This window comes from Callorhinchus milii, unplaced genomic scaffold (genome assembly GCF_018977255.1).
Source record: "Callorhinchus milii isolate IMCB2004 unplaced genomic scaffold, IMCB_Cmil_1.0 Scaffold5, whole genome shotgun sequence".
Taxonomy (NCBI): Eukaryota; Metazoa; Chordata; class Chondrichthyes; order Chimaeriformes; family Callorhinchidae; genus Callorhinchus; species Callorhinchus milii.
The window spans coordinates 66,532,418-66,598,658 of NW_024704746.1; the positions used below are offsets into that span (position 1 = coordinate 66,532,418).

The following is a 66,241-nucleotide window of genomic DNA, read 5'->3' on the forward strand; positions in this document are numbered from 1 at the left end:
TCTGTTGACCATGATCTGAGCAAACACCAAGTTGCGGTATGTTTACTGCGAGCAGCATGTCCCTGTTCAGGCCTGCCGCAGGTATGTAACGAGATACTCGTACTGTAAGCCTGATTCTGCTGTTTCCATTGAAATGCCTTTGGAACTCAGAGGAGGGCTTCTTGCGCAATCCTCGCACGTCTTGATACGCGCGGAGGCAAGTAATAAAGGCCTATTATTATGGCAAGGCGTTGTATTATGCCTTCCTCGTGTTGACTTCGGGACGAAACCTTAGGCAAGTTTCCTTACTCCACGCGCCTCGCTTGACCCGGCAGTGAGCAGGAACCCGGTTCTTAGTCGATTGGCGGATCGCTTTTGCGGAGGTAATAATTCCTTCAAAATACATAAAAACGGTATAAAAACTACATTAAAAATTCCATTCTCCTTCAAACAGCGCCACGGGACCTTTAACATCCACCCGAACAGGCAGACGGGACCTCAGTTTAAGGTGTCATCCGAAGGACGGCACCTCCGACAATACAGTTTACCGCCCCACGCCCAGCGTTGCACTGGAGTGTCGGCTTAGACTAAATGAGCTCCACGCTGTCCTACGTGTGGTGTGCTGCCACACATCAGGCTGACGTGATACATTTGATACGTCTTAAAAAGGGAGACAGGCGAGGTGGATGGGAGCAGAATGTTATTGTGTGGGAGGATTGTTAAATCTGAGTAGCACTCTTCAGTCATTGCAGTAAGTCTGTTTGTGTGTGTCCCGTCTCTGTGATTTGTGGGAGCGTTGGTTTCATTCACAGCAACGCACGGGGGTGAAGATGCACCAAATTTGCAAAGAGATTAAACATCACCGCTTCCCTTCGCGCGCGTTGTGGTCTTTTATCGCTTTCAGAAGTCACAAATCTCTTGCACAGTTGTTGTAACGTGTGCACAGGAGTGTTGCAAACCTTTTGGAAAAGTGAGAATGCAGCACTGTACGTTTGACCCTGATACGAATCAGGGCAATTGTCAGCCTGAATCGGTGGGTTGTAGCCAGAAAAGGTTGGAAGCCCTAGCCCCACGTTAAGGTCTTCGAGCTCACTTAATCTGGGTCCTCCCTCGCCGATCTGCTCCTACCTCTCCGCCCTTCTCCTACCTCTTCGCTTACTCCCCAATCCTGCTTGCCACCCATAGCCTCCACTCGACTGGCTCCGGCCTCCTGCTCGTCCCTCGTGCCCTCCGTTCCACCATCGGCGGCCGCACTTTCAGCCACTACGCCCCAACCTCTGGAACACTCTCCCTCAATCCCTCCGCTTTGCTCCCCAAGGTGACACGTTTGGCAACTGAATGTCGGAATGTCGAGCCAGGCGGGTCCGCAGTATTAATAACAGCACGGCCCGGCCCGGCCCATCGGCAGGACCTGGAAGAGACAGTACCAGTCACTTGGGGCAGGGAATCATCCAACTCAGCTCCTGTCAACCCTGCAAGCCAAAGCGTTACGGATCATAGGGTTGTTCCTAGTTGGACAAGTATCCGGAGAGCTTGAGAGACCGTGAATTTCGAAGCCAGTTTTTTCTTAGCAAACAGTAAGACCCGTTTTTCTTTTCCGATTTTAAGAGTTAATCGAAGATTTTTCGCAGTTCTGTGCAGTGAGGCAAGTTCCGTGCTTTGACGGGAGGACAGTAGGGTTGGGTCACAAGGAAGGAAGAGATTAAAATGGGTCAAGCGGACATCTTCATCTGAGCCGAGCTGATGGTCTTAAATTTCGCGTAAAAAATAAATAAATAACGGTCTCCCAGGATAAGACTACGTGGAATCTGGGTGTCTCTGGCATGTAAATGAAATCCTAGATTTGCAAAGCTCAGACGGTCATTGTCCTATTGTCCCTCAAGGCCCCAAATTACATTAGCAGATGATTCGGTGGATATCCAGACGTGACATATGTCTCTCCTGCCAGTTGTTTTTTGTTCTCTCTGTGGTTTTTTTTTCCCCGAGTTCCCTGTGATATCCTCACGACGACCAGATCAGTTACCCAGGGATTCTTCGTCGAACTTAGGTTATGAGAAGAACATGATATCCAACAAAGGAAAAGTGTGAACGGCTTAAGTCAAGAACATGGCCCACTGGTCTGATGTCTCTGAAGTTCAAGGGCCAACGGTATATACTGTATATGTAGGGATTTGTGTTGTGTGCGTGTGTGTGTGTCTCTTTCTCTCTCTCTCTCTTGCACTTCCTTTTACCATGGTGCCTCTGCCTTATCGTTTGGATTCTGTGGCGAATTTTAACACAACAACGTTCCTTTCCATTGCACTTTGTTAAACTTCGCGAGTTAGTGTAAGGACAGGCATTCCTTTCCGGCTCTCCAGCACCTTACTATAAAGGTAAGTATTTTTAAAAATAATGCTATTTAATAACGACTGATCAGAATTTATTTATTAATTAATAGTTATTGTCCGTGACTCGTGGAGTCCTGTAGCATAGCGCACAGAGCACCTGCTTCTCAAGCGAGAGGACCTGGGTTCGATTCCTGGTTGGGGCGAAACCTTAGGCAAGTTTTTTTTACTCCACACGCCTCTGTTTACCTGGCAGTCAGGAGGGACCCAGTTGCTAGTCGATTGGCGGATTGATTCTCGGGGTAATAACCATTCCAGAATAATAATTTTATCATTCAATTCTACAACTGTTTGTGGGACCCTGCTGTGCGCAATTTAAGACGTCTCAATGACCACAATATTTAATTTGCCCACAAAATGCACAGTCAATCCAATGTCCTCTCCCGCACCAAACTCCGTGACCCCATCTCCCCAACTCTCACCCAACTCCACTGGCTCCCTATCCTTCAGAGGATCCAGTTCAAAATCCTTGTCCTCACATGCAAAGCCCTCCATGTCCTCGCTCCACCCTACCTCTGCGACCTTCTAACCCCCTACCAACCCGCCCGTTACCTCCGCTCAGCTGGCTCTGGCCTGCTCCACGTCCCCCGACCCACCCACCCCACCATTGGTGGGAGAGCCTTCAGCCACTCTGCCCCCAACCTCTGGAACTCCATCCCTCAGTCACTCCACCTCACCCCCTCCTTAGCCTCCTTCAGGTCCCGCCTCAAGATCCTCCTCTTCAACCATGCCATCGGCCACCCCCCTTCCCGTCCCCTCCCTTTCCCCCCCCTGAACCCAGTTCGGGTCTGTACTCTGTCCAGCACCTTGGGACGTTCTCCCGACGTGAAAGGCGCCATACAAATGTAATCTTGTTGTTGTTGTGCAGTCTATTCTGGGAAGCGCTTTGAGACACCTACCTAGATGAGGGATAAGGTGCTGAATCAAATGCAAGGATTATTATCATTATTATCACACCTCCCAACAAAGCAGCAAATGTGCCTTCAGCTCTTCCATTCAGACAGCAATAAAATATTGGTCGTGTTTAAATTCTGCGTGTCAGCAGTTACTCTGGAGAAGGTTAGTGGGGAGGGTAGGGGTTGGGGTGCGTGTTTGTTTGTGTGTGTGTGCAAGCGGTTGGGGGGTGGTGGGGGGGGGGTGGAGGGAGAGGAGGATCAAGGGTCAGAATGCAGACAGAAAACATTCTTGTGTGACTTACGCTGAGAAATGGATCTTCGCTGCCCCGGGGGATGCAGGTGATGGCGAAACGAGCTGTACTCTGCTTTTTGTCAGAGACATTTAAATCCCCCCCCACCACCCACACCGCCCCCCACGCACCCCGGGAGGTTTAAAGATGTAGCTGGTATCACAGCCCGGCTCAGTTGGTAGCGCTCTCACCTCTGGGTCAGGAGGTTTGTGGGTTCAAGCCCCACTCCCCCCACCCCCCCCCCACCAAATAGAGACTTGGTCTTAGAATCTAGGCTGAAACTTCAGCACGTTCATAATAAATAATCATCCTTACATTTGATACAGCGCCTTATCACCTTATCGGTGAGACGTCTCAAAGCGCTTCACAGAATAAACTGCCAACTGTGTATTTCGTGGGAGAAACACGGCAGCCAATTGCTCACAGCAGCGTCCCCTAAGCGGTCGTGGATTGAGTGACCACATTTTTTTTGAAGGGATTATTACCCCTGGAAAGAGATCCGCCAATCGACTAACAACCGGGTTCCTACTTTACTGCAAGGTAAACAGGCGTGTGGAGTCAGGAAACTTGCCCTGCCGGGAACCGAACCCAGGTCTCTCGCTTGCGAGGCGAGTGCTCTAACCACAGGACTCCATCACTTGGACGGGAGGGAACATAGGAACACAGGGATAGGAGTAGGTCCTCTATTAGATCATGGCTGATCTGTACCTCAACTCCAACTGCCTCTATCCCTCAGCCTCACCGCTCTCTCTCTCTCGCTCTCTCTCTTTCATTACATCTTACCTTAAAACCAACCTCTTGGACCGGGCCTACGGTCACTCTCCTTTGCCTGGCACCCATCGCCGCCATTGCGAAGCACTCCGAGACGTGATTGTGGCTAAGACCGAAAGGGATTCGACGATGTCATACCTGCTGTGACACATGGCATTTCTTTTGTGTTTCGAGACAGAAGCCACTTTATCAGTCAGAATATCTCTGACAGCTTTCAGAAGGAATTTGGACAAATATTTGAAAGAGAAAATATAAAAGGGGTGCGTGTGAGTGTGCGAGTGCATGTGTTTGTGTGGGAGAGGGAGAAGGCCAGGGGAGTGGGACTAAATAGAGAGCCTTCAGAGTGTTTGGCAAAGGCTTAATCGAACCAAAGTGGTCGGCCAGGGACACCGGGAGAGAGAACTCCCTTCTCTTTTCGAATGGCGCTGCGGGATCTTTAACGTCCACCTGAACAGGCACAGACGGGACCTCAGTTTAACCTCATCCGAAGGACGGCACCTCCGACAATACAGGACCACCACCCCCAGTGCCGGCTTGGAGCGTCGGCTTAGACATGGGGCCCCCCCCACATAGGGCTTGAACCCACAACCTTCTGACTCGGGAACCAGTCCTCTATATGTGAGGCCTCTGCATGCCACCCGGTTTGGCTTTTCGAGCTCTTACAGAACGATCTTGACAACAATACGAATGGTTTTAAACTCAGTGCTCTGCTCAAGAGTCAAGCCCTGTTTATTTTGCATTCACAGAAACGTTCATTATTCATTTTTACTCCCAAAAGTTATTTATAAAGCCTCTTGCTTCGGCCTCGTTCAGCATATTCATGGCTGATGTATGTGTGTGTGCATGTGCGTGTGTGTGTTTGTTTGCGGGAGTGTGTGTATGTATGTCTGTCTGTGTGTTTGTGTGTGCAGGGGCAACTGAATCTCTCTAATTGTGTACTGGGATCATATCAGTGAGAGCTCGCTGCTTGACAACTACTTGTGTGTCAGCCTGGCTCAATGGGTAGTGTTCTCGCCTATCCGCCAGAAGGTTGTGGGTTCAAGTCCCACATCGGGATTTTGAACTTACCATCCAGGTTGACGCTCCAGAACATTGCCTGGGGAGCATTGCATGGTCAAAGGTGCCGTCCTTCAGATGAGATGCTAATAATCTTAAGCGCTCCGAGACGATAGCCCCGTGAGAATGGCGTTATGTAAATGCAAGTTGATGTTGTTAATAACCGAGGTCCTGTCCGTTTACTGTTAAAGACCCCATAGCATTATATCACCTTTCACATTGGGAGGGAGATGTCTCAAAGCGCTTCACGAGATACGCTGTAACACACAGAGACTATAATTTGTATAAATATTTATAAGGATAACAATCCGTACGTTTGTTACAGCACTTTACTACGTCATTGAGACGTCTCAAAGACCTTCACAAAATATATTGTAAGGTGAGTGAATTCACTGTGTATTTTTGTGGGCAAAACACGGCAGCAAAATGGTGCACAGTGGTGGCCCACAAACAGTCGTGGATTGAGTGACCAAATTATTTTTGGGGAGGGGGAAGGCAGGGAGATTATTACCCCCAGAAAGCGATCTGCCAACCGGGTTCCTACCTACTGCTAGATAAAAGGAGGCTTATGGAGTGAGGAAACTTGTCCAAAGTTTTGCCCAATCGAACCCGGGTCCTCTTAATACAAGGAAAATTTGGAAATCCTTGAATCCGGTGGTAATTTTGAAGCCAGTTCTCCCAAACAGAGCTTTGAAAAGCAGACTAAGTGTAAGGATATTGTAAATATTCAATTTGAAGGGAAAATGGCCTCAAGGCTAAGACCATCAGACATTTCAAGCCTCCACATACCAGCCAAATACTGGAGGAATTTTAAAATATTTATTTTACTCAGAAAGGCTGGGGTCTAAAAGGTAAATTGCAGCAACAGGGATCATACATACTGGATCCAGATTGAAACAGGCTCGACCCATGGGATAATAATAATAATCAATAATAATAATAATAATAATAGAAAAGTAATAATCTTTGCATCTGACACAGCACCTTTCACGTTGGGACGACGTCTCAAAGATCTACAGGGAAAGAAGTGGAAAGGTTTTTTTTTAAAAATTGGGAAATTTATCAGTAGTTTTTTGTTCTTCTAGCTATGTGTCAAGCCTAGCTCAGTCGGTAGCGTTCTCACCTCACAGGCAGAAGGTTGTGGGTTCAAGCCCCCACGTCTAGGCTGACCCAGTGCGACAGAGATCCCCATCTGATCTCAACCCACCAGAACACCCAACCTGCTGTCCTCCACCACAGCATCCAGCTGCTTTTTAAATGCGTCCCAGTGTCCTGGCATCAACCGCCCTTCCTGGCAACTGTTCTAGTCATTAATTACCCTCTGGGTAAAAGAATAACTTTCTGGTGTCTTTCCCGAAATTGCCCTTTACTGGCATCCCGTAGAGTAGTGGTTAGCGCGCTCGTCTCATAAGTAAAAGGACCCAGGTTCGATTCCCGGCCAGGGCGAAAGTTTAGGCAAATGTCCTCACTCCACACCCCTCCGTTTACCTAGCAGTAAGTAGGAACTCGGTTGTTCGTCGATTGGCAGATCGCTTTCTAGGGTGATAATCCCTTCGATGAAACACACAAATTTAGTAGAGTGTGACAGAGAGAGGCGGGAGGGGGGTGGGGGGGCGAAGGTTGGATGAGGACAAGACCTGCATTAAACAAGAAAGAATTCAGCGAATAGAGTGAGAGATTCCCACCCACCCCAACCAACAAGACAAACGCTTTTTAATTAAGAAAGTTGCTGCAAATGTTTTTGTTGCCCCTTTTTTTTAATCTATTTTGAACAAGCTAACAGACCAGCACATGGAACGTATAAATCGAGGGAGCGGGAGCCAGGGAGAGAAAGAGCGAGAGAGCGAGAGCGATAGAGAGAGAGAGGGAGAGAGCTGTTATTAGCATTTTTATCTCACAGCCCCTTTTTAATGAATGTTTTACTGTCCTGATAACATGTCAGGGTTAAACACTTCGTTAATCCTGCTTCCCCCAGCATCAAGCTTCCCAGTGTGGGTAAACGGTAACCTTTGGCACCCAATACAATGAGCCAAGCTTCCCCTTTTCACTTTATACCTCCAATTAATTGATGCCTCTCAAGCTGCGGAGGTTTGGAGGGGACCTGGCTGACGATTAAAACTGCCTATCACCACTTGCCTAGGACTCTCCAGAGAGAGGTGAAAGGCTGGGAAAGCTTCAACCAAGCCTGTTCTCTAGAGAAAGGACGGCAACAATATCCTGGGAGCCTTCTGAAAACTCATCAGCGTGGATTTTTCCTGTTCGAGAGACAATCAACGTGGCTTTCTCTCCCACCCCTCCCCTCCCATCCTTTGCCCTCCCTACAAACTGCCCCCCCCTCCACCCCCACCCCCTTTACTATCCCCTTCCTCTCCATCACTGAGTGCTAGGGTACCAGAGACTGACACAATAGAGAGCAACTTATTCTTTCCCAGCAAAGCCCAAGTTGAGTTTTTATAACAATCCTTGCATTTGATATAGCCCCTTATCATGTCTCCGAGATGTCTCAAAGCGCTTCCCAGGATATAATGTAAAGTGTAGTGACTGTGTGTTTTGTGGGCGAAACGCAGCAGCCAATTATTATTAATCTTATCGTGTTATTGCAGTTCAGATCACCCTGCAGAGGTAGTTTCTAAGTGCTTTTCGGTTGTGAGCACTGCCATGTCACACTTTAATGGACGCTACTTGTCTTAGTCTGTTCGAACTTAATAACTACCCAAAATAACTAGTTTCTGCAGGAGGTTGATATTTTGTTCACCAGGTTTCATGTCAAGCCATTTCTGAATAGTCTTATTAACAGTCCCAGTTGCACCAATGATCATAGGAACTATGCTTCTCTTGTGCTGCCACATGCTTACTACTAATATCATAATTTGATACGGGTGTCTAACAGTTGAGTCCTGTAGCATATTGGTTAGAACAAGCGAGAGGACCTGGGTTCAATTTCCAGGCTGGCCGAAACCTTAGGCAAGTTTCCTTACTCCGCACACACGCCTCTGTTTACCCAGCAGTAAGTAGGAACCCGATTGTTAGTCAACTGGCGGATCGCTTTCCGTGGGTAATAACCCCTTCAAAAAAATCAACTCAATCCGCGACTGTTTGTGGGACGTCTCTGTGCGCAATTGGCTGCCCCGTTTCGTCCACAAAATATACAGTCAATTCACTTTACAGTCTATTCTGTAAAGCTGCTTTGAGACGTCTGAACGACTTGATAAGGCTCTGTATCCAATGCAAGAAATATCATTATTATAACACACCAATATTTCTCAAAGTTCTTAAGGGACAGTTGCTTTCAAGTGTAGTGACTGTATTTTTAGGGACCCCTCCCCTCCCCTTCTCTCTCTCTCTCTCTCTCTCTCTCACACGCGCTTGTTCTCTCTCAGCCTTGGCTGTAGTGGAGTCTCTCTCTTTGTTGTGCGTGAAGTCCGCTGTAATTTCATGAGCCTTTCTTTAGCTGCTGAGTCCTAGACGGTAATCCACTCTGTCTCCTCTTAATTAAAGCAAACAGCCCTTGCTTACAATAGTAGCTGAAAAAGGCCTCGCTCACCCCTCCCTGAGCACCAGCAGCTAATTGATTTTAAATGACAATGGTGTTTACATTGGAGAGCCAAAGCCCTTGTATTCAACCTCAGTCTCCCTCCAAGCCCTGCAAGCCTCATGAATATCAAATGGCCCAAACATGCTTATTGTGGCATTGCCCTGAGTGTTGTCATGCCAGAGATTCTTCGCGTCCTGGCCATCAATCCCACCCACCCCAAATCCTCCCCAAATAAAACTGTTTGGTTCACTTCGCGGCTGTTTGTGAGAACGTTGCTGTGTACAAATAGCCCATCGCATTCGCCTGCAAAAATACACTTTACGCGCTTTGAGATGTCCTTCCGACGTGAAAGGCGCTATAACAAATGCAAGGATTATTATTATTATTATATAGTGCCTTTCACGTCAGGAGGACATCCCGGGGTGCTGTACAGTCAAGAGTTTGTACCCGAGCTGGGAGTTGGATTTGGGAGGGGTGGGTGCGGTGAGGGATGAGGGATGAGGGCGGAAGATGACCACAGGCGTAGTCAAAAAGGGAGGGCAGACGGAGCCTGCAGGAATTGCTATTTATAAATCCTTTTGCAAAATGTTGCATATAAGTCCCTATTGTTAAATCGCCCAGAAGTGTCACACGGAATTGGCCTCCTTGGATTTAGCTCCTGTCAAATCGCATTGGTTTTCACCCCGTGCTTGGTTTGCTTTAGCAATTCTTTTTAAAAAAAAGAAGGTAATTGTAGACTTTTTGCGTGTTTTTTTTTTAAAAAAACTTCTGTACCTGGACCTGCTAAACCAGAAATTCCAGACGACATTCCCGCAATCTTCTCCCCAGCTGTCCTGATGCTGGCTCCGGCTCCACTTTTAATCTACCCTCCTCTGGAAAAGCTTCCAGGATTCCTTTGGCTTGGATCGGGGAAGTGAGGGGGTGGGGGGGGGGTGTGGAGTGGGGCTGGGGCTGCGGCTTGGTCGGGGTGGGGAGGGGCGGCTTAATGAACAGAAGTTTTAGTGGTGTAAATAGACAAATTCATCTCAATGGTGAGTCAGTAAGCAGAGGCCATAAATTGAGGATCACAGCAATGATTTATATTTAAAATAATAATAATAATCCTTGCATTTGATATAGCGCTGTTCACGTCTTCCAGACGTCTCAAAGGGCTTCACAGAATAGTCTGTAAAGTGAATTGACTGCATGTTTTGTGGGCAAAAGCCAATTACGCACAACAGCGTCCCACAGACAGTCGTGGATTGAAGTGACCGATTGATTATTTTTTTTCTCTTGAGGGATTATTATCAGGTGTGTGGAGTAAGGAAACTTGCCCAAGGTTTTGCCCTGCCGGGAATCCAACCCAGGTCTCTCGCTTGCAAAACAAGTACTCTAACCACTGAGCTACAGGACTCCTCCTTTATGTTGGGACTATGTATTTTGCGGGCAAACGTGGCAATGAATTTGTGCCCAGCATTTTGCCCCACAAACAGCCATGGAGTCAACGACCAATTTCATCTGAGGCCAGGACACTGGGAGAAACTCCCTTCTTTTTTACGAGTAGTGCTACAGGATCTTTAAAGTCCACCTAAACGGCCAAAGACGGGGCCTCGGATTAATGGTAATATAATACTAATTATTGTGTTTGATAGGAACCTCATCACATCTTCGAGAGGTCTCAAAGCCCTTCACAGAATATACTGTAAAGTGAATTGACTGCGTATTTTGTGGGTAAAACACGGCAGCCAATTGCGCACAGCAGTTTCTCACAAAGAGTCGTGGGTTGAGTGACCAAAGTACTGTAATTTTTTTAAAATGTCGTATTTAACATCTTCTTTAATGTCTCACCTGAAAGGATGTCATCTCCGACAAAGCTCACCTTCCTCCCTCGCCCCCACCCCTCCACGCCGCACCAGAGTCATATTCATGGGCCCTGGGACGCTATATAAATGCAAGTTATTGTTGTTGTTGTTGCAGCGTCAGCCAAGACTGTGAGCTCAAAGTCCCGATGTGAGGCTTGATCCCACAACCTTCTGACTCAGAGGTGAGAGCGCAACTAAACTGAGCCAGGCTGACACCTAATTCTCCCCGGATGGTTGCTTCATCCAGAAGTGATAAGCCCACGTCCCATTTGGGCCTTTCCATGTTGCTGATTTCTCTCAGGCTCTTCCCTCATGTTTTCATTCATTCTGTCGGGGTACTTACTGCTTGTCTGCTGGTGACTGATAAGTCGGCAACAGGAAGTTTAGAGCAGCCATAATTATTTCCTTACTCGGTGGGTTCCAATATGTTGAGAGCTGGAAATTTAAATTCCTGACTACGGGTCAAATCTTAAAATGTTTTCGAGCTAATTGTTCTTTTCTTGGCCACTTGCCCACTTGTCTCCGCCTCGCCCTCCCCGCTTTTAAAGCCCGTCTTTCTTCTTACACTGCGTATTTTCTCTCAACATGAAAAGCACTATGTAATGCAATAAAAATCCTTCTATTTGATAGAGCGCACTTCATATCGGGAGGACGTCTCAAAGCGCTGCACAGGATGCACCGGAGAGTGCAGCGACTGTGTATTTCTGAAGGCAAAATAAACGATACCGTTTCCTTATTACTTGTGAAAATTGTAAATTAGCTTAGTGGCAAAAAAGATTGCACAATTTGTGGCTTTTCTCTCAGGAACGAGATGATTGAGAGGGGACCCGACGGAGGTGTGTAATATTCCGAGAGGAATTAATAAAGTGAATAAAATTTGATGGGTTGTGTCCACTAGCTGTGAGTCCAAAGCCATGAGGCATAAATATAAGGCAGCCAGAGTTAGCTCTAAGAGGGAGTTTAGGAGGAACTTCTTCACACAGAGGATGGTGAGAATATGGAACTCACTACCGGAAGCTGTGGTTGAAGCAGAAAACATCAACTCGTTTAAGATGATGCACGCATGTGAGGGGAAGGGAATGGAGGGGAATAGGAGACGGGAATAGGACATAATAGTAATTTAATAATAACCCTTGCATTTGATATAGCGCCTTATCACGTCGTTGAGACGTCTCAAAGCGGTTCACAGAACATACCGTAAAGTGGATTGACTGTGTATTTTGTAGCATGAGCCAAATCACCTCTTTCTGGGCTGTACGACTTTACATAACTCCGTCCTTCCTTCATGATCTAACCTTACCAGTGTGGCTTTCAGCCTGATGGGAACGTGCCAAACCGGTATTGGGATCTCTGTTGCTACGTTGGTATTTGTTGTTACTATGGCAATGGAAATGTTAATCATAACTTAAAGCTCAGTCCTTCCCCCACCACCCACCACCCTCTTCTTTTCCCCTCCTCCTGTTATCCATGTTATTGGTGGTCACACATTTCGAAAACTGTTTCTCTGCTAAGAACTGTGGGAACTGTCCCACCGCTTAACAATAATAAGAAGATAATATGTTATCAGCGCTCTGGGACACTACCCTGCCTGAGGGGCGCTACATAAGTGCAAGTTGTTGTTGTAATAATAATATTAATTGTTGCATTTGACATAGCGCCTTATCACGTCGTTGAGACATCTCAAAGCGCTTCACAGTATATACTGAAAAATTAATTCACTGTGTATTTTGTGGGTGAAAAGCAGCAGCCAATTGCGCACAGCATGTCTCGCACAGTCTTGGATTGGGTGACCAATTTTTTTTGGGTGGGTGGGGAGTGAAATTTAACCCCGGAAAGTAATCTACCAACCGACTTACTTACTGCTAGGTAAACAGGCAGATGGGAACTCCCAACGTCTCATCCGAAGATGCCCTGACATGAGGATTTGAACCCACAACCTTCTGACTCAGAGGCAGGCAGGCGTGAGCACTGCCAACTGAGCCAGGCTGACACGCAAATGTCAAAGGTCCCTTGGCACTTTGGTAAAATGGAAAGGAGCTTCAATTTGTCTTGAACCCACAACCTTCTGACCTAGGAGAAGAGAGAGTGGGGGTGGGGTGGCGGGATGGGTAGCGGGTGGGGGCGGGGATGGGGGTGGGGGTGGGTGGGGCGGTGGGGTGTGGGCGAGATTGCTACCAACTGCGCCAGGCTGGCAGGCACGTGCATCAAAGGTATGTTAACGCATGTGATGGTTCCGAAAGTAGGTGTTGAAAGCAGCAGCTGATGGCTGGCTGCATCTTCTAGGTCAACACGTAGAGTTGAAAGCTTCGGGTTTCTTCACAACACCTGAGACATGAAGAAAACAGGAAATGACGTCGCTCGCCCACAGCCGAAAGAGAGAGAAAAAAATCCCAAGGACACAGCCCTGATGTGTGTGTGTGTCTTTTTTATTTCCTGCACGCAAACCACCTTCGCAAAGTTAGGCGAGAGAATGAAAGTCAATAGCGTTTGCACGTGCTTCCAGGGCCAGTCCGATCTGCTTGCCTGGGAATCGAACCCGGGCCCTCTCGCTTGTGAGGCTAACCGCTAACCGCTCCGCTACAGGACCCCACGACATCTCACGTGGGTGGGTGTGGGGGGGGGGGTGGGGGAGGTCACCAATTTCATCTTTTTAATCTGCCGAGGAAAATAACCTTTTCTTTGAAATGTTTGCAGAGACCTTCATGGCATTGAAGGGAACAGGTTGCGTGTGTGTGTATGAAGGAGCAGCAAAGCGAGGGGTGTTGGAGGAGGGAGGAATAGGTGGGTGGGCATGTTGGAGCATAAGCATTGGCAGAGAGACGAGTTGGGCCGAATTGGCCTGTTTCCCTGACGTATCTCTCTATGTCACTCTATATCACTGCAAGTAATAATAATCATTCGGTCACTCAATCCACGACTGTTTGCAGGACGCTGCTGTGCGCGATTGGCTGCCGCGTTTCACCCACGAAATATGCAGTCGGTTCACTTTACAGTCTGTCCTGTGAAGCGCTCTGAGACGCCTCGAAGACGTGATAAGACGCTATATCAAATGCAAGGATTGTTGATATTATATAACTCTGTGTAACTCTATGTAAATTCAGAGTCCAAGGTCTGTCAATCATTGTTGCATCGCTGTAGGTTTGGTTTGGTCAGTCAAAGCTCTCACCTCTGGGAGTTGTGGCTTCATTCGTTGACCGTGTCAGGTCTGTTAGCTTTCTGTACTGTATTGGCTGATATTCCAGCACGATCTTGGAGGGTAGCTGTCCTTCCAATGTGCTGTTGACCCACTCCATCTCCTGTAGGCCTGTTCAGGTGCACATTAAAAATGCCGTAACTCTGTTGGAAAAGAGAAGGGAGTTTCACCAAACGTCATACGAAAACAGGAACCGGAATGATCCTGTTCCATCAAAATAAATTACATTTAAAAATAAATAATAATTTGGTCACTAATTCCATGACTTTTGTGGGACGTCGCTGTCTCGACGACATGATAAAGCGCTGTATCAAATGCAAGAATTATTATTATGTTTGCCATATCCCTTCATGCTTTTACTACTCAAGTATCTCTGTTATATATCACTGTTGATTCCACATCTACACTTCTGTGTCCTGGCCAACAATTCTCCAAGTAAAATAGGTCGTTCACTTTGTGGCTGGGAAACGTTGGTGTGTGAAAATTGGTTGTTGCGGGTTTGCCGATAAATACACAGTCACTACATTGCCCATCAATTACCTGGGTGGGGGGTAGGGGAGGACACTGCATTGTTAGACTTACTCTCCTTTAAATGAGCTGATAGACCAAGGACTCCGTATGTCTGTTCAGGTGGATATCAAAGGAAAAGAAAAGGGTGTTTCTCTCAGGGCTGCAGATGAAATTGGTCATTGACTTCACAGCTGTTTGTGGGGCCTTTCTGTGCCCAAATTGACTACTAACCTCTCCAGAAACTGAGGCAAATACATCTCTATGGTCTTTGCTTTGTTGGGATTGGAGATGGCAGACGCTGAAGAAGGAATTTGCACTATGCCTTATCACATCAAAAACTCACCGAAGTGCTGTACAGTAATTACTGACTGTATTTAATTGCAAGCAAACACTTTTACACAGAGCATTTTGACCACAAACAGCTATAAGATGCGCGACCAATTTAACTGGAGGATTTGTTGACCTGGACGCTGAGAGAAACTCCCTTCTCTATAGGAACAGAAACATACTTCTTCTTTCGAATAGATTTAATAGAATAGATTTAAGATAATTGGCAAAAGAATCAGAGGGGAGTTGAGGAGAATATCTTTTTATGCAGCAAGTTGTTACGATCTGGAATTCACTGCCTGAAAGGGTGGTGGAATAAGCACTTTCAAAAGGGAATTGGATAATAATAATAATAATCCTTGTATTTGATATAGCTCCTTATCACGTCTTCGAGACGTCTCAAAACGCTTCGCAGACTATATTGTAAAGTAAATTGACTGTATATTTTGTGGGCGAAACGCAGCATCCAATTGCGCACAGCAGCATCCCACAAACAGTCGTGGATTAAATGACCAATTTATTATTATTATTATTTTTTTTGAAGGAATTATTAACCCCCAGAAAAGCAATCCGCCAATCAACTAACAACCAGGTTCCTACTTACTACTGCAAGGTCAGCAATCTATGGACTCAGAACATAACAGCTTTGAACGGGAAGTAGAGCAAAGGCAATGGGTCTGTCTCTCCTTTGCTTTGTGTCATTTAGAGAATTGCGGACACTTTAACTGGATCGCTCTAATCTACTTAGGCCCCTGCAAATTTAAGTTAGGTCAGAAATAATTGTATCAATACCGGCCCTATCAGGAGATAAGACATTTTGATTGTTTGCGGGATTTCGTGATCATTTGCAAACATAAGGCTTTTGGAAACTACATTAAAAACCCATTTATTGTTCGAGGGGGAAAGGCAAAGTCCTAATCTGCACAATCTAAATAAGTAACTGATATCACAGCCTGCACACTTTAATCACTGACCATAAGCGATTTACAACTTCCCCGGATTGTATTTCAACTCAGAGTCTGATGTGTTTTAGGCCCCCAAATTCCACCTCGTCCTAACCTGTCGTCCCTCCAGATTTAAAATTGTTTTCCACCCGCAAGATGCACAGTCACTACACTTTACAATTAAAAAAAAACAATCTTGCAATTCTTCAGCTTTCAACTCAATTCACCTAAGAGCCGCTTCCTTTCAGATGCTGCGTGGAAAAAAAATGGAAATTCGGACCGGAGTTAAGAATTTTCTCGCAATTCTGTGCAATCCTGGATTTTACAGTACATTCTGCGAAGCAATTTGAGACGTCTCAAAGACGTGACGAGGCCTTATATCAAATGCAAGGATTATTATTATAGTATTGTGAAGTTAAATGATCTCGCAAGCTAAGATTAGGTGGAATTTTAGACCTTGTATATTTGTAGACGAATTACGGACCTTTGGGACGAGATATTAAACTGCCTTCAGTTGGATGTTAAAAATGTATATAAACTATCTTCTTTTCTGTGGAGGAGGAGGTAACCGGGTTCTTCTTGGAGCTGGACTGCCTGGCAATGGAATGTCAGACTCGAGTCAGCCCTCTGTCTCTCGTCTAATTCCTGAGCCAGGCGGGTTGCAGTATTCCAGGGCGCTGCTAATGACAGCGCAGATGACTGGCTCATCGGCAGGACCTGGAAGAGCAGATCAGTCGCTGGGGTTAGGGAATCCTCCCACTCAGCTCCTGCTAATCCTGCAAGCCATAGCCCTAACAGGTAGGGTGGTAATAGATCGACAAGCAGCGGGAAAGCTCGCCAGACAGCGATATCAATGGCAAGCTGTGCGTTTCAGCTGGTTAGACTCCAGCAGTAACTCCAACGCACACTCTGAGGATTCCCAAGTCTTGGTTCTTGCCAACCTATGCGTATGGTTTCCCCCCGCCCGGGAATCGACACCCGGGTCCTCTCGCTTGCGAGGCGAGTGCTCTCTAACCAATACTTTGGGGCAGGAGACAGACTGATTAAATGCACCTCCGTGGTTGCTGCCCTATTCATTAATGGCAGATGACAGATTGAAGTAAGTTGTGGGGCTGGTCTGACTTGTCTTTTCCTGCAGACCCATTGCAGCCCATTGTCAAGAGGAACACTCAGCTGCCGTAGCCTCTAGGATTACCGAGTAAATAACAGAAGAGCACAGTCGCTTTAAGTGTAGCACTGATCTCTTACAATGAGGCAATCGCTTAACAATTATACCTGTAATTTGCATTTTTTTTAAAGCCTGCGCTGGGGTCGGTTCCCATTTTTTCATTGTCTTTGTGAAGAATAAGCTAATTCAGACAAGTCTGTGGGATGGTGCGGAGGGAGGGGAGGTGAAGGTGACATTGTTGCTTTGTTTTGCAGGGGCGGAAGGGTAAATCCTTAGCCTGGGAGGGAACATAATAATACATAATCCTTGCATTTGATACAGCGCCTTATCACGTCTTTGAGGCATCTCAAAGTGCTTCTTACCGCAAAGTGAATTGACTGTGCATTTTTGGGGCGAAACGCGGCAGCCAATTTCGCATAGCAGTGTCCCACAAACAGTCGTGGATGGAGCGACCAAATTATTATTATTATTTTTTTAAGGGATTATTATCCCCGGAAAAGCGATCCGCCAATCGAATAACAACCGGGTTCTTACTTACTGCAAGGTAAATAGAGGCGCGTGGAGTAAGGAAACTTGCTCAAAGTTTCGCCCTGCCCGGGAATCGAACCCAGGAATCGAACCCAGAGTGTGAGGCGAGTGCTCTAACCACTGAGCTACAGGTCTCGAAAAGAGTAGGAGAGGCTATCTTAAATCCAAGTTATGGCCCGAGTCAGTTTCACAGCTCAATACAAGCTGATATCTGACCCATCAAGTTAATGTTCCCTGACCAAGGCTGATACTAATTTAGGGAGCAATCGATTTGTACACAGCAATGTCCCATAAACAGCCTTGAAGTGAGGAACCAATTTTATTTAGGGGGTTTGTTGGCCAAGACACTGGGGAGAAACTCCATTCTTTCCCTTCTCTTTTCGAATAGCGCCACGGGATCTTTAATATCTCCCTGAACAGTCGCAAAGGAAACTCGGTTTAACGTCTCATTTGAAGTCGGCACCTTCCTAAAATTCAAAGCACTCCCCAGACCTGCACTGGAGTGTCATCCTGGATCAATGTGGGTTAAAAGTCCTGATCTGGGGCTTGAACCCACAACCTTAGGTAAGTTTGCTTACTACACACGCTTCTGTTTACCCAGCAATGCGTAGGAATTGGCTTGTCAGTCAATTGGTGGATCGCTTTTCGGGACTAATAATCTCTTCAAAAAATAAATCATAATTTGGTCACTCAATCCACGACTGTTTGTGGGACACTGCCCTGTGCAATTGGCTGCCGTGTTTCGCCCACAAACTGCACAATCAATTCACTTTACAGTATATTCCGTGAAGCACTTTGAGACGTCTGAACGATGGCACTATAGCACATGCAAGGATTATTATGATTATTATATTGGCTCTGACATAAGCAGTCTCTGGTTTCGTTCAGCAAGGGCAAACCATTCAACGCTTACGTCGATTGTAAACTCTGCTGCTGATAGAATATTTATCATCGTATGCAGTTCCCACTGCCATTTGATTGCCCTGCACATAAAGACCTGTTGTTGTCATTTGATTGATGGCCTTATAACAGAATATTGATGTCAGACCTGTTATCACTTGCTCAGTCTTTCTGCTCTCACATCGGCAGCAGCTAAGCCAAATCTTTTCCCTTGCTTGACTTCTCATGAGTTTGAGTACAAGGTGTGGGTTGGAAGAGAGTCAACAACGACAACTTGCATTTATATAGCACCCTTCACGCAGGGTAGCATCTCAGGGATGGCGAAGGGAGTGAGGGAGAGTGTTCCAGAGTTTGGGGACCTAGCGGCTGAATAGAATTCCCGTCCATGTCTGCTCGGCTGAACCTTAAAGATCCCGAGGCATGACTCAAAAAAAAGGAAGGGAGTTTCTCTCAGTGTTCTGGCATTCAGAATAGAATTCATTCACTTCCCGGTTGTTTGTGGGACAGCGTGGGATGCAAATTAGCTGCCATGCTTGCCTACAAACTGTACAGTCACAGGGATATTGCTGTGTGCTATTTTGCTGCCACGTTTGCCTACAATTACAAGGTCACTCCGTTTCACAGTAAGCGCTTTGAGACGTCCTATTCTCATTATTAACAATAAAGAAGAGCGATCTGCGCTGACAGTAATAAAGACCTCAGTGTGATTCACTGCAGTGTTCAAGCCACTGAAAGAAAAACAAACCAGGCAGGACTATAGGCCCTGTGTATACAAACGTCCTTCGCCCCAATGCGCTTTGTGTAACAAAAAATGACATGGTCTGGAGTCTGGACTTGAACTCACAGTTCAAGGCTGACACTCCCCGTGCAGCACCGGGAGGGAGCAGGGAAAGAGATGGGGAGGTGGAGAGAGGGAGCTCTTCACTAACCAAAAATACTGCCCTTTGGATATGATGTTAAATGATTTCGCCCACAAAATAAACAGTTTACACTTTACAGTGTTGCAAGTTAAATGCAAATTGTTGTGGTTGCAGTGTAGCCTGTGAAGAGCTTTGAGACATCCCAAAGACGTGATAAGGCTCTATATTAAATGCAAGGCTTATTATATATATATATATATTATGATGCAGTTCCCACTTATCATCCCAGTCCTCACCTGGCTCCCTGGATCTCAACATATAACCTTCACTGTCACTCCCACCTTTAAATCCCTTCAAGTCCTAACACCTCCCTATCCCTGTGATCACTTCCTACTCCACTCATTTGCTCGCTCCCACCGCTTGTTCCCTCAAGCTCGCTCCTCCCGGTACTGTAATAGAGTGTCAGACCAGACTGTTAGCTCATGTTCGTGTACAACGCCATGTTGTTCAGGTGAGAAGCACATTCCCCTGAAGTCTGACTCAGAGGCGAGAATGTCACCAATGGAGCCAGGCTGTGACCTGTGTGTGTGTGTGTTTGTGTGTGTGTGTATGTCAGGTGAGGACATCTCACATGAAGAGCAGTCACCTGTAAGGCACTTTGAGGGCGCTGTGTTAGATACAACACTGTTATTACCATCACACGAACTCCGGCGCCCGACAAAACTGAAAGCAAAGATAGTTTGGGAACAAACGTGAGTCATTACGGAATGCTTGTGTAATTGGCCTCCTTTTTGTGGTCGAAAGAAATTAGCTCATCCCAGTGGTTCATACCACTGGTTTAATCAGGTTTAAATTGTCTCAATCCAATGGGTTACTGTTTCCACCCCTTAGGCCGAGCGAGACTGATCTGGCACGGGATCAGCGTTAGAGAACAATCCACCCATTGCAGGCAATGGGCAAGCTTTTATTTTGTTACCTTGTCTGTGAAGAGCAGCCAAACAATGAGTAAGAGGATCTGGAGAACGAGGACACATTTTGTCTCCTCTTTATAAATTATGGTTTTGAGGTTATCGAGATGTGAAGTTAATCAAAGGCATGGATCTACAAAGAGATAGGTTACTGGAGGAAACAGCTAAATCATGGCACGGATGTCCCAACACCGAATGATACATCACCATGATGACCAGAGCAAGGTTTGGCATTTTTAAGGAATACTCGGCAGATATTTCAGTACTTGGCATCATCATATTAATAACAATAATAAGCCTTGTATTTGATTCAGCGCCTTATCACGTCGTTGAGACGTCTCAAAGCGCTTCCCAGAATGTGCTGTAAAGTGAATTGACACTATATTTTGTGGGCGAAATATGGCAACCAATTGAGCACAGCTGCGTCCCCACAAACAGTCGTGGATTGCATGATCAAATTACATATTTATTTGTCATTAAATCCCCAAATTTCAAGGATTCCCTATTTTAATCCCTCCACCTCATCCCCTCTTTATCTTTAAATCTCCATTTAAGATCTAACTTTTCGTTCACACCTACCCCTCCTCTTCTCCTTTACTTGGCATCCAACCCCACCACTGTGAAGGACTCCAAGACACTATCCTGCTTGAAGGACACTACATAAATGCAAGTTGTTGTCTCAGAGAACAATTCTCAGGTCGAGATAAAATAATAAAAATCCTTACATTTGATACAGTGCCTTCCACTTCAGGAGGATGTTTCAAAGTGCTTCAATGGATATACTGTAAAGTGTAGTGACTGGGAAGGCAGGGGGAATAATGGCCAAATGGCCAGTCAAAGAGGAAGGTTTTGAGGCGGACCTTGATGGAAGCGAGAAAGGAGCAAGGCGATGGTACTCTGGGATGGAGTTCCAGAGGTTGGGGTGAGATAGAAAGCCTGAATGCCAGTGGTGGGGCAGGTTGGGTGGGGGACATGAAGCAGGCCGGTGCCCACTTAGCGGAGGGAGCGAGCAGGTTGACAGGGTTTGAAGAGGTCACAGTAGTTGGTTGGGTCAAGACCATGTAGGGATTTAAAGGTTAGGACCAGGATCTTGAACTTGATGCTCTGTGGTACAGGGAGCCAGGGGAGTCGGGCGAATATGGGGGTGTTAGGCTCACGGAGCCTAGTGCTGGAATGGACATGGTATTATCGAGATAATGATAAGGGGAATGGATCAAAAACATTTACCTGTAGGAGGGCGGGTGTCACGCCCAGAAAAAAATAAACCAAAGGTTTTAACAACAGAAAGAAAGGTTGGTTTTGCTTAGATAAGGAAGCTATTGTTTTTATAGCTGTCTTCTCCAGACTCTCCCACCTCTCTCTCAGGCACCCAGCGATATAATGGTGTTGATTCATTGGAGCCCTGTAGCCCAGTGGTTAGAGCACTCACCTCACGAGGAAAGACCAGGGTTCAATTCCCGGGCAAAGTGAAAAGTTGAGCAAGTTTCCTTACTCGACACGCCTCTGTTTCCCTGGCAGTAAGCAGGAACCCAGTTGTTAGGCTTTTGACGGATCGCTTTTCTGGGGGTAAAAATTCCCTCAAAAAAAATAATGATAATAATAATATTGGTCACTTCAATCCACGACTGTTTGTGGGAACGCTGCTGTGTGCAATAGACTGCTGTGGTTCTCCCACAACGTATACAGTCAATTCACTTTTCAGTATATCCCATGAAGCGCTTTGAGACATCTCGAAAATGTGATGAGGCGCTATATCAAATGCATTGATTATTATTATTATTATTATTATTATTATTATTAGCAGGGTCCTGGTGCCCAATTAGCACTTAGGGCTGGAACTTCAAACAACCATGATTAGCGTCTAGACCTCTCTTAGCCACGTTTCTTGAAACCCCTTTTTGACAAGTCAAAAAAAAACACTCTCCTTTACACACAAGTGGAGCGAGCATCTACATCCATAGAGAACAGAGATAGGGTTCCCCCCACTACCCCCTCTACCCACCCCACCCCACCCGACCACCATCACCTTATCCTTATTGAAATACAAAACTGTTAAAAACGGGATGCGGAAACAAACAGAGAGGAGGTGTTAACAAACTTGTTTTGCTCAGCGACTGAATTGGCACAAAGTCAGTGCGATGTGCAGCTTGGAGTAAGGCATTAGCAACTTGTCTCAGACACAGACCTCACTGTCTGTTCATTCAGTTCCTTCCCTCAGGCCATCCACCCAAGACACTTCCGCGTAACAGTGTCTTTTTGCTGCGTTCCGCAGGTAGTGAACTCTTTTGTGTCCTTCCTGGGGTCGCTTTTCTCCAGCTCATGAACGAATAACAATGATAAATAATAATAATTATTATTTATGTGTTTGATACAGCGCCTTATCACGTCGGTGAGAAGTCTCAAAGCGCTTCACAGAATATATTGCAAAGTGCATTAACTGTGTAATTTTTGGATGAAACGCGGCAGCCAATTGCGCACAGCAGAGTCCCACAAACAGCCATGAAGAGAGTGCCCAATTTTATTTATTTTCTTCGAGGGATTATTACCCCCATCACAGCATTTCATTGATAATTGTCGCAAAGTGTAGCGACTGTATACTTTTTAGGCAAACTCATCTTTTAGGCTATTTTTTAGCCAATTTTGCTCCCAGGAATGTCCCACAAACAGCCATCGGAGTGTATGACTGATTTTTATCTGGGGGATAAACTTGTTTCCTAGGACATCGGAAGGAACTCCCTTCTCTTTTTGACACCTGTAGAGTCTTAGAACGTACAGCAACAATATGGGAGTCAGATGATTATTTTAAATTTCAGGCCAACGCATGCATTCTGGCAAGATGCTTTCATCAAACAGTATAAACGTCACCTTCCTTGTCTCCATGTGAATCATCCAGCAATTCTCCCAGCAATTTTCCCGGGATCTATAAACAACGACAAACAAGAACTAGCGTTTATATAGCACCCTTCACACTGGGTAGTGTCTCGGAGCGTTTAAAAGTGGTGGAGCTTGACGCCAAAGTCAGGGAAAGAGGGGGTGCTGGGTGGAGGCACGGTCAAAGAGGAAAGGTCTTGAGATGCGATGGGCAAGGAAGGGACATGGTGGGGGGTGATGGAAAGTTGATGACTTATACTGATGTAGAACCAGTTCTGCCTAGCAATACCTTTAGTTGTTGACAAACCGGCTTGATATTCCAAGATTAACAAATGCAGGTATCATGAAGTCTGCCACACATAAATCACACTTGCATGTTTGTTCCAACGTCCAAGTCAGTGATTCATATTCTAGGTTTCCTAATCTTCCTTTTTCGTCACAATGGGAGAATTCACGGCAGTGGTTTTGTAATATCTTGTTCTGTTTCTGTATCTGAGGTCCTTCAATGCCGAGGGCTGTGTGTGTGTGTGTGTGTGTGTATGTGAGCATGTGTATATGTGGGTATGTCCGTATGTCAGTGTGCATGTGTGCATTTATACACATGCATGTGCGTCTGTTTGCACTTTACATTTAATTCTGTAAGGAAGTCTCCAAGTCATTGACACTACTGACCGAAAGCCTAAACAGTAGTCGGGGTTGGGTGAATGGCTGAGAAGAGTGGAAAGAGGTAGCCAAAAGCATAGTCGAAAAGAAAGGTTTTAAGGAAGGATTCGAAGGTAGGGAGGAGGAGTTGTTGGCCAATGTTTTGTATACACTGCAGCAAGAGTTCTTACATTAGAATACAACAATGATAATAATAATCCTTGCATTTGATATGGTGCCTTATCAAATCTCCGAGACATCTCAAAGCACTTCACAGAATATACTGCGGAGTGGATTGACTGCGTATTTTGTGGGCAAAACATGGCAGCCATTTGCAGACAGCGGTCTCCCGCAAGCAGTTGGGGATTGAGTGACCAAATGTTTTTTTTGAAGGGGAAAAAAAAGCGATCCGCCATTCGACTAATGACCAGGTTTTCCTACTTCCTGCTTGGCAAACAGAGGCATGTGGAGGAAGGAAACTTGCCCAACGTTGCGTCCTGTCCAGGAATCGAGCCCAGGTCCTCTCGCTTGCGAGGCGAGTGCTCTAAATGTAATAATAATTTTTATTATTCAGCAGAAACTCACAGGATTTGGGAGAATTTGTCATTGCATTACCCCCCCATGCTCCCCCCTCCCACCCCACTATCATCAGGACAACGTTGGACTCTGCCCCCCCCCCACCCAGCCCCTGCCCTCACACTGAGACAAGTCAGGCTGCACAAACCAACCCCAAACACGAGTGAGACAAGTAAAGGATTGGTGCCAAGTTCACTTGTGTCTGGCATCATTTGTTCAAGCAACATGTTGAAAGAGAATGTGCGCAGCCAATTTGCTAACCTGGATGAGCGTGTTTTGATAGCGGAGACAGCTGTCTGGATGGCTTGCGTCGGTGTTCCCGGGACACAGTGAAAGTTACAGTGATTGGCACAATCGCTTCGGCTTTTAGGCGGAGAGGAGAGATCTCTGAAAAGCAAAGGGGTCAAGAGGATTTGCGGCACGGATCAGCGAAGGGCTGTGCAATTGTCCAGCGTGTCTGTGGGGGCTTTGGGCGGCTGAGGCAGGAGCTGTAATACTCTGCCTCGCTCTCGGTCGGAATCGCAGTACGTTTACAACGCAGAAGGCCATTTGGCTCATTCTGTCTGAGAGCTGGTGCTCACTCCCTGCTGGAGCTCTCTACTCTAATCCCTTTCCTTGCTCTATCCCCATCGTGCCTGTGCTTTGAAAGGTTAGTCACTGTTAACACTGTTTTGTTCAGCAAATATGACCAGCAGGCTACCATTAGTTCTCAAGCCTATTTCCCGTCAAAGTGAAAGTTGTGAGTCACCCTTAAAGCTGAGTTAAACTGCGTTTAACAGCCTGGCTCAGTTGGTAGCACCCTTGCCTCCCTGTTAGAAGATTGTGGGTTCAAGTTCCTGTATCATACGCTGAGCAGCTCATCCTGTAGGCCATCTCAACTCTCCATTAAACCATTCACCCAGCCCTTAAAATAATCCTTGCATTCAATATACAACATAAACAACTTGCACTAATAAAGGGCCTTTCAAATGGGTAGCGTCTCAGAGCTCTCATCATGTTATCTTAACTGTCCAGTGTCTTGGGATGTCCTTCCGCTGCAAAAGGCACTATATAAATGTTATTTTGTTGTTGTCATCAAAATGTCTCAAAGTGATATACAGTAAAGTGTAGCAACTGTGCATTTGTGAAGGCGAACGAGGCAGCCAATTTGCACGCAGCAAGTTCCCACAAGATCATCCCAACAAGGCAAGCATCCCGTGCCTACAAAACACACAGCCACTCCTCATTTCAATCCTGTGAAGCGCTCTGAGACATCCTTCCGCCGTGAAAGGTGCTGTATCAAATGCAAGGACTATGATGATTATTATTCGGAGGCTCTGTGAACTTTTTCAATTTCCTTCCCTCCAGGTCTTAAATGGAGCCTTTGGCTCAGTCCGCAGAACAGTTACTTCATTCGGGCTTTACTGTAATTGTGGGAAGTGCAGTGGCTCAGCTATCTGCTGGCTGTAATTGGATTGTAAATTCCTCTTGTGACATTAGGCTAATGCAGACGGGACCTAATGTGAGACAATCATTTTCTCGGCCTCGCCTGCCATAAAACAAGGGTGGCGTGTGCTGTAGTGGTGCCCAGTGCTCACAAACGTCAAGCAACTGGGAAACAGGAATGACAAGATTTTATTTGGGAGGTGATGTGGGGGGTGGTGGAGACTGAGAGAACAACTCACTGATGCTCACTGTAAATTCCCTGCCTCGGGGCCACACTACCAACAAGCACTGCCTGAGCAAGGGCCGGTCTCTGGAATGTCTCCCCTTCCACCTGCACCCTGGAATGATCGGTCATTTCGTCTGAGGCCCCGCCAGGCTTCAAATTCCTCACGTTGGTAGCCTTAAGGTCTCAGCCTGGGCTCAGTTGGTATTTGTTTTTCTTTCACCAGGGAAGTTTTTCTCTACTCCAGAAGATAATTAACGTCTGCGCTTGTGCGAATGTTGGACAAATCCCGTGTTCTACAGACTCACGAGGGTATCCCACTGACAGGATGGGAATGGGCTCGATGATGGGCCGAATGGCTTCCTATCGCTCTTTCGAGTCGTCTCAAAACGCTCCACAGACCATACTGTAAGGCGAGCTCTCTGCATATTTTGTGGGCGAAACGCGGCAGCCAATTGCGCACAGCAGTGCGTCCCATAAATAGTCGTGGATTGAGTGACCAATTTATCATCATTTTTTGAAGGAATTATTATGCCTATCATTAGCCGAATGATGTTATCACATGGCTGCCTAAAAAGGAGGTTGATTTTCAACATTACATCTCCCATTAAGTGGAAATCATTACATCAAAAGGCAGGAAATAGTTTTCTGTTGCGTGAGGTATGATGATCTCATTTCAGCAATGCATTGTTGATCTGTCACCAACATCGAGGCAATGGCTAGTGAGTGGCGGCTTTCATCTCATTAGCCTTTCATGCCATTGGCCCAATCTAATAACATCAGGGAACGGACAAACATTTAGTTTTGAACCAGTTCCAAGGGTTTTGTTTTATTTTTTTACGATGAGGACCAATTTTTTTCACCCAACTTAACCGCCGTTTAGATAGTGGAGCATCGCATTCGAACCGAAGATTCCATACGGATGTAAAAAGAATCGGTTTAATCCTCGTCTGCGTAAAAGAAAGGATCGGAGGAACATTTTGGCACATTTGGAAACTTTTTTCCCCAAAGCCATTTGTAATAATAATAATTCTTGCATTTGATACAGCGCCTTATCAGTCGAAGAGACGTCTCAAAGCGCTTCACAGAATATACTGTAAAGTGAACTGACTATATTTCGTGGGCGAAACGCGCAGCCAATTGTGCACAGCAGCGTCCCACAAACACTCGGGGATTGACCAAATTATTGTTTTATTTTTAATTTTTTTTGAAGGCACTATAACACCCAGAAAGCCATCCAACCAGGTAACAACCAGGTCACTACTTTACCGCTAGGTAAACAGAGGCGTGTGGAGTAAGGAAACTGTAATGCAATGTGGTTTCAACAACAAGGGACTACAATAAGGAAACTATGAATACAAAGCAAATGTACTGTGTATTTATATAGCACCTTTCACGTCGGGAGGATGTCTCAAGGCGCCGAGACTGAAGAGAATACATATGAAAAAGCACAATAAATACCCGTTGGCAAAGTTTCTATCAGTTGACCTCTTTGTGCAGTTGAGGGGGAGATACATATTCTGGAAAACACACACAAGACAAGTTAAGTATTGTGAATTCAGAAGGACATGTTTTAGGTCCTTGAACCTATAGCCCTTTGGGGCATTCAACCCCCCCCCCCCCCCCCATCCCCCCACCTATCTACCTCTGCGACCATCCGCTCAGTGAAAAGCTTTACCTCCAACCATGCAATCCCCCCCACCATCGTCGGTCAAGCTTTCAGCCACTCTTCCACCACCCTCTGCAGGGTGTTCACAACGCCCTGTTGCAAATGAGTCGAGTGTAACAAGGGTCGGATACCAGTAACTTCCTCCTCGCTCCATCCATGTTAAGCAAGATGTGACACTGAATGTGGCCGCAGATCTGATCGTTATCTGCCATGAAAATGATGGCGCTCACACACACACCCATTCTCTGGACATCTAAATACAATTACTACAACAATAACAACAACACATTTGTACAGCGCCTTTCACGTCGGGAGGACGTCCCAAGGCGCTGGAAACACACTTGTACCGAATACAATGAAGCACATCCAAGTACATCATCGTCCTTCCAACGTGTCGCAGTTGTTGGTCAGTGCACTGTAGAAAGAAAATATGGGGGGGTGGGGGGAACAGGACTTTGTGGACATCCTGTAGCACTCCATCCTAGAGTCCCTCTACTTTGCCCACCTCACTTCCTCTCCACCTTAGAAAAAATGCCTTAAGATCTATCATGGCCACATTTAAGGGATTTTACAGTCAATTGTAGTGACTGTATTTTTTTAGGCAAACACAGCGGACGATTTGGGCAAAAGCGTTTTAGCTGGTTAGCCTCCAGCAGTTACCCACGACGTGCGCTCTGGGGTCCCCAAGCCTCGGCTCTTGCCAACCTGGCTCTAATACTTTCCGGAATTAGGTAAGCGGGATGCTTCCCTCCAGGGAGAGTGAGCGCGCGCATTCCTTTCCGACAATCTAGCTCCAGAATTTCCATGCGTAGGCGGGATGCATGGAATTCTCTGCTTGGTTTGGGTACTCTTAAGCAACGGTGACTGATTTCCGAATGTGTCAGACGCCCGGCTGACCCCCCCCCCAAAAAAAAGCAGTTCAAATCCAAACTTCGCTGGATAAAGTTGGCGAGATCAGATTGTTTTTGAGTGCGCTGAAATGTGTTTACCAGCACAAAGTGCAGAACCGGTTGAGCAAAGGAGATGAGATCTTGGCAAGAATTTACTAGCAGTCTGAGGGAGTGGGGCGGGGAAGGGGTGATGGGTGGGTCAGCTGACATTTATGTGTGTTCGTTCTGTTCAGGGAGATTCCTGGGGACAGGAAAAGGACGTAATATAAACTCCATTGTTTTGAGAAAGGTCAGGAGAAGGAGCTGGAAACTGTGACGCAACTTGTCAATCACTGATGTTGTCGGGTCTCATTTGCTGGAGGGGAAAGCTGGTCCAGGGAGCCAGCGAGGTGGTGGGGTGGGGGGTGGTGGTGGTGGGGGTGGAGTGGGGGGGTTCTGAGCATATGCGAGACCCCGGAACAAACCCGAACACACCGACTCCCATCGTCGGGAATGTCGGTGGGAGATGCAAGGGAGAAGTTGGTAAAAAAATGGATTATAAAAGTATTGGGAGTCCCGTAGTGTAGTGGTTAGAGCGCTCGTCTCACAAGCAAGAGGACCCAGGTTCGATTCCCGCACAGGGCAAAACCTTGGGCAAGTTTCCTTACGCCACACACACGCCTCTGTTTACCCAGGAGTAAGTAGGATCCCAGTTGTTAGTCGATTGGCGGATCGATCTGCGGGGGTAATAATCCCTCCCCAAAAACAAAATTGGTCACTCTATCCACGGCTGTTTGTGGTGGACGCCGCTGTGCGCAATTGGCTGCCGCGTTTCGCCCACACAATACACAGTCAATTCAGCGAACAGCATATTCCGTGAAGCACTTTGAGACGTCTCGAAGACGTGATAAGACGCTGTATGAAATGCAAATAGTATTATCATCAGAAGGCACAGTCGGGACCTCGGTTCAACACCTCATTGGAATGTGCGGTGCCCTCTGACCATGCAGTGCTCGCCCCCCCCCGTTGCCCTCGACTGCCCGGCGCTGCACAGTTGGTCGCAAACATCGGCAGCGCGATGGACAGAGCGAGGTTGCACCAGGCTAGTCACACGCGCTGGGGGATCCGTGCGTTTATCAGCCCACGAGATCTAGTCTGTAAGCACACAGTTTAAGAGATGTCAGGAGATACAAATGAGTCGCTTTCTGCGTGTGTCACTTTGAGAGAAAACATACATTACGTGTAACGTTAGCTAAGATTTTATTTTTGATACGACCTCTCGCCGGAGCATGCCAAGGCTAACACGCCTGTGAAACACATGGACGCTGTAAAGCAGGTACCTGTACATTGCAAAGCATGTTACTCGATACCTACAATGACTCCAGGCAAGGCTTGAGTAATTTTTTGTTCTCTCCTGTTCCGCACCTGTCTTATCTGAGCTTCACAACAGCTCCCTGTCCCCTTTCCTCCCTCATTCAATGCATTTATACGTCTCAGACATGAATAATAATGCTTGCATTTGATATAGCGCCTCATCACGTCGTCGAGACGTCTCAAAGCGCTCCACAGAATATACTGTAAAGTGAATGGGCTGTGTATTTTGTGGGCGAAACGCGGCAGCCAAGTGCGTACAGCAGCGTCCCCACAAACAGCCGTGGGATTGAGTGACCATTCTTTTAAAGGGATTATTTGTTATTATTAATACAACAACGACAAATTACATTTATATAACGGCTTCCTCCTTTCACGTCAGGAGGACGTCCCAAGGCGCTGGATCGTCAAGGGTTTGCGCCCGAGCTGGGGATTGAAATCAAGAGGCCAGGGATGCAACATTTCATTTGAAGGACGGTTTCTTTGACAAGTCAATGCTCCCCCCAACGCTGTGACGGAACATCAGCCTAGACCAGGGAACTCCCAAGTCTTGATGTACGGACACGAGCCCATGACCTCCTGACCCAGAGTGCAGAACGCTAAATAACACAGGACTCTGCAAGAAGTGAGGGAGATTTGGAGCTGGGAGGCATCGTGAATCATGTTCGTCAGCTTCTACCTGGAGGCTCTTAGGGGAAGCAGGAGAATGACTGTCTGCTGGTATTTATCACCTGATCTGTCACCAGTCCTAGCCAAGGCACCCTACCTTACCTTACCTGCCGCTTAGCTCAGATTCTCTTGAGTAGCCTGTGCCAAGGAGAGAGGTCACTGAGAGAGCAGAAAGCCTACGGATCTTGCCACCCCCACCACCCTCGTGTCTAACCCAAGCAGTCAATAGAGCTCAGGAATGTGCGCTCTACCCAGGGCAGGAAGGGGAACGTTGCTAAGACTGGGTTGTCGGGCTCCAGCACTCAGCAATCACACTGTTTACTTTCCGACGTGCGTGCGTGCTTGCGTGTGTTTCAGTTTGGGTGCGTGAGTCCCTCAGAGCTAGCTGACTTAACGCCATTTCCCTGGGCTTGTGTGTCTGCCTCGCTCTGACAGGCAGGCAGGCAGGTGGGGGTGAGGGGGTGGAGTGGGAGACGGAGTTTTATATAAAAAAATATAAGTACATTGTTTAACTTTCTGGCTTATTTTTCTTTCAAGTCTCGAACGGCCAACTCCCCCGGGAAACGTAATTTTCTTTATAAATTGAGTTCATTAGACGTCTAAGAGCTGTTTACTTACACTGCAAATGTTTTCGAGCTGGAAAAGCCATTAGTGAAATGTAGCTCGTTACTATGGCGTCACAGAGGGTGGGGCGCTGGAGCCTATTTGAACATGGAGCGTGGGGTGGGATAGGGCTGCTTATAATAGTAATAACAATAATAATAATATAATAATAATATTCCTTGCATTCGGGAGTCCTGTAGCTCAGTGGTTAGAGCGCTCGCCTCGCAAGCGAGAGGACCCAGAATCGATTCCTGTGCTGTCAAAACGTTGGGCGAGTTTCTTTACCCATCAGTAAGTAGGAACCCACTTGTTAGTCGATTGGCGAATCGCTTTCCTGGGATAATAATCCCTTTTTAAAAAATAATATTATGGTCGCTCAATCCACGACTGTTCGTGGAGCGCTACTGTGCGCAATTGGCTTCCGCTTTCCGCCCACAAAATGCACACAATTCACTTTATAGTGTATTCTGTAAAACACTTAGAGACGTCTCAGAAACGTGATAAGGCGCTATATCAAAATTCAAGGATTATTATAATTTTTATTATTATTTGGCTGCCGTGTTTCGCCCATAAAGTACACATTCACTCCACTCTACATTATAACCTGGGAAGCGCTTTGAGACATCTCAACGACACGATAAGGCGCTATATCAAATGCAAAGATTATTATTATTATTATCATCATCAATTTGGTTTTTTTTAAATGAGTATCCTGATTTCAAAACGCCATTCCTGGAAACCTGTTCCAGGCATTAATTACCCTCCGGGGTAAAGAAATACTTCCTGGTGTCTCTCCTGAAATTGTTGTTGCAACTCTAAACCCGGTGTCCTCTTGCCCTATTGTCTCGGTGCATCCGACAGTATTCTTCTGGGTTTAATTTTTCAACTCTGCTCAACATCGCATACACCTCTTTAAGGTCACTTCTGCGTCACCTTCTCTCCAGACCAAAGAGCCCTCCCTATCTTGCCTAATGGCTGCTTGCAGCTCATGCCTCTAACACTTGGGATCTCCCTCGTTGCTCTACTCTACACCATCTCTACGATCCAGGCAGTCCCCATAAGCCTCACAAAACACCGTAAGCTTGTACCAACAGTCAGTCCTTTGTATTAATCTGGTACAGCACCTTTGGGAGGACGTTTCAAAGCTTTTCGCAGGGTGCATTGTAAAGTGCAATGAATATCTACTTTGTAGGCGAATGCGGCAACCGGTCTGCAATGTCCCGCAAACGGCCGTAACGTGAATTGACAAATGCTACTTTGGGAGAATTGTTGGCCAGGACACCCGGGAGAGGGAGAGAGAGAGAGAGAGAGAAAGAAAGAAACTCCCTTCTCTTTTCAAATAGCGCCACGGGAACTTTAACGTCCACCTGAACAGGCAGACGGGACTTCGGTTTGACGTCTCATCCAGAAAGGACGGTACCTCCGATAATGCAACAGATTCCTCCCCCCACCCCACACACAAATACCAATCGCACCCCCTCCCACCCACCCAACCACACACACACACTACTCTCCTCGCCCGCACTTGCACTATCCAGTGTTAATTCTCAGCGTTGCCCATCTCAAGTTACATAACTCTTGTCAAAGCTGAGATGGTTCGCTATGAAAGGAAAGATGAGAGCACAGCCTGAGAACACAGCACATTATCTCCCGATCAGGATATCTGACACAAAGATATGTACAGTATTTACACGTCCATTAGCCCAGGCCTAACAAAGCGGAGATATGCAGATTCTCCCCCACTGGGACCTGGTGTAACTCTCTTCATTATGGATGAAAAAAAAGTACAGGCCAACCCTGTTCGACAGTCTTTTTTTTAGTTGAAAATAAAAATAATCCTTGCGTTTGATACAGAGTCTCATCGTGTCGGAATACGTGCGGGTCAGGCTGGCTCAGTCGCTAGCGCTCTCTCTCTCTCTCTCTCTCCCCTCTGAGTCAGAAGGTTGTGGGTTCAAGCCCCACATCAGGATTTGAACTCGCAGCAGCCAATTGCGCACAGCAGCGTCGCCACAAACAGTCGTGGATTGAGTGACCACATTAATTATTTGAAGGGATTATTGCCCCTCTCCCCCCTCCCCTCCCCACCACCCCACCCCAGAAAAGCGATCCGCCAATCGATTAACAACCGGGTACCTGAATGGGGCCTCACCCGTCGTTGCAAAGTAAGTGCGAGTTTGGGTTACAAGATCAAGTGAGGTTTGAAAGTACGACCTTCTGACCCAGAGAAGGTTAAGAGTACTGCCGACTGAGCCAGGGAAACACCGAGGGAGAAAATGGAACAAACATAATAGGACTGAGTCTCGGTTTGGGCACCAGCCAGGGAATAATGAAATAAAACCCCATTACATCAGCTTCCCTTCATTGTTGTGAACCTGGGATTATTGGAAAACATGAATAATCTCCAACACTTTCAGGTTAGGAAAGTTTTCTGTTCGTTTATGATAATAACAAGAACGACAATCCTCGTGGTTTGACACAGCGCCTTTCGCATTAAAAGAATGAATGACTCTCTGGAACTCCATCCTCGAGTCCCTCCAACTCGTTTTCCCCCCTCTCACCTCGTTCATCTCTTTGACGGCACTTTCTCTTCCCCGCCCCCCGTTCCCCCATTCGGCTCCCATTCGCAAGCGAGAGGACCCGGGTTCAATTCTCGGGTGGCAAGTTTCCTTACTCCACGTCCCTCTGTTTACCTAGCAGTAAATAAGAACATGGTTGTTAGTCGATTGGCGGATCGCTTTCCGAAGGGTAATAATCCCTCCAAAATAAAATGTGGGTCAGTCAATCCATGCTGTGCGCAATTGACTGCCGTGTTTCGCCCACAAAATACACAGTCAATCCACTTTACAGTCTACTCTGTGAAGCGGTTTGAGACGTCTCGACGACGTGATATGGCGCTATATCAAATACAAGGATTATTATTATTATATTGTTATTCCCAACTCAGATGTCAAGCCAGGATCGTTAAGTGCCTTGGGACGTCCTCCCAACATGAAAGGTGCTGTATAGCTTTAATTTTGTGTCGCATTGGGTTTTCTCAAAGCGTTTCGATTATAAAGTTGCCAGCCTGGCTCAGTCGGTAGCACTCGCACCTCTGAGCCAGAAGGTTGTGGGTTCAAGCCCCCACGTCAGGGCTCGAACCTCATATAAGTCTAAACTGACACTCCAATTCAGTGCAAGGGTATCTTGCATTGTCGGAGGTGACATCCTTCAGATGAGATTTTAAGCCAAGGGCCTGTCTGCGTGTTCAGGTGGACGTTAAATATCCATTGGCACTGTTCAAAAAGTCAAGTAAAATGTTAATAAACTGTTCCAATGGCAGGCTGCACAAAGGTTTACACAGCTGTTTAGCTTTAGCTGTCAAAATAGATCATTTGTGATTATTCAAATAATTATATCCTACTGAGCAATTTCCTGTCGGTCTTGAAAACCAACTCCCATTCACTGCCCTCCTTTCACCCCACATTGGAATCCTCTACCGTTACAAACTATGCACACCTGATGGTAAACACCTGTAGGGTAATGGTTAAAGCACTCGCCTCGCAAGCGAGAGGACCCGGGTTCGATTCCCGGCAGGGCGAAATCTTAGGCAAGTTTTCTTACTCCTCACGCCTCTGCTTACCCAGCAGTAAGTAGGAACCCAGTTGTTAGTCAATTGGTGGATCGCTTTTCCGAGGTAATTACCCCTCCAAAAATCATTTATTAAATAAAAATATATTTTAATAGCGTGGTCACTCAATCTACGACTATTTGTGGGAAACTGCTGTGTGCAATTATGCTGCTGTATAATATAATATATTATACTATATTATAATATAATGCAGTATAATATAATATAACGCACAAAATATAGTCAATTCACTTTACAATATATTCTGTGAAGTGCTTCGAGACAGCTCAATGACGTGATAAAGTGCTGGACCATATTCAAGCATTGTTATTATTATTATTATTATTACACAGAATATTGGAATATAGAAGCTGGGTTGTCCCTGGATTCAAATATTATTTAAGGCAATGTCATTTTTAAAAAAGAATGTTTATTGCATTAAGTTTTAAGATAAAACCGATCATGGCTGTTTTGGGAGATTGCTGCGAGCAAAATTGGCTGGTGAGTTCGCCTGCAAGTACAGTCAATCCACTTTACAATAGTATCCGTGAAGCTGTCATTCTATGGATATACAATAATCCGAACTCCCGTCTGCGTGTCTAGTTGAGCGTTATGGATCCCTTAATCCTTGTTAGTAAAGAAAGTTTCTCCCAGCGTCCTGGACAACAATCCTCCAGTTAAATTGGTCATTTATTTCACGGCTGTTTGTGGGACATTAGTTATGTGCGGATTGCCTCACATCCAGTATTTGGCAAATTGTTGAATTCAATCTTGAGCTTTGAAGCCGGATTTCTGTGGTTCGTCAAGAAATATTAACACAACGTTATCTCTAAGCTGAAGACTACCATTTAAGGGATTTGCAAACTTCTGGATGCGCTGAAATGCAAAATGCTGTACATCTAAACCCAGGGTGGAAATTCTTCCCCCGAACCTCTTCCCCCCTCAAAATGCTGATAATTGGACTTACTCAACTTAAATCACTCAACCTTAGGTGTCAGTTTGACTCAGTTAAGGGTATTCTTGCCTCCGAGTCAGAAGGTTGTGGGTTCAAGCCCTGTATCAGGCCTTGGAATCACATAGTCCAGGCTGACACTTTAATGCAGTCCTGGGGATATGCTGCATTTTCGGAGGTGCCATCATTGGGATGAGCCATTAAAACCCGCCTGTTCAGGGTGAGCTTTAAAGATGGCGTGGCACTATTCAAAAAAGAGAAGTACCATGTGTAAGGAGCAATTATTGTAATTATTATTAAACAGGCGCAAGTATTTGAGAGCCACAGACATACTGATTCAAACCCATATGTTTCTTTGTGTTCATTTATTAATGCAAGTAGCATAGTATTATCCATTCTTTACAGGGGATAGGAACAGAGGTCAGATAATATCTATTCACCAATAACTTACTTTTACTAGAAAAAAAAAGAAAATACTGTATCCTTAAAAGCTCCACAACTGAAAGGTACTGCAGTAAAGTACAAATAACTTAGAACCTTTTACATTAGCCTACACTGCCAGTTCTCTACGGCATATTGCACATCATTCGTTTTCTTTTTTTGGCCTCATCAGTACCTCGAAAACTATACATAAGACAGCAATTATTTTACAACAGAGAGGAAGAGGGAGCGAGGGTGGTGTGGAGGAGGCGGTGGGGCGCGGGGGGGGGGGGTGGAGGAGGTGGGGGGGAAGACGGGAGCAAGGTAGGGGAGGAGAGGGAGAAAAAAAAGATTAAAAAAAAACGAGAGGTGCAATGGTGAATCGTTTCGAAACAGCCGTCAAGATAAAAACACAAGATATTTTACTGCAAGGCAAGATGGATATAGGACTTTATGTCTGCCCTGTGCTATTATTATAGGTGACCCTTGGTGCATAGCACCAACACAAGAGTTTGGATGGCTCACTGATAACATCAGGGGGTTGTATTTAAAAGATCAGCCCATTTGCGATCCCCTTTCTTTCTCTCTCTCTCTCTCTCTCTCACACATACACTCCCCCTCTCTCTGGCTTGTTAAGTATCACACATGTGTTGACTTTAATGAGCCCTTGCCACTTTTTATTTAGTCCCTTTTATTAACTTCATGTGGGTTGAGGTAGAAGAGAGCGATGGGATGGGGAGGTTGAAAAGCGGAAATAAAAAGTTTGATTATTTTTCCCATATAAATTGGTAGGTGGGGTTGGGAGGTGGGGGAGGGGGTGTGGTGGTGGAGGGAGAAGAGAGGGGATGCTTGAAAATAAAGCGGAGGAGGTTGAAATCAATTTTTTTTTGTAATTTTTATTTTTTTATATATATAAAAAAAACTTTATATAAAAAAAAGAACGTCAGCGGGTTAAAAGTTGAGCACGGAATAAAAATAAGTTAAAAAACACTTTGGAAATTGCTGCAAAAAGGAGACAGGTTCTGGAAAGCGATGGGAGTTTGCTAAGGGGCTGGAAGCTTTGTAATCAGACGGTCAGGAATCGCTGTATTTTGTAACCCTCGGATAATAATTTGGTCACTCAGTCCATGACTGTTTGCGGGACACTGCTGTGCACAATCGGCTGCCATGTTCCACTCACTTTACAGTATATCCTGTGAAGCGCTTTGAGACGTCTCAACAATGTGAGAGGGCGCTATATCAAATGCAAGGATTATTATGACGCTGTCATTTTTTATACATCATTTTTGATCTGTACAAATCGTATAATCGTCTAAGCCGCACATCTGCCAAAGTCCTATTTAAGAGTTTATATTCTATGCAAGTTTGACATAACTCATACTTTGCATAAGTCATATTAAATATATGGTCCCAACTGATGCAACTTACGTGAGGTTTACTGTTTATCCTGCACATATGTGAGAGCTTATGAATATCTTTTTTGTGTGGTTTAAAAGGGGGGAAATTTGCGAGCACATATACTGTGAGCGCAGAAAGCAATCCAAACCTTTTTCTTAACCAAACCAAAAGAACGAAAAAAAATTGGGGGGGGTGGGGAGGGAAAGAGAGAGAAAGAGAGAGAGAGAGAGAAGGAAAGAGAGAAACCTGTCAAGCATAAACCACATTAGGATCATCAACAACAATGAAAAAAAATTAAAATCTAAAGTTTATTTTTTATATTAAAAAAAGAGGAAAATTAATAATAATAATAATTATAATAATAATATTATGGAGCCCAAAAAAACTTCAGCAGTCTTTTTTTTTTACACTAGCAATTATTATTCCGTTTTAAGACATTATACAACCGTTCAGTTTGTATAGCATGTAATCAAATAATTCTTCCTACACCTTTCTAGTAGCCTGGATTACTTACATACAAAACAACAGTTTACAGGAACTTGTTTCACAATACATCTCAGCCAAGGACAATTGCTGTCCAGAGTTCTTCTAGGCAATATCCGTGTATAACACTGATAGCCTGGAACTGACAGAACTTCCTACGCAGCTCAGCTAAACGGTCTGTCTGCAAAGGTAATGCATCAAATGATTTCTGACGGGCGTGAGTGAGGCAGCCAGAGCTGGGAGTTTGCTTCATCTCTCTCTCGTTTCGTTCCCCTCTCCCAACCCCCTCTCTCTTTCTCTCGCTCTCGGCCCCACCGGCAGTTTTACGAGCTTGGAGGGGGCTCCTCTGGTTATCTCCAGTCAAACCCCATATCTCCTCCTCCCCCCACCCCCACCGTCCACATAGACCACCAACCGCCCCCATCCCCTCCATCCGTCACTGTGTGTTTGTTCCACAGCCCCATCGCCTCTCCAAAAAACAAAAACCTTGTGTGCGTTCATCTCCCCCCTCCCCAAAACACACGAACACACACACGCGGCACACGCACGCACACACACACGCGCACACACACAAAAGTCTGAGGTCTGTTCCAAGCAAGCTGATCACAGTCAACACAGAAGCCCCAATTGATTCATTGTCCTTTGCGTATTTTACGAGACATTGCAGAGTTGAGTGAAGGCTAGGCTGGCTGGCTGGCCGGCTGGCTGGCTGGTTGGTTGGTTGGCTGGTCTGTCGAGCTGGCGGTGTTGCTGTTGTCGTCGTTGTCTTCGTCAACACAGCACAAGATTCCGTCCCACTGACTCACAGACAAACAGGTGATGCGGATGGCTTATACACAAATGGTGGCCGAAGGCTGGTTGAGCTGCGAGGCACAGGAGCGCCCAGCCCAACGAGAGCTCCAGGTAAGTAAAGCGGCATCTTTGCGGGGCTTTGTGGGGCAGGGAGGAGCGGGGGTGGTGGGTGGGAGGGGAGGGGAGGGGGGAGGAGGAGAAGTCCTTCCCATTGTCCAAGGCTAAGCCTTATTTCAACAAAATCGTCAGGTTGCCTATGTCCCCCAAATCTCGTCGGCTTCTTGTCATCGGAAAACTTGGGTGTTGGTGTGGGAGGTAAAGCGTGGGAAGTAAGGAAAGGAGTGTTTGTGCGAGAGGTGGGAGGTGGTGATAATGGGAGAGAGAGAGAGAAAAGAGAGAAGGGGGAGTTATTTCTATATATATATATATAATTCGTATGAAAAATGTCAATGCAAAGCCAATTCCACTCCTTCGCTCGGTTGGCTGAAGAGCAGAGTCTTGCTTATCCCATGGCGGAGACCATGTTGGAGGGATGGTGGGGTCCGAAGGAGAGGCCGGACGAGGGGTGCATGGGTGTCGGTGTCGACAGCATGTGGCCTGCATGGCTGAAGTGTGGGATGTGCCCGATGGGAGACATGTGTCTTGAGAGCGTGGCAGGGCTGAAGGAGCTCGCTTTCTCCATCAGGCTCTTCGAGAACTCATCCAGCCCGTCGTGGCATTTTTTGGCCTTTTTGGATTTGCTGGACATCTTCCTGTTCCTCGTCTGGATGCCTTCCTTCTTCATGGTCAGTGGTCGGTTAATCTGTAGGGCGGGAGAGAGAGAGAGATGGAGAGAGAGGGGGGACGAGGGAGGGAGGGAGGGAGGGAGAAAGAGAGGGGAAGGGAGGGAGAAAGAGAGGGGGAGGGAGAGGGGGAGGCAGGTAGGAAGAGAGGGAAGAGAGAAGGGAGGAGAAGACGCATAGAGAGAGAAAAATAACATGAAAGAAAGACAAGAGAGTAGCGAGAAAAAAAAAGTTTAGTGAGGAAAGCAATATTTTTAAAAAAAAACACACGCACACATCACCCAAACTTATCCCTTTATCCGACACAGTAAAATGAGCTGGGGGGGGGGGACAAAAATCTATGAGGCCCCCCCCTCCAGCATCCTGTTCTCAAGTTGCACAGATTGAATGTGGCTCAACTTTATTTACAATGTCATTATTCAGGTCGAGCCGTTAAATACACTTTCCTATTGGGTGTCTTCCAACAGCTGTCAATCGGCTCTTGCGGGAAAAACTAACAAGACCCACAAGGCGTTCAGCAGGAAAAGAAGGTTAAGGTGCGACGTTTTAGGTGTCGTGTGTTTTTCAATACAATTTGTCTTTTTTTTTCCACATCTCAAAACGCTCTCGAATATTTGCCATCGGATCTCGTGGCGTCTCAACGTTGAGGTTTGAACCCACCACCACCTCCTGACCAATAAATAGCGAAGGGGTATATTCCCGCAGGAGCAAGGGGGAAGAGAGAGAGAGAGAGAGAGGCCATTCAGCCCATCCAGCCTGTTCCACCAGTTTGTTAGATCTACGCGAGTAGACCAACAAATGCAATAATAATACATGCATTTATTGGTCATCGAGACACCTCAAAGTGCTTCACAGAATAAACTGTAAAGTGGCTTTGACTGTGTATTTTGTGGGTGAAACATGGCAGCCAGGTTTGCGACGCAGTAGTGTCCCACCAACAGCCTTGAAGTGAGTGACCCAATTTTATTTAAGGGTGTTACTGGCCAGGACACCGGGAGAGAGAATCTCCCTTCTCTTTTCAAATAGCGTCGTGGGATCTTTAACGTCCACCTGAACAGGCAGACGGGATGTCAGTTTAACGTCTCATCCGAAAGACGGCCTCAATATATATCGGTTTCAGCATAACAACAAAGTTCAGCAGTAGTTGTCTCGCTTTTCTGTCTGTCTGTCCAGCTCTCAATGAAGCTATCACTGATTACAGTGGGAACAACAGTTAATGACCTGACTCATTTCCCTAACGACTGCTAGTATTCTTAAGTCCTTTTATTCTCTCCGCGCAAACAGACACACACACACACCTTCCTGTTCTGCTGCTGAAGCTGTGCCATCTGCTAAACCTCTGTACTTTTACACAGAACTGGAATAATAATCCTTGCATTTGACATAGCGCCTTATCATGTTGTCGAGACGTCTCAAAGCGCTTCACAGGATCTACTTGCGTAAGGTTTTGCCCAGGAATCGAACCCGGGTCCTTTCACTCGCGAAGAGAGCGCTCTAACCTCTGTGCTGCGGGACTCTAAAAGTCCTAACGTCAAAAGTCCTAGCCCCACACACACGCACACACGCGGACACAGGCATTTATTTAACCCAGATCGCCAAGTCTAAATGCTGATCTGAGCACTGCCTTAAGCACAGAACTTATCATCCTTCCCCCTCTCCCTTCTCTCCATCCTTCCTCTCTCTCTCTCTCTCCCCACCCACCCCCACGTCTCCCCCCCCCCATCCCCAGTTATACCCAACGAGGATGTAAAAGAAAACTGAATAACGTTATTGACTTAACAGACCGCAACCAACAAAAAGCAGCGCTCGATTGGTTGTGAAGTCTACAGAAAGGACTTCAAAACACACGAGCTGAACTCTTTTTTTAAAAACACATTAAGTAAAATAAGTGGTTAGTTACAGTGTGACTGTTGCTTGCTCTTTTCTGAGGCCTCTGGTTATAAACCCGCTTTCAAAGAAAAGTTTCAAGTGTAAAGGCATTTCATTAACCATGTTAAGGCCCTTTCCGTTAACTGTCAGTTAAAGCGACAGAACAGTAGCATTAGGAGCGCACACGTTATATTCATAGAAGGTTATAGCACAGATAGAGGCTGCATATTATTATTATTACTTCAGCCACAAAATACACAGTTAATCCACTTATATATTCTGTGAAGCGCTTTGAGACGTCCCATCAACGGGAGAAGGCGCTGTATCAAAGTACAAGGATTATTATTATTTGATGCAAGGATTATTGCAATTGCAAGGATTATTATTCATAATAATACCCAGCACAGGCTTTATTGTATCAGTAGCGACTGTGTATTTTGTTGGCAAGAAGCAGTCAATTATCACATCACTGAGACGTGATAATTGCTTCACAGGATATATTGTAGAGTGGATTGACTGTATTTTGTGAGTGAATGTGGCCGCCAGTTGCGACGAACAATAATCGTTTTCCAGTCATTCAATGATGAATTAGTTACTATTTACCTTATCCTATTGGGGGGGGTCGTCCGTTAACCTTCCCATTGTTGGGAGGGGGTAAAAACAATCCCTTTCATTCCAATGGATTTCATATGGTAAAAGCGCTTTGAGATGTCTAATGCAAGTATTATTGTTGTGAACGTTACCCATTTGTGAGAGCGCTGTGAGAAGCAGACTCGAGGCGTAGCAGGGTGATTAACACGAATGAATGATACTTGAGGGGGGGTGTGGGGGGAAACCCCATTAAAACCAAAACAAGACAGACTGATACCTGACCCCTTTCCTAACTGAAAACAAACACTAGTGCAGCGGTGGGGAAGATCAAAATAGCTGCTCAGTATAAACAGACCCGCGAAAAGCAGCAGCTCTGCTTAACACTCGTTTACTTTCTTACGTCCTCAAAGTTGCAAAGCGTTCTTAACGACAAGCTGGCGAACGAGTTAATAAGAGATTCCCGAGCTTCGAGAGGACGTGATACTGAGCTCCACACTGACGGAGCGGATAAGGTTAGACTCACGCCCTTGTCGGACTTGAAAGGAATGCAATTATTCAGAAAACTCACAATTTTTTTTTCGGGGGGGTGGGGAGGGGACAGTGGTGGGGGGCTGGGGGGAGAAGTAAAAACACGGTTTAACTTAAAAACCATGCGACAAATATTGTTTATGTTGCAGTTTGGAAAGTTCAATCACCATTGCTCTCTTTCCCTCCATTATAGCCAACTCCCTGCATACTGTACAGAGGCTTCTTTGATGTTGTTTGGGTTTCTTAATGACTGGTTCTCACACAATGGAATAAACTGCGTTACTTCTGCTCAACTCCCATGTCTTCGGGCTATTCATAGTGATGGTTCAAGCCGAGGGAGGATCTCTTTCATCAGAGCATTGGTTTCCGTGCGATGAATATGTTTTCTTTCGGTCAGCCGGGGGTTTCTGACACCATGCTTTAAAGAGTATCCAAACTAAACTGAGATATGTAGGCATCCCACCTGCGCACGGAAATCCCAGAGATAGATTGTTGGAATGGCATATTCTCTCTCGCTCTCTCTCTCCTCTCTCTCTCTGGAAAGTATTAGGCGCAGGTTGGCGAGAGCCCAGGCTTGGGGGGAGCCTAGAGTGTGCTTTGGGGGTAACTGTTGGGAGTCTAACCCAGCTAAAACCACATAGCTTGCCATCGATATCACTATCAGGCAAGCTTTCCCGTTGCTTGTCCAGTAAGGACCACCTTCCCCAGTTTTTGGCTTGTAGGTTTAATATGCATCCACGTCAGGACTTTGAGCTCAATAGTTCAGGATGAAATTAAACCAAGGTCGTGTCTGCCTGTTTAGGTTGAAAGACACCATGGCACTACTAAAAAAAGAGAAGAGGTGTCCTGGCCAACAATCTCTCCTCCCCCACCCATCAGATCCAATTGGTCACTCACTTCATGGCTGTTCGTGGGACACTGCTGTGCGCAACGTGGCTGCCTACGAAATACAGTCACTACACTTTACAATAAAACACAAAGAGCTTAAGAGATGGCTCGTCGACATAAGGCTCAATATCAAATGCAAGAATTATTCTTTTTGTTTTTACTGAGCCAAAGCTAGTCCCTTCACGTAAAAAACACCCGCAGCCCCGATCAGTTCCAAGTAATTTTTATGTTTTTTTTTTAATGCCTTAAGGTCATCGCATACTCTCAGCTTGACTATGTGATTCCAGGTACCGTCATGGAGATTGAATCCTCCACTTTCTGACTCAGAGGTGAGAGTGGCTACCACTGAGTCAGGCCGTCTGACAAAAATTCCTTTTAACGTACTGCTGATCAATCAGGGCATGCAGTGTTAATACGTTTAATCATAATCCTTGTCATTTGATACAACAGCAACAATAAGGTGGCATTTGTATAGCGCCTTTCACATCCATAGCCCGTTTGCTAACGGTTTATAGGGTATACTGTGCAGTGTAGTGACTGTGTATAAAGAAGCGCCTTTCTTTCGTTGTTCACAGTAGCTATTCCATTTCATTCAACTGCGCTTGAAATGCCACATTCATCCACACTTGCTAAATAAACCCTGCCAGATCCTATCATCCCCTGTGTGGTACTGTAATATTTCACACAATTTAAAGACTTTCCTGCAGAATTTGTTCTCAAAACATTTAAAGAGTTCCTATGGGAGCTTTGAGGTCAAATGGAAACACATTCTAACGCAGCCGAAATATTCTAATGTCACAGCGGGATGACTCCTTAAAGTGTTGAGAAATTCATCTTATATCTTAACGCAAGAGAGGACAGACTTCAATAAAGTAAGACCGAACTCATATGGTGCCAAAAAATATAAACAAGAGCAGCAAAGGGAACTATACTAATAATCCTTGCATTTGAAATCGCGCCTTATTATGTCGTTGAGATGCCTCAAAGCGCTTCAAAAAAAGTATTGTAAAGGGAATTGACTGAATATTTTGTGAACCAAATATGGCAGACAATTGCGCACAGCAGTGATTTATGTAGCATTGCATCTATTTATGTCTTACAAGTCAAGAGGACGCACTATCGAATAGGTGAGAGATCTCAAAGCGCTTTGCGGGATGTACTGCTTCGGCCAATGTTAGCACTGCTAGCAATGTAATTGTGAAAAAAAGAGAAACAATAATAATTTGGTCACTCAAACCACGACGGTTTGTGGGGACGCTGCTGTGCGCAATTAGCTGCCGCGTTTCGCCCACAAAATATACAGTCAATTCACTTTACAGTATTTTCTGCAAAGCGCTTTGAGAAGTCCAGCGCCTTGGGACGTCCTCCCGACGCGAAAGGCGCTACACAAATATAATTTTGTCGTCCTTGTTGTTGGCTCGAAGACGTGAAAAAAGCGATATATCGAATGCAAGGATTATTAGAGTTATCTTATCGTATATAACGATGCAAACTATTCATGAACAAATTGAACTGAACTTTTTTTTAATAAGAGAATTGAGACAGGGCAATACAACTTTGGTGTGTGTGTGTGTGTGTGTAAGTGTTTCAGAGGCACTACCCTATAAAACCTGCCTTAACGCCAGGGAATGGACACTGGGATGGTTCACTGTGAAACACCAACAAACACGCCCCAGGAGTCTGCGAGCTGGGGTTTAATGGGCAGCTGCTATGTAAATGCACACCAGATGAGATCTGTCCACACACAACTGATGCACCAATAAGGATTAATTGATTGAATTAGTCTGGCGCCATTCACGTGACAATTACTACAGTCCCTTAATCCTACCCCATAAACTGACAACAGTGGTGGTCTCTCTGTCTGTCTGTCTGTCTGTCTGTATCTTCCCTTCCTCAAACTCCAATGCTCAGTCACATTTCACGGGGATACGGTTCGATCCCACCCGTACTTTTTAAACCAAAGTACCAAATTATGATCAGCGTTGGGAACTTTTTTTTTAAAAAAACACACACACAAGTCAATTTCGTGTCGATTTGAACGCCTCAGCTTTGCTCAACACAGGATCCCATTTGCAACTGAATTAAACCGCTCACATTTCAGTGTTTTTTTTTGATATACTGCATATAAATTCTAACGGGAGGGAGTTGGGGGGATTTATTTTTTGCAACACAGGTGCCCCCCCACACAGAATTATTGCCTCCATTCCCACAGACACCAACACACTCTTAAGGGCTAAATACAGTGGTTACAAATATTTCATTTTAAATAATGTACATTTGGAGAAGTTTAAACACATTTAAAAAAAAATTGAAATAAAAATATGAATAAATAATTTTTAACGACGGTATTTAGATTTAAATATAAATCGTATCGATTTAAACAATCTTATCTTCTATTCTATTTGCATTGTATTTTTTTCCCCATTGGAAAAACTTTCATTTATCAATTTAACCTCTTTTCAAAATTTTTGAAATGTATTTTTTTTAAAAAAACTTTATTCTTATTTTAAAAAAATTGATATTAAGCAGCAAAAAGAAAACCCCCAAAAGGCTGGTTCACGTGTGAGATATATATATATTTATTAAGTGCGTTTCCCTGCCAAAACGAGGGCTATTATGACTTGCCTGCTCTACCTTATTGGTTAGGTGAGGGGGTGCAGTGCGGTGCAATGCGTCAGCTACTCTGCTGCAGATACCGTATAAATAAAAAGGAAAAAAAAACTCACGTTGTGTAGTTTGTAATACAATCCACACGCGTTGCACACAGGGTCCCCATTGGCATTCCTTCTCCACAATGTGGTGGTGGTCGTTTGGCAGTTAGCACATGATGTGCCCGCTCGCCTGGCAGCAGACTGCAGAAGCCAAACCAAAAAACAAGAGACAGAGAGAAAGAGAGAGAGAGGGTGAGTGTGAGAGAGATGAATGAATAAGAGAGGTCGGTTGTACTGTAACATAGAGCATTATTGTATGTTGTCTCAATCGACACCCAAAACTTGACCCACCAATACCCAACACAACACCCTTCAGTCAATCTAAAGCCATCGACTGACTATCTTCCTAACTTACTTACCTAATTAATTAATTCACCAACTCATTAACTAATTTCCCGTTTATATTACATTAAACGGTCCCCAACGCACACACTTACAGGGGTGCCCGAAAAGTCTCGATACCATTACAGGGTTTAATAAGTTTTAAGGATGATAGGGTAGTTTTTTTTTAGATAATAGGTTATCACAACGTTTTGGTCACCTTCCCGTTTATGTTTAATGCTTAAACGTCTTTGTATGGTGGTGGTGGGGGGTGGGGGGGAAAGAGTGTGTGTTTGTATGTGTGTGTGTCTGAAGGGGAATGGGTTGTGAAAACAAAGCTATCTGGACCAGACAGATATTACTCTCTAATAACAGATCAAGTTAATACCAAGTGTTTACCGCCCCCTTTGAAAAATATTATTCATTATCAATAAATAACAATAACTTTATTTCCAAGCAGCAAGTTAAAGACTTGCTAAGGTTCTGTCTCGCCTTTCTCTTCCATCTCTCTCTCTCTTCTCTTCTCTCTTCCCCCTTCCCCACCCCACTCTCTCCTTCCCCCTTTTCTCTCTCCCCCCCCCCCCCCTTCTCTGTCAACAAGCAATGCTGACTTGTGGATAAACGGTGTGTGTGTGTGTGTGTGCGCCTTTGTAAGCGGTAATTAGAGCTAATTTGCTCCAACTGTCCAGTTCTGACCTCTGTAACTCCCACCGATATTATCCCTGGTTACAGATAAAAGAGTTTAACAGGTTGTAAAGACGACTTTTATATACCGCTGAGCCATTGACGCGGTGCCAGAAATATCAAGCTTCTTTTAAAAAAAAGTTGCACAACAGCACAACACATAAAAAAGACATTTTGACTTTGATCTTTCATGCGAATTACAATTCGCACACACGAGAGACACCGAAGTAACCCAGGCTCCTTCAGATCTCCATGTGATTCGCTAAAAACCCTCAGTCGGGTGTGTTTCAAAGATTTGAGTGCGGATAATGCAATTTTTGATTTTTTTTTTTCTCTTTTAAAAAGAATCTTTACCTCTCTCGCTCTCCCTCCTCCTCTCTCTAACTCTCCCCACTCTTTCCCTCCATCTCCCCCTACCCCCCCACACTCTCTCTCTCCCCCCCCCCCAGCCCCAATTCTCTCTTAATTAAAAAAAATGTGTTTTTTTTATATATAAAACAAAACACCCCCCTGTTAAACCTACAATGTGTTTTTTTCTCCCATTTTCCTTGGCCGGTTAAGAGGGAAACAAAAATCTCTCTCTTTTAGGAAAACTGTTTGACGAAATTTGACGTTGAAATAAAAAGGAACGATTAATTTGTCTTGGCCTGATCACAAAATAGGATCGCACCTTAAATTGAAATGTACAGGAGTTTAACCCAAGGGCAAAGGTTTTTTTTTTAAAAGACTTGTTTGAAAATAAAATGGGGAGTTTGAAATCCGTTTACTTTATAACTGCGGAATCCACTCTTTCCCCAAGTATCAAAGGGCCACATTCAGTGAGGAAGTTTAGTTGGGAGTTTTAGTCATTATTTAGACGCCAGAATGGAAGCAAAACAATTCTTTATAATTGAAGGGAAATGTTGATTTAATTAAAATGGAACTTTTAAAAAGATTTTACTTAAAAGGAACGATGCATGGTGCGCTGTTTGCTGATGATTAAAATAAATATATTTGTCAAGCCAATTGTGCCTGAACTCTCACCAAAAATCTCTTTACTACAAGAATCTTAAATAGTCTCAAACACACACACACACATAAACGGTCCCAATTAATGGTTCAAAAAGCTTTGTATTTGGGGAGGGGGATAGAGGAGGGGGTAGAAGAGAGAGAGAGAGTGTGAGAGAGCGTGTGTATGTGAGAGAGAGAGAGAGAGAGAGAGGGGGGGGGGAGGGAAATTGGGTTGTAAAGAAAGTAGTCGGTTATCTAGACAAGACAGATATCCGGTCTCCCCTTTTTTTTAATGTAGGAAATTGGCTTTTGACATTAGAGAGAAAGGAAAAAAAAACAAAGTGAGTGTATGTGTGTGTGTGTGTGTGGAAAAAAAAGGAAGGTTAAGAGAGAGAGAGAGAGAGAGAGAGGGGTTGCCAGGCCAAAAATTCCAATTGCACACATGACTTTCCATCACTCTCCCTCTGCCTCCAAAGTCTGTCTACACACCAATGCTCTAACGAGGCTCTGAAAGACTGGAAACCCATTAAGGAGTCTCGTTCGCTGCAATCCACATGTTAACTGGAGGGTAAAGGCTTTCTCCTTCCTCCCTCCCTCCCTCTCTCCCCTCTCTCTCCCCCTCCAACAACCCAACACCACCAACTCAAGTCAAGTCACTCAGTCACTGGTGCAATTCACACGTTTATATTTAACTGCCTTTGGTTTCCACCCATCCAGCAAAAAAAAGAGCACAAGCTCCCCCCCCCCACCCACCTTTTCTCTCCCCTTTTTAGTTTAATCTCCTTTCCCCTTTTCTCTCTCACTCCACTCCACTCTCCACCCTCCCTCCCTCTCTTTCTCCTTCCGTCTCTCTTCCCTTCTCTCCCTCCTGTCTTTCTCTTGCTCCCCCCACCCCCCTTTTCTCTCTCCCCTTTCTGTCTCTCTCCCCCACTCTCTCTCTCTTTTCCCCTCCCTCTCCTCTCCCTTTCCAGAGAATTGCACACCCTGTGAATAATTCCTAGTGATCAAAATACAGATGTAAAAATACAAAGCGTTTGACCTGATCTCAGAGGTGTGTGTTGTCAAAAACGAATCCCTTTAAATGAATTAACTGAAGATATTTTTCGAAACGAGAATTATTTGTACTGCATTCAAAACGCACAAAAACACACACACACACAAAAAAATAGACGTCAATTTCTATGTGTATTTTCCGCGTGAGGCAAATTAACAAAATGAGATTTGGGGTTAAAAAAAAAGTCACTTTCTCTGTAGATAAGGAACTTATTGACTGACTGACTGACTGACTGACTGGTCATAAGAAATGGAGTGAGATTTGTTTGGGGTTCATTTGAGATCCAGGTTGAAATTTAAATATTATTTTGTTCATTGTGTATATTAAAAAAAGTCTGACTTTCCCTCTTACCCACGACTAAAGGACTACAAAAGATATAATAATAGTAATTCTTATTATCTCTAACCCCCCTCTCCCTCTGCTCCCTCTCCCTCTCGCCACCTTTCTCCCCATTCCACTCTGTCTATCCTCTCAATTCCGAGAGAATTGCACCCCGGGGTGAATGATTCGTAATGATAATAATTCATATTATTATAAAAGTAGAAGCATTTGGATGCATCACATTGAGCCAGAGGTGTGTGTGTGTGTGTGTGTTATGTCAGGTCAAATTCAGGGCTGATGGTGAGAAACACAGACACACACACACATATACACACAGAAAGATGTTACTCAAGACCAGGAAATGAAAGGGCTCTCTTGTTTGATCCATGTATTTCTATTTCCTCTCCCCCCCTTTTTGCTCACTTACCAATCTCCTCTTGGGTTTAATGAGTGGTCGGTTCTGCCCATTCATTTTGTGGTACAGACCACAGGCATTGCACAGATAATGTCCTGTCCCATCTCTTCTCCACAGTGGAGTAGAAGTGGCTCCACAGTTCACACATTCACGACCTTCTGAAACAAAATCACACAACAGTTACCTTTTGTCGCTTTTCTATATATTAAAACGTTGCTTTTTTTTCTACGAAAAAATATATTAAAAACACACACACACACTCACACACTCAGGCTGACAGAACTTAGGCATCGTCGCGCAAAGGGGACTTGGCAATTTGTAAATTGGGAATAGAATTATTCAAATATAATTGGATTATAATCTCTCTCTCTCTCTAGGATTTCCCCCCCCCAATGTATGTGGTGTGTGGAGGTGAAATGCAGGCAATTCTCAAGTTTGGTTTGGATGCTCTTAATTAATTAAACAGGGTTTGTGTATGTGTTAAGACACCTGACTTTATATACACATATATAGAATATAATATGGGAATATAAGTGTTATGCTCCCAAAATTGATCATACAAAAGGTAATATATATATATGTGTGTGTCCTTATAATTAAACGAGTCTAAATGCAGTTGTTATTGGAATTCAACCTCAAAAGAGGCACTTTATATATAAATATATATATACCTATATGTATATAATGCCTCTCAGGTTAAAACTGGGGTCTGAAAGCCCCAAGTTTTGTATTAAATGCAGAGTAAAAAGTGCTGATTTTAGCTGCAGGCGGGTGTTTGCTCAATGAGTGCACGTAAGCACGCAGAAAAAAAATGTGTAGGATTGTATTTTGAACGCTATTCCTGAAATATTACGCCGAGAGGAGTTGTAATGAGTGTGTGTGTGTGTGTTAGGTTAGGTGTGTGGGGGGTGGGGGGGGAAGGAAGAAAGGAGGGAGAGAGAGAGACAGAGAGAGAGAGAGATAAATAGAGATAGAGAGGGCAGTGAGCATTGCATAAAAAACACCTTGCAGCACAAGCAATAAAATTTTAGGATGTCCTTGTGCGTTTTATTCTGAATTTCCTTGGCTATGTTAAGGTATGCACTCCTCACACACAAACACATACACACACACACACTCTCTCTCATCCCAAGCCAGTGTGTCTGGGCTCCTGTTTCGGGTTTACTTTTCGTTTTTATCTTTGCGATGCACCAGCCTTTTTTCGCATGCAGTAAAAAAAAAGTCTCTCTGGCAGTCTGTTTGTCAGGAGAATCGCGTTCATTGTCATATTGTCCCTTTTATTTGATTTCTGTATAATGTAAGTGGCGCCACTGAAAAGATTAAAGTACAATAAAGCGTGTTGCAATTCACCCCCCACCCCCCCTCTTCTTTTATAGAAAGGAAAGCAAATATTTGCAAGCAAACGATTGCATTAGGTTAAGTGCATGTTATGCTACCCTTGTTGCGTCAGGTTTATTGGGAGGTGGAACAGACCAGTTTAAAATGAGCAAAAAAAAAATTACGCCACTGAATGCACACGGAAGCCTTTTTTTTTAAAAAAGGCATATATATATATATATATTTCGCACCTTCTGAATGTTTAAGGTGGATTTCTTTTCTCGAGCCCCCCCCCAAAAAAAAACACAACAAAAATAACAGTCGACGTTAATCCAGTAAATAAAAGACTACTAAAAACAGGTGAATTGAGGCAAATGCACACACAAATACATATATATACACACATTCACATACACACATACACATATACAAAGTTACAGGTCTCAATCAATCGTAAGGCCAGGGAAACTCTAGAGAAGACAAAAAAAAGTGTGTGTGTGTGGGGGTGGGGGTGTAAATCAAATGCTAATTTCTACACAAAACGTAGTCATCACCGTTGCAAGTCTAGCAAAACAAAATATATCTGCATCGCTGAATGGTATCATCTGCTTCCTAGCCATTCCAGCCAGAGAAGCGTTGACAAATCTCACGCTAACAACACAGCTGGACTGATCTACATTAAAAGGGTTTATTTTTGCACACCTATTAAAATGTCGAATGAACAAATGCCCAGCTCACTACAGCTTGCTCGGTCAACCTCCAAATGGTGCAATTTACAGTCCCGAGGTATTTTTTCCCGATCCCCTGAAAAAACAGAAGGGGGAACGGTCAATGCATTCATTGCTCAAATTGTATTTCCCATCCCAGTTTGAGCAACAAGGCTCAGTCTTAATTAATTCATTCATTAATTCATCGGGACTTTCTTGTGTAACTAATAATAATCCTTGCATTCGATACAGCACCTTATCACGTCTTCAAGACGTCTCAAAAGCCCTTCGCAGAATATACTGCAAAGTGGATCGACTGTGTATCTTGTGGGTGAAAAATTAAGATTTTTTTTTATAAAGACGTTTGTAATTTTTTTATTCTAAAAAGAAGATAATGCATAATAATAATCCCCTTCAAAAATATATATTAAAACAATTAAAAATATTAATTTGGTCACTCAATCCACGACTGTTTGTGGGGACGCCGCTGTGTGCGATTGGCTGCCGCGTTTCGCCCACAAAATACACAGTCACTTCACTTTACAGTTGGGGAGGACAAGTGGGGAGAGGGCGGGGGAGAGAGCGGGGGGGGAGTGGGATTGATTTGGATGGCTCTTTCCAAAGAGCCGTCACAGACATGATGGGCCGAATGGCCTCCTTCTGTGCTGTGTAATTTTCTGATTCTACGATATCCTGTGAGGCGGTTTGAGACGTCTCAAAGACGTGATAAAGTGCTATATCAAATGCAAGGATGATTATTATTATCGTTATTATTTGATCTAAACTTTACTGATTAGTGGAGCTGTTGTGTCCTTCTTGAAATTCACAATTTGTTTGCCTTTTGCAAGTAAATCAATGATAGATCTGAATTGAATCAAGGTAGATAACCGCAACCCCCCCCCCCCCCACCACCCCACCACTTCTCTCTCTCACACACGCACACACACACACACAATATCCCTCTCCCCATTAAGAGGGCAGCCAAGGCAAAAAAACACACACACACGCACGCACCCACACACACACAATTTTAAATCACTATCGAAAAATTTATAATAAAAGTTGGGTTTACGAATGCGGCAGTTTTTAAGCAATCACCCACCAAACATTCAGTCGATTCACTTCACAGTATATTCCGTGGAGCGCTTTGAGACGTCTGGAAGACGTGATAAGGCGCTGTGTCAAATGCAAGGATTATTATTATTATTATTATTATTATTATTGTGGTGGGGGGTCGGGGGTGGGGGGGTGGAGTAATAAACAAGGCAGTTTTGGGTCAATCCTTCACAAGAAAGATTAGAAAGATCCCCCTCGTCCAATAACAAGTTTTGATATGTAGTTTGGCGCATAGGAAAGCGGTAATAACCGCACAGTTGAACACATTTGCACAGTACAGTATCACATGAGGTCACTGGTTTTTTTTTTTAATCGCCTGTCGTTGTAACACACGAGTTGCAGATCTTAAGCAACAACTTTCCTCGACCCAGTTTATTTGTCAATCCTGCCAGCCACTTTTAAGAGTTAAAACTGCCGAGAAATTTGCAATCAGAACACACGCACACACGGAGAGAGAGAGAGAGATAGAGACACACACACACTCGCGCGCGCGCACACAGAGAGAGAGAGAGAGAGAGAGAGAGAGAGAGACAAGAGAGAAAATGAACAAGTACTTTTGAAAGCAAAAAAAATAGCATCCGCACCCTCTAAACCGCAAAACTCAAACCGTTTCTTTTTCCAAAACTTGCAAGCTACACATTTTCACCACTTAAAATAACAAAACTTTTTTTTAAACTGACGTTTAACACAAGTCTCTTTGCCCCTGGTTTTTTTTTTCACCCGCTGCATTTTCACGTGCATTTTTTTTTAATCTCAAAGAGAGAGAGAGAGAGAGAGAGAATATTAAACAGGACTTTTGAGGAAAAAAGAAAAAAAAAAGGGGAAGAGGCAAGATTATATGTTGCGTAAATTCATGGGTTCTCGCAAACCGCAAATATCTATCGCTCAGACATAAAAAGATCTTCTACTAAATATATAATAATAAACACTTGTATTTGTTTCATACAACGTTGTTGAGACGTCTCAAAGCGCTTCACAGAAAATACTTCACAGGTGAACTGACTGTATATTTTGTGGGCGAAATGATATATAATTTATATATGTGTATATATATAAACAGTAGTGAAATGAAGGGTGCAATTAACCTATTTCTGATGCATTGTTTCCCAGGGAATGTGTATTAACTCACACTTCCAAGTCTTATTAGTCACATAAAACGGTATATATATATAAAAAAAACACGGTGGAAAAACTTTTAAAGTCAGTTTCAATAAATCCCCCCTCTTCCCCAGAGAGAAAAAGAGGGAGAGAATGAATGAGTGAGTGAGAGAGAGGGAAATCTGATGGATTTGTACTATATAAACAGCTATTAATTCCGCTACTGTCTCAACACTATGCATTAAAAAACAGTCCGGACAGACGGGATATGTTCGATACAGAATTGTGTGTGTGTTTGCAAACTTAATTTTCACAACCAGAGAGAGAGTGTGTGAGAGGGGAGGGGAGGGGGGGAGAGGAGATTTGGGAGAGTAATCGAGGTGCACAAAAGGGCAGAAAAATAACACTTGCTTTTTATTAAGGCACAGAAATCGTGTGTGTCTGTGTGTGAGTGGTGTGTGTGGTATGTGTCTAAAAGTCTGTCTGTGTTGCAAAGCTCATTTTGGAGCACACAACTGGGAGGGGGAGAGAGAAAAAGAAAGAGAAAGACGAAATGAAAAGAGATTGGAGACAGAAAGAGAGAGAGAGAGAGAGAGAGAGAGAGAGAAAGCAACCGAGGTGGCAGGGATGGGATGGGGGTGGAGGACAAAAAGAAAAGGACAGAAAAATATCACTTGCTTTTGAGACACAGAATCTTGTGTGTTTGCAGACTTTAATTTTCACAACAGGAGAGGAAAGGAGAGAGAGAATAGGGGGAGAGAGAGATTGAGAGAAGGTGAAAAGAGGTTTGAGGGGGAAATCGACTTGCAAAAAAATAAATAAAAGAGCCAACAATTATCACTTGTATATTTTTTGTTGTTGGGCCAAGGCTACGTATGGGGAAGTGACTTGTGTGACTTGACATATCTAACCATTGGGATGTTAATGTGTGTGTGTGTCTGTGGAGCTGGGTGGCTTGGATCTGTCTCTAATTAGAGAGTGCACATGGGTCCCTTGTTTGATAGCTTTTTCAGTGATAGTTGGAGAGTCTGTATCAGTCAGTCAGTTCAGTCAGTCACTGACTGAATGATTGCACTAATAATAATAATCCTTGCATTTGATATAGCGCTTTTCACGTCGGGAGGACGTCCCAAAGCGCTTCACAGAACACACAGTAAAGTGAATTGACTGTATATTTGTGGGCAAATATGCACTACTTGCATTTTGCACAGACCTGCAGTTTCTCTCTCTCTCTCTCTCTCTTCCTCTTTTGACTGCTCTGCAAAAAAAAATTGTCCTGTCTCTTAACCATCGCAGCATATCCGGACTCTCTTTTTTTTACACACACACACGCAGAGAGAGAAAAAAAGTTTCATGGGCTCCAGATAGATAAACAATGCCATTGACAAGAGCATCAGTCTGCAAATAATTGGATTAACTAGCACGACTGTAGAGAGACTCATAAAGAGTCAGAGTCAGTTAGTCAGACTGGTTATGGCAGTTTCTCTCTGTCTCTCTCTCTTACTCACTCACTCACTCAATCCCCCATTAACAGCCGATAGAGCTCTCTACAAAACAGGTCTGGATCAAGGGGAGAGAGACCAGGGGGAGAAAGACACAGAGAGAGAGAGAGAGAGAGAGAGAGAGAGAGGGGGGGGGGGGGGGGGAGTGAAAAAGATCTTCCTCCCCAATGCATTACAATTGCACTTAATTCCTCTCTCCCCCTCCCCCCAACCCATCACCCCACCACAAAATATACAGTCAATCCACTTTGCAAGCGCTTTGAGACGTCTCAACCGTGCGATAAGGCGCTGTATCAAATGCAAGGATTGCTATCATTATTATTATTATCATTCATAATGCATTTACAATGGCACTTCCAAGTTTTTTTTAATTCCCCCCTCCCCACCCCACCCCAAAAAAAAAACTACTTCAATGACAAGTTGTCACAAAATTCGTATTCCCTGCACCCTTTTCCTGGACAACACTATTTCACGCTCAAAATGCACAGTCAATTCACTTTACAGTATATTCTGTGAAGAGCTTTGAGACGTCTCGAAGACGTGAAAAGCGCTATATCAAATGCAAGGATTATTATTATTACATGTGTGTCTATCTTTGTGTGTGTGTGTCAGTATCTCTTTCTCTGTTTCTTTGGGACGTCTCAACGACGTGATAAGGTGCTATATCAAATGCAACGGTTATAGGGCAGTTGATGACTAGGCATTAAACTGCGGAGGGTTGCAGTAACCCTACAAGAAATGGGGGATAGTTTGGCATTAAGCTATAACTGGCCCCTAGCTAGCTCCTAAGTCAGTTTAGGTTTGAAGTTATCATCTTTGAGTGTGTATGTGTGTGTGTGCGCGCGCATGTAAGATCACAACAGGCCTTGTTGACTTTTACATGGCTCCATCATTATCACCCACAAAATATACAGTCAATTCACTTTACAGTATAGTCTGTGACTTTTTTGAGGCGTCCCAAAGACGTGATAAGGCACTATATCAAATGCAAGGATGATTACTGTTAATTTCAAAAGCATTAGAAAGGCTCTATTATTGCATTCCACAGTCACTTGCTCATTGCTAGTTGTGGGTGGGAGGGGGGGGGGTGTATATGTGGGTACGTTGGCATTTGATCTCCCTGTATGTTCTGCCCCACTTTTATATGACTACCAAGCCAGCTCTGGCTTTGCAGTGTTGAATCACACACATGCTGGTCAGTAATCCCTGTTGATTGCTATGTATGTTTATTAAAACATGAATTGCATTTGGTCTTAGATCTATATCACCACCCCCACCCCACCCCCTTTGGACTTAAAACAGCTCACCCCCACCCGACCCATACATCTAACAGCTTCGTAGAAGTCTCCCAATACACTGAAAAGTGGGTTACCGCATGTTTGGGCTGTGTCATAGCAAAAGTGATCTGGTTACAAATAGTAGCTAACTAACGAAAATCTCTCGAATCAGCATTTAGTGACAGTTGTAACCAACTGTTGAGTTCCCTTTGAGCATGTTAATAAGAGGCACATATCTCTTCCTTCCCCCCCCATCCCTTTAATTCCGAGGGCTAACAGTGATTCACAGATACCCGATGAGATGTTTCAAAGTGTATGTGTGTTTCAATTGTACCATGATTGCCTCAGTGTTAAAAGTGACCAGCAGGTTATCTTGAATCATCCCACAGTCCCTTTGACTTGCTCGCTCCTTCCCTTGCTTACTTCCAAGACCTTCCTCTTCGACCGTGCCTTTGGTCACTCTCCTAACCCCTACCCTCCCTGCACTCTACCCCTCCTGATCCCAATCGCCCTCCCGCCCCCCCCGCCGCCCCACCCACCCAGCTCAGGTCCAAATCCCTGATTGCCCAGCGCCTTGGGACGTCCTCCCGACGCGAAAGGTGCTGCGTATGTACCATTTGTGGCAGTTATCGCCTCGCTCGGCAATACAGTACAGAAAAAAAAAATGTTAAGGAATAAAACTTACCTGTGCTGGAGCGGGCCTTGGGTCTTGCTTTCGACGGGAAGCCTGGGGGAGACGCACCCAACAGACTGCCAGGGGGGAACAGCCCAGCGCCATACTCTGAGACGTAAGGCGGGTAAGAAGCCAGGGGGTGATGTGCCGAGCTCGCACCTCCTCCTAGTGATCCCATGCTGCCTCTCAGGTGAGAGGATGTCTCCAGTTTCATTCCCTCGGTCAGATATTTCACGCACTCCTTGTCCTCCTGTCGGCCCGAGCCGTTGGATCCAGCACCGGAGATGTTAGGGTCGGGGGAGACATCCTTGGGTGGGGTCGGGGGGAAGGTGAACAGGTGGGGGCTGGAATGTCCTGTGGAGAGGGACGAGGAGGAGGATGGAGGGTAGACTGAAAGAGCCCCCGGGGAGCCGTGGTGAAGGGGGGCCTTGCTGAAAGCACTCAGATTCCATGGCGAAGCATTGTGGTGGGAGGCAAGAGCCTTGCCTCCATCTATCCAGGACAGGGAGCTGTGAAGCAAGGGAGGACGGCAGACCTGACTCCCTGGGAAAACAACATAAAAGCGAGGATTTAATATAATAATAATAATAGTAGTAATAATAATAATTATAATCCTCGCATTTGATACAACGCCTCATCACGTCGTTGAGACGTCTCAAAGCGTTTCACAGATTATGTTGCAAAGTGGATTGATTGTGTATTTTGTGAGCCAAATAATATACTCAAAAGATATGTGCAATGAAGCCTCCCATATAAGAAACATTCTTATCATATGGCTACAATTTTACCCTTCCCATTTCCCCCAATTCGAATCCCACTGACACACGAAACTAATTAGCCCTACCGATACCTAAGCAAGTGATGCGCAGCCTTAAAATCAAGTTCTCCCTCTATCTCTGACTGCCTGTCCTGCTTTCGTTGAGCGATTTGGGTCAGACTTTGCCCGTGATAACACATTGCACACCATCTCCCTCTGGTGCCTTCACTAAAGGGAATTTGCCTTCAGTGAAGGCACATTTTGCGTTACTTTTCAAAATACACAGTCACTACACTTTACAGTAAAATCCTGCGAAACGCTACGAGATGCCTGTCTGACGTGAAAAGCGCTCTATCAAAATGCCTATTATGATTGATTAGTATTATTATATTATTAATGCCAAAAGCTGTTTCAATTTTGGTTTGGACATTTAGACATTAACAGAGAAGAGTGGAAATTGTTGTGGTCAGTTACCAAACGCCCCCAAGTGGAGAGGACTTCATCGACCCTTTACCCTAGCTCTAGCGATCAATAAAATATATCTTACAGCATATGACAGCAATGAATTTGCTCAATTGGGAGAGGTTCAAATCAAAGCAGAACCAGGTAGGAAATTCAAAAACATTCTCATGTCCCATTTTTTATGCCTTAATAGAAAGCACTTTGAGACGTCTCAACAAGGATTATTATTTATTATTATTACACACAGCATATATATATATATATAGTCAATGCAAAGAAATGTTTGCACCGTATAGATATATATAATATATATATGTGCCCGCCGTGTGTGTTGCGAAAGTGGTTGAGAGAGAAGAAAATGAGCATATGTTTATACAAGTTTATAAAATGTGATCACTCGTTCGCTCACCTACTAAACCTGTCTCACACACACAAACACACGGACGCACACACACTCGCGCGCGCACACACACACACACACATACACACACAAGCAAAAGCGACTGATACCTTCGAACCAAGAGTACTCAACAGGTTGCAAGATGAATGCCCACACTTTGCTGTAAACAACCACACACACATACACACACGCACACACACAGGTGGGGGTTGGGGTGAAGAAACAATATACATGTATGCATCAGCCTGTAACTCGACTCTTTTAAGAGTAAGCACTCCAAAGGGCACAGTATATATATATATATGTGTGTATATATAAATTGGAATTTTTTTTGCAAACCACAGTATGGTTAAAAGGTTCGCACAGGCGTACACGTGAAAAAGCACATCTCAAACTAAAATGGCTTTTTTTTTTCGCTTTGCCTCCCCTCCTTCCCCCTCTTTTATGTCGATTTCTGATGATTTGTGAAATCCACATGACAAAAAAAGACCTTAGGCAGTACAGATAAGCGGCCGGAGACAAATTTATATCTTTAAAGTAACATGCGCTGCTATCAATTCTATGCTTCACAAACCAAAAGTAACCTCCTTTCCTCTCGCTACTCTAGCTTTCCGGACAATAACATTTAAGTTTTTTTTTCCAACACATTTCAACGGGTGGGGCGGGGTGTTTTGCCCACAAAATATACGGTCAATTCACTTTACAGTATATCCTGTGAAGCACTTTGAGACATCTCGGAGACGTGAGAAGGCGCTATATCAAATGCAAGGATTATTATTATTCTTATTAAAAATGGAGAGGGAGGTGGCAAAGGACAAGATTCTATCTATTTATCTATCTCTCTGTGTGTGTTTCTATCTATTTATCTATCTATCTGTGTGTGTGTGTTTCTCTTTACATGTGTATCTGTGTGTGTATGTGATAGTCTCTCTCCCCCTGTGTGTGCGTGTGTGCGTCTCTCTTTCTCTACTTCTTTCTCCCTCTCTACGTCCAGCTATCTCTCTCTCTCTCTCTCTCTCTCTACCGATCCACCCGTCCCTCCGATCATCTGGGAACCACCGGCTGCACTTACCGTGATGTGGCGGTGGATATCTCTGAACGGCGGCTCTGACCGAGTTGCCATAATAAGACGAGACGTGGTTGCCTTGGCTGTCGATGTTGAACAGTACATCCACTTCTTCGGACGGGAGATAGGGCGAGGAGTCCACATAGCCATGGCTGAGCCCGGGATGGTGAGAATCCGGGTGCTGTCCATTTAACACCGCTGGATGGTGATGTGTCATCCAACGCGGCTGATCCACTTCCATGGCTTCGCAGAGAACTTGTTTGGGTTATTTTTTTAAATTAAAAAAAAAAGCAGGTGGGGGGGGGGGGGGAAAAACTTTGGGACAACTCAGCCCCCAAAAAAACTTTTTTAAAAAAAATATATATAAAAGTTCCCCAAGTTTGTGGTCTTTTTGTTAAACAAAAAAAATGTTATTTATAGGTAAAAAGGGGGTGGGGTGGAGTGGGAAAAATACCAAAAATCCACAAAGTGATGAGTCTTCTAGGATTGTTTTTTTTCTCATCCACCTGCGAGGAAGGAGATTGGGAAGAGAGAGAGAGAGGGAGGGAAGGAAGGAGGGAAGGAGGGAAGAGAAGTTGGGGTAAGGTTTAGGTGAGAACAGACAAAGATAAAGAGAGAAAGAGAGGAGAGAGAGAAAAAAAAAGTTAAGGTTACTAACACACCAAATACCTGACAGCCGCCTCTTTTAAGCACAAGTTGAATTCAGAGCAATAAAGAGAGTTCAATACCAGACTCATTAAAGAAAAATATCTTTGTTTTATATATACATATATATACATATACGTGAGATACATTTTTTAAAAAATATTTACATGGAAACTGGAACCTCTCTCACACTCACACTCACACACACACACAACTACAGAACAACCACAGCTCTTAAATAGTATTAAACCCCTAAGAATTGGGATTTAATTCCCTCTCCCCATAGAAAAACACACTCACACCACTCTCTCTCTCTCTCTTTCTTTCTCTCTCTCTCTCGACCTCAAATCTATCAATTCAGTAAAAACTACAGAACCAACTTTGGACCAACTATTCTTTCGCTGTCCTTATAATAATAATAATAATAATAATAATAATAATGGGGTTAAAAAAAAAGACACCTTACACAGCAATTGGGAGTCGCCTTTACCTTTTAGGCAAAAAACACCCCCTCCCCTCCCACCAAAAAAAAAAGAGGTTCACATCGACGAAAAACACTTTACTTCTGACACGTACAAAAAAAAAAGTGACTGTGAACAGCAACAACATCGAGAAGCGATCGACACGAATTCGGTTTTATTTCGGTATTCTCTCTGTATCCATTGCTTTTTAAATCCAAAAAAAAACACTTATTTCAGATTTTAAAAACATCGCGCAACAAAACCCCCCACACCCCCCTCCCCACACCCCCCCCACCACCCCTCCCACCCCTCCCGGGTCATTCTAGTGTTCTAAACCCATCCCAAACCCATATAAAAAAATTTTTTAAAAAAAATGCAAAGAAAAGAGAAACAAACCTGTTTTTTGGGGGGTTTTGTGTGTGTGGTTTCTTTTTTTTTTATCCTTTCATCCCTCTTTCTCTCCTTTCTTTTTACCGGAGAGAGAGTGAGAGAGAGAGACACACACACACACACACACACAGACACACAGACGCGGAGTGAGTGTGTGAGTGAGTGAGTGACTGTGTTGTCACTCGTTTGACTCCAACCGATTAGACTGCGTTACGTCCCAGTGTTTTTTCCACGCAGTGAAAGCATTCTCTCTCTCTCTCTCTCTCTCACTCTCTCTCTCTCCTCTACTCTTTCTCTCTCTCTCTCCTCTCATCTACTCTTTCTCTCTCTCTCCTCTCCTCTACTCTTTCTCTCTCTCTCTCTCGCATCTGAATGGGCGGATGACTGACGCCACAGGACTCAATACCCACAGACAAACCCCCCCCCCAAAAAAAAACCCCCCACACACACACACACCATCCCTCCCTCCCCCTTCGAGCCCCGGAGCCCTTGAGCAAGTCAACCGGAGCCCCTCCCTCCCATCCTCTCGCCCTCCCCATCCCAAAGCCATTGGTCCAACCGACCGACCAACCCAACCACTGGTACCCAACCCCAACGCGGCCCCGCCCACCAATCCACCCCATTGGCTGATGGATGGTTACATTGTCGCCGACAAAAAAAAAGGGGGAGGGGATTCCAGATGCCCCTCCCACCCCCCCACCCACCCACCCACTCCATCATCACTCCCCCCTCCACCCCTTCATTGAGAGGCAGTCACTCACTCAAACCCACACCCAACCCCATTGATCTCAGGGACAACCGACCAAAGCTATTGGCTCACTTCATCTCTTGTCCATCATTAAGTTTCCGCGATTAAAAGGTTTTTTTTTGACCCCCCCACTGCACCCCCCCCACCCTCCACCCCACCCCCACCCTCCCCCCCCCCCCACCCCCCCCCCCCACCACCAAAAAAAATTGTAGAGAGGGAGAGAAAAAAATTCTACCTTTAGAGAATGTATGAAAAGACACATTTCTGGACAATTTGGTATTTTTGGGGTCATTTTAGGGGTTTTTTTTCAACAAAAAAACTACACAGTGATCTTCCATCGTGTTTTTGCATTAAAGTTTCATTCATTCCTCGTCCCTCATCAGACGATCGATCGGTGATGGGGGACAAATCATTCAAGGAAAAAGTTTGGGAACTTTTGTCCATTATTTTTTTTGGGGGGGGGTGTGGTGGTGGTGGGGGAGGAGGAATAGATGGATTTTTTTTTAATTGCTTTGATACCGTTATATTAAAAGGGGAGGGAGAGAGGAGGAGATACAGAATGGGGTCTTTCTGTCTGTGGGGAACCACAGATCATTTGCAAACGTGCAAGAAATCCAAGCAATATTTAGGATAAAAAATGTTCTTTTTTAAAATGACATCAAGGAATAACATGAAACCCCACCCCCCCCCTTATGTCAAACAGTGAACACTAAAAACACAAGTTCCCTGCAAATTAGCTAATTCTGTGTTTGGTTAAATATATATATATATAGATATTATTATTGTTGTCATTATTTGAATATATATATAGTCAAATAATGACAACAATAATAATCCTTGCATTGTTATATATAATAATCCTTACACCATTTTTCTTTAACAAATGCTATGAGTCACAGATCCCAACGCTACATACAGGTGATCACACACACACACTCTCTCTCTCTCTCTCTCCCCACCCCCACCCCCCCCCCCCCCCACCCCACCCCACCACCCCCAAACTTCTTTGTAGATATAATCACAAAAAAAAGTAAAGCGAGGATTTCTATGCCATTCGGTGAATTATTCCACTCCATTAAATCGCAATTGGAGTTGCCTCGGGGCGGGGGTGGGTGGGGGTGGGGTGGGGGCATTTAGACACGCCAAACTATTCCCCTACACCACCCCCACTTATAAATAATATACGCAGAATATACTGTAAACTGAATTGACTGTATATTTTGTGGGCGAAACGCGGCAGCCCAATTGCGCACAGCAGCGTCCACCCCCCCCCCCCCCCACACACACACAAACAGTGGGTTCGGGAACGCGTCAGAAAATTCATCTCGTCCGGGGTGAAGAATGGGCAGAAACAAAAGGATTGACAGATCTTCAATGTAAAATGACTATAAGAGTGACTATCGGCGACTGAATTATGGTTTCGCCAACAGCTAAAGACTGCCGAGCAAATGAAACGTTTGCAATTGCCCACAAACAGACAAGAGAAATTAAACTAAATTAAATGGGGGGGAGAGAGAGAGAGAGAGAGGTTGGGGAGAGAGAGAGAGAGATAGGGAGTGACAGAGGGGGGTATTTCACTCTTAAGAGGGGGGAGAGATGTGGGGGAGGAGAGCGCGGCTGCACAGACACAGCAAAAACACAAGCAACACCCTCTCAATCTGACCACGTTTCTTCGATTTTGCTTTTTATATAAAAAAAGTGCTCTCTCTCCCACCCACCCCCCCCCCACCCACCCCCACACCCCGCCCGTTAACGTCTGTCCGTTAAGAGTGCAAAGAACACAAAATTAGTGCCCAGTTTTTGTTTTCTCTCGTCACAGTTGATCCAATAACGACGGGTGTCTGTCTCTGCTCTCTCACCCCCTTTTCTACCCCCTTTTGTTGTTTTGCTTGCACTTTTTCAGGTATCATCACAGAGTGGTTTTGTACATGAAAAAAAAGGGCAGCCCGAGCCGGAATCGACCTGTTGGAAACCAGTCGAGAACTCTAAATAAATACAAACCTGATTTTTTTTTCACCATTGTGCTCTCTCTGCCGTGACTACTTTATAATGAACCAACGACACACATTAAACCAAATAGGGGCTTGAATCGTTTCTCTCTATCTATGTATCTATTTATCTATTTATCTATTTGTCTATCTATCTATCTATCGTGTTTTCTATCTATCTATCTATCTATCTATCTATCTATCTATCTATCTATCTATCTATCTATCTATCTATCTATCTATCTATCGATCGATCGATCCACCCATCTATCTTATTTTTAAAAAGCGTAAGACTAATTTGGTCACTGAATCCACGGCTGTTTGCGGGGACTCCGCTGCGCGAGAATCGACTGCCGCGTTTCGTTCACGAAGTGTCCGGTCAATTCGCTCGACAGCGCATTCTGCGAAGCGCTTTGAGACGTCCTCGGAGACGTTATAAGGCGTTATGTTAAACGCGAGGATTATTATCCATTTATCATTTAAAGAGAAGGCAAATCCAGGGCAAATCGCGGTTATATGCTTGCCCATGTCCCAAGATGAATAACCAGACACTCATTTGGCCTTGCCGACCCAGCATTTTATCCTAGTTTTTTTTTGCGGGGGGAGGGGGTAGGGGAGTGGGGAGTGAATCTCCTTCCCCCCCCACCCCCACCCCCAAAACACCCCACTCATCTTTATCCCTTAAACTAAACTTATATGTGTGCAATTGGCTGCCACGTTTCACTCCACGAACATAACACAGTCAATCCACTTGACACTATATCCCATGGACAGACCTGAGACGCCGCGACGATATGATAAGGCGCTATACCAAATGCAAGGATTATTATATTAATAATATTATTATTATTGTTTTAAAAGCCGCGCTACAGCCCCTGTTTAATCCCACTGTAAACCAATAACAACTATCTCTATACTAGGCCTCTTTCTCTCTCTTTCTCTCTCTCTCTCTCTCTCTAGCAATACGCGTGTGCGTTGAGCCTATTGAGGCAGACAACCTCTTGACGATTTCGAAACGATCAAGGACTGGAGTGATGTACAGGGGAGACCCCTCTCTTTTAACACCCACCAACTCCCTCCTTGCCCACCCCCCACCCCCCATCACCCCCCCCCCCCCACCCCCTCAAACCCAATGCCCAACAACCCTGTTAGTAGGCAGAGAGCGTTCGCAAAAACCTGCCAAATTGCGACCCGCGTCGAAAATGCGCCGCGGGTTAGATGGGAGTCGGGAGAGGAACTGAGCGTTACGGTGAGCGACGATTGATTGCCAAATGAGAAGGTTTTTCAGGGGGCATTTTTCTTTGAGAGGGAGGGGGCGCTCTAATTACAGTCTATAGCCTCTTAACCCATTGCCACTCACGACTGCGTCAAGGACCGCAGATGTGGTTTTCAGGCAAAGGGCAATGTACCAGTCACACAAATGTAGGTGTCACTGTCGCCTGTCCTGACAGGTTAGGTTTGAGTGGGGAGGGGGGGGGGGGGGGGAATCAACTGTCTACTCGTTTTAATTCAGGAGGCAATATCTACAAGAAATTATTATTTGATGCAGCACCTTATCATATTCTCTCTCTCTTTCTCTCTATCCCCCACCCACCCATCTCCCCCCTCTCTCCCCTCCCTCTCTCTCTCCCTCTACACCCTCCCTCTTTCTCTCTCTCCTCTCTCCCCCCCCCCCCCCCCACCCCAGACCTCCCCTCTCCCTTCTCTCTCTCTCTCTCTCTCTGAGTTAACTGTCAACTGTCGAAAACCCACCCAGTAAC

General features: G+C 44.9%; 1 protein-coding gene across 4 annotated transcripts; it reads right to left on the reverse strand.

Annotated features, from left to right (window-relative positions):
- Window positions 1-38,970: 38,970 nt before the first annotated feature.
- Window positions 38,971-60,559, reverse strand: gata3 (GATA binding protein 3). Of its 4 annotated transcripts, none has more exons than XM_042335552.1 (6): window positions 60,256-60,559; window positions 57,577-58,107; window positions 51,894-51,995; window positions 49,887-50,029; window positions 46,105-46,230; window positions 38,971-39,522 (listed from the first exon to the last, which is right to left on the reverse strand). In XM_042335552.1, the coding sequence occupies exons 1-6, from the start codon at window positions 60,488-60,490 to the stop codon at window positions 39,223-39,225; spliced, it is 1,437 nt and encodes a 478-aa protein (XP_042191486.1). In that variant the 5' UTR covers window positions 60,491-60,559; the 3' UTR covers window positions 38,971-39,222. The 4 variants fall into 4 exon arrangements, with proteins under 4 accessions (XP_042191486.1, XP_042191485.1, XP_042191488.1 ...); XM_042335551.1 differs by having other exon boundaries at window positions 49,887-50,032; XM_042335554.1 differs by lacking the exon at window positions 51,894-51,995.
- Between the last annotated feature and the right edge of the window lie 5,682 nt (window positions 60,560-66,241).

What these genes read in the sequence shown, in the direction of transcription:
- gata3 (XM_042335551.1), bottom strand. Translation starts at nt 60,490, where the DNA reads ATGGAAGTGGATCAGCCGCGTTGGATGACACATCACCATCCAGCGGTG. An exon ending in TTCATTCGACATTTTAATAG is followed by an intron (nt 50,033 to 51,893) that starts GTGTGCAAAAAT and finishes ATTTTGTTTCAG; the next exon opens with AAGGTCGTGAATGTGTGAAC. An exon ending in TGTATTACAAACTACACAAC is followed by an intron (nt 39,523 to 46,104) that starts GTGAGTTTTTTT and finishes CCCGCCCTACAG; the next exon opens with ATTAACCGACCACTGACCAT.